This window comes from Lactuca sativa, chromosome 2, assembly GCF_002870075.4.
Source record: "Lactuca sativa cultivar Salinas chromosome 2, Lsat_Salinas_v11, whole genome shotgun sequence".
Taxonomy (NCBI): Eukaryota; Viridiplantae; Streptophyta; class Magnoliopsida; order Asterales; family Asteraceae; genus Lactuca; species Lactuca sativa.
Genome location: NC_056624.2, coordinates 167088025 through 167160113, shown reverse-complemented (window position 1 = coordinate 167160113; position 72089 = coordinate 167088025). Strand labels below are relative to the sequence as shown.

The 72089-nt window shown below is 37.3% G+C and overlaps 2 protein-coding genes and 1 long non-coding RNA gene across 7 annotated transcripts; all 3 read left to right on the top strand.

The window, feature by feature from the left end:
• Positions 1 to 42339: 42339 nt before the first annotated feature.
• On the top strand, positions 42340 to 43411 carry LOC111897366 (heavy metal-associated isoprenylated plant protein 43). Its single transcript, XM_023893321.3, has 2 exons — positions 42340 to 42464; positions 43059 to 43411. The coding sequence occupies exons 1-2, from the start codon at positions 42380 to 42382 to the stop codon at positions 43340 to 43342; spliced, it is 369 nt and encodes a 122-aa protein (XP_023749089.1). The 5' UTR covers positions 42340 to 42379; the 3' UTR covers positions 43343 to 43411.
• Positions 43412 to 45030: 1619 nt separating this feature from the next.
• Positions 45031 to 45701, top strand: LOC111897365 (stigma-specific STIG1-like protein 3). The gene has a single exon (XM_023893320.3). It carries the CDS (start codon positions 45094 to 45096, stop codon positions 45532 to 45534), a length of 441 nt encoding a protein of 146 aa, XP_023749088.1. The 5' UTR covers positions 45031 to 45093; the 3' UTR covers positions 45535 to 45701.
• Positions 45702 to 47538: 1837 nt separating this feature from the next.
• Positions 47539 to 51958, top strand: LOC111897367 (uncharacterized). Of its 5 annotated transcripts, none has more exons than XR_002852238.3 (10): positions 47539 to 47790; positions 48777 to 48825; positions 48978 to 49106; positions 50181 to 50235; positions 50412 to 50825; positions 50937 to 51057; positions 51125 to 51170; positions 51237 to 51385; positions 51494 to 51629; positions 51712 to 51958. It is a non-coding gene; the product is annotated as an uncharacterized LOC111897367 (long non-coding RNA). The 5 variants fall into 5 exon arrangements; XR_002852239.3 differs by having other exon boundaries at positions 47539 to 47810; XR_008230303.1 differs by having other exon boundaries at positions 47539 to 48825; positions 50412 to 50522; positions 50688 to 50825.
• The last annotated feature ends 20131 nt before the right edge of the window (positions 51959 to 72089 follow it).

The following is a 72089-nucleotide window of genomic DNA, read 5'->3' as shown; positions in this document are numbered from 1 at the left end:
GATTTTGGAATCATCACCTTAACAAGTGAGTGCATAGTTACTTTCAACTTACACATAGATATGAAGTATTTTATATAAATTACGTGCTATGTGTGCATATTATCTGAATACTTGCTATCTATGCTAGATGAACGTTGTTATACATGTTTTCAATGATTTAAACTGTATATGTATTTTATATCTACGAAAATGTTGGGGTAAAACATGGGTAGATGTAATAGGTGATGTGTGATAAAATGATGAGAGGCCTCGATGTTGATGTTGTTGTTTCTGTCATCTAGCGGAGTATGGATGACGACCACGGACTCTTCTAGACAGTCCAGTGGAACACTAGCAGGCTCGCAACCTGTAGGTGTTTGTGAACGATATGTTCACCGGTGTACTCCATCCCCCACATGGTTGCCTTTAGGACATTTATTGCTGAGGAATCCCCTTAGCAGTAGTGTCCGTCCCGATAATGATCCTTAGGCTAGGTCCCTTATGATAGGTGTTTAGGGACGTAAAGTGAGGATAACGGGAACGGGTAATCGGGTTATTGTTGATTGAATTAATAAACTTATTTATTGTGGGTTGAAAACCCTATGTGCTCACCAGGCTCCCAAGCCTGACCCACTCAGTTTTATGTATTACAGGTAGTGGCGCATGAGCATAGATGTGATGTTTTGGACGAGGGATTACGGATATAGGCATGTAGATATGAAATAATGTAGTAAGGCTTATATTGTACTGTTTATGCTTTTGATCTGTACGAACATGACATCCCGAGTCTTTTAATGAAATACATTTCTATGGAAATGCTTATGATAAATCTTTATTATATTTTTGTTATGGGACAAATTCCGCAACACTTTCATTTAAAATGTAACTCTGATTTTTAAACAAAGCATAAACAAACCGGTCTTTTCTGGCCGTGATTTTGGGGATGTCACACACACTCACACGCAGCTCCAGGTACTTCATTCGTTCAAATTCCGGCCTCAGCATTTAATGAACTTCTGACACTGACTGGGGACATGAGTCAGCGTCTTCTACGCATTGAGGCTGATGTTCATCAGCTTAAGGAAGTTCTCTTGCATACTCCTTCCTCCAGCCCTCAATCTGATGATGCTCAAAAAGGAGGAGATGATGATGATGCTGATGATAATGCTGATCATGATAATGATGATGAAAATCCAAAAGAGAAAGACATCGAACATCTTGACAACTCCTTAGTTCAGACTGAGCCACCAAAGCAGATGCCCGAGTCTGACATTGTGAAGCCTAATAGTCCAGCAGATTCTGAAAAGCGTGTTGAAGACAGTGAGCATGATGACGAACAAGATGATGAATGTCAAATACTGGATATGAACTTCATTGATCCCTTTATTCCAGTACAAGAAGAAGATTCAGATGATCTTGATAATGAATCTCAAAGGCCAGACATGAAAGTCGTTGATCCCACTGATGATCCCATTATTCCGGTCCAAGGAGAAGATTCAGACGTTGCTAGTGAGGATTCTCATCCGTTATCTCGCAAGCGAAAGGTAGCAGATACTGACTTGGCTCATTCACACACTGATACTTCTTTGTCTTGCAAGAAGCCCAAGTCCATTGTCAGTATATCAAATTTGGCAGCTGAATGGAATATGTCTTCTGATCAAGTTAAGCAAATTCTTGATGAAGCTAATCAAGCTCAGCTTCTAAAGAACATTGCTCAAGCTGATGAATCTCTCATTCATCATAAACTTCAGGCCAAAGGATCTTTTGAAGCTCAGATGCAGAAATTCTTGGAATTTCAGTCCAAATCTCAATCTTCTCAGCCTCCTCCTAGCAGTAGTAAGCCGAAGACTGACAGTGTTCTAGACAGGATTGATCGAAAGAGGTTTGAAGATGTTCTTAAATGATGAATGTGTAGTGATAAGATCATCAAAGTTAAAGCTTCCAAACCACGCAATGAGAAAATTCTTACGTTACTGATCACTCGTCAAGGTCCACAGCATTCATACACTGAAGTTGTCAAGAGGGATGAGCTAATCAAATATGGATATTCTGAATGGATGGAATTGCTCGAATTAGCGTCCAAACAAACCTTAGGTCACTCCTCTGAACTGACATGTGCTCTCCATCTGCTGATCAAGAAAGTTCAGCGTTTGGACCTTGTTCCTAAAGAACGACCTCAGCATCAAGACCAAAGGTCATCTGTTCCTAGAACTCGAAGAACAAAATTTCAAGTTGATTGTGAAGACGTGTTGGTTCTGGAATTTGGTGCTGGTGGGATAAACAATTCTCTTCCTATCAGTGTTGACCCAATTCAACATAAATTTATCTCAGTTCCTGAACACGGGATGTTCTATCTCGATAAAAACAGAAAGATGTGTTTTTAGCGAACTGATGAGATCCCAAAGGCTCCAACCACTCATCTCGTTGGCTTAAGGCAAATGTGCATGATTCATCAAGATCTCTCCGGAGAGTTTCATATCCTCATCGCCATGGAGCTGCTGAATAGAAGACAGGAGTTGCTGGATAGTCCTTACTGGCCAGTAAAAATAGAAGCTGAAGCTGAGTATGAAGAGTTCTTGTCCAGAGGTGTTTTAATTTAGTTGGTTTTGAACATCATCATATTGGGGGAGATTGAAAGGTCAAACCTTGAAATATGATGATGTTTTAAATAGATCTCAGTATCAGCATCAGTGTGTCAGCAGCTCAGCTTGTTTAGTTTAGTCAGTGCATTGTAACAGATTTTATACTTGTCGTGTTTCCATAGTTAGCTTAAATTAGTTAGCTGGCATATCCCTGATTTGTAGGGATTGTCTAGTATAGTAGTATATAATCTTTTGTATCGGTTTGTGAAAGGTTACGCCTTTCACAAACCCTAATCGCTGCTTTGTGCACACGATAATCTCTTTGTGAGATTATCTTTCTTAGTGAAAGTTTTTCTTCGTGAATTCTTCTTATTCTTATTTACTGTTATTGTTTGATAAATTGATTGATCTAAAGGCCTTTTCACCACCGTTTGCTCAACGGGCACTAAATCCATAGCTACCGAGGTTTGCTCAACGGGCACTAAATCCATAGTTGAATGAGCTATTCCATTTATCGACAGTATCGTTTCTGAAAATCCACTCGCAATACATGTCAATGGGTTTTTAGAGTACACCGGTGAACACATCGTTCACAACACAGGTTGCGAGCCTCCTAGTGTTCCACTGGACTGTCTAGAATAGTCCGTGGTTGTCATCTATACTCTGCTAGATGACGGGGCCAGCATTTGGGTACAAGGCTTCTCACATCGTCCACCTCTCACCCTCACCTCATGTTTTATAACACCTCTCGACTCATCATCCAACTCATATTCCATCTATTACATCTACCCATGTTTTACCCCAACATTATCGTAGATATAAAATACATATACAGTTTAAATCATTAAAAACATGTATAAAATCGTTCATCCAGCATAGACAACAAGTACTTAGATAATATGCACACATAGCACGTAATTTATATTAAATACTTCATATCTATGTGTAACCTAAAAGTAACTATGCACTCACCTGATAAGGTGGTGACTCAGCACTCGAACAACACTTCGTTATCTCAAAACGATTTCCCTCGACAAAACCAAGTATTAATACCACTAGGGTTTAGTCTAACGTTAACTGCGACTAATTATTAGTCTAGCTATTATAAGCGTGAGCCCTCTCGGAACGCTGTGCATTCGGTCTTGCTACGCGGGGCGTAGTCTTCGGATAAGGGTGCCAGATGGCAAGCTTCGGATGGGGCAACGTGGCTATTCCTCGGATCAGGCAGAATGACTACGTGCGGCATTCCCTGTTCGCACACAGGGCGTACCTCATACGCGAGGCGCTCCTCAGCTACGCTAGGCATCCGAAGTACAGGTGTCATTATCTGAAAGCGAGGCGTGATCAGAAAGCGACGGTCCAGATCATGCCACATCATCAATCGAGCAACAAGTTTTGCAAATTCGAGTCTAAACTTTAAAATTTCGTATCTTTCGGATACGAGCTCCGTTTTTGATGTTCTTTATATCCACGTGAAGGCGAGAATATACACTACAACTTTCGTTTAGACTCTGTCGGCTAATTTTGAATTTATTTTAAATTTTATATCATTAACAGGTCGGGATAGGATTGGTCTGTTAAAAATTCATAACTTCTTCATCTGACATCCATTTTGTCTGTCTTTTTATAGTTACGCTACTATTAACGAGATCTTCGATCCTCGTTTAGGTTGTGTTAGCTAAAAATCGCTCGATCTAATATTCGAACATTGGGTTGTACACTGCTAAGCCGAAACTTCGAAAAATCATAACTTCCTCACACGAAGTCAGATTTGGGCGTTCTTTTTATGGACGCTCTCGGTTTAACATATTCAACAACTTTTGTTTAGATCACTAAGGCTGAATATCACTCTATTGTAAATTCACTATTTACGTTTCCGGATGTCGTGCCGGTTTCATCGCGAAACATTCACGGGTCATAACTTCTTCGTTATAACTTGGATTTCAGCGTTCTTTACATGTACGGAAACCTTGCAACATATACTAAAACCTGGTTAAGATTATTTATTCTAAATAATCTTTTGTCGAAAAGTTGTTTTCGACCCCTATTATCTCTAAATTGACTAGCGCGGACCAACGGGCATTACATACTCGCCGAGTAGGTTCGAAGATTCGCAAAAAAATAAGATTCCTTAACGCATACGGATTTTAAGTGGGGGACTCACCAAGTCGGTCTATGGACTCGATGAGTAGCTCCTATTTTCAGAAACTATATAAAGCGATTTAATTCACGATTTGGGACACCTCTCTTTGGAACCCTTGAAGGTTAATTTGCGATTCAAGTTGCTGCTGGAGCTCTGTAACTTGAAGATCGAGTCTAAACATTCGATTTTGGGGAGATCAAGGTAATTCAAGTGTACTCTTTACTTAATCTTTTGTTTAAACTATGTTTGCATCAATTGATTTCGTTTTTGAGTTGTTTTTTGCTTTAATTATGAGATAAAAACTCATAACTTCTGTTTAGGATAGATGACTTTATGAATATGGTTTGATTTTTTGATTGGATTAATTTAATTTGGTAATTTTGTTTTGTTAAGCTTGTTAAAGAACCTTATGTATTAATTACAACTATTTTATGTTAATTGACCAACATATTAAGTTGCATGAACATCTCTTAATTGCTAATCTCATATGATTTGTGTGAAAACATTGCTATATGCCTAGGAATAGCGAACGTGAAACTAGGGTTAATTAGAAAATAGGTAAATTAGTTGTGTGAGCTTGTGTGACGAACCATCAACAAGAAGTTAGTTGAATTAGCAATTTGATTAGCTACTACAAGTCTTACTTAACCCGAATCGATAAACTAAAAAATCTATTAGTTTAATCACTTGATCACTGGTTAAATTGATTTGTTTTCTAAGGATTAGTAATAGCAAACGTGAACCTAATCACACTCATCGGTAACCAATGCTAATTAATCCATTGCACTTGTCATAAAATCAACCATAGGAATAAATGATTCAAAACCTAAACAGAAGTCTTTTCCATTATTAAATTTACTTGATTTTCATTTTCTTAGTTGTTAGTTGCTTAGTTGGGTATCAGTTGGGTACTTAAGTTTCTAGTCTTGCAAAACTAGAGAAAACCCCCTTTCTATTACTTGTTTTTTTAGATAATATTAGCATTTATTTTAATTGTTTACCGTTCCCTGTGTTTGATACCCTACTTGCTTGAACTATATTACTAATCGATAGGTACACTACATTTTGTGTGTCTAATTTATATTAAAAAGTAGGATTAAAACTAGTACATTACACACGCATCAAGTTTATGGCGCTGTTGTCGGGGAACGGTTCAAATAGTTAATTTTATTTGCTAATTGTTATCGTTTTTAATTTATTGATTTTTTATTTCTTTTAATTTTAATTTTTATTATTGTGTATCTTCCAAATCTCGATGCTCTTAATGCTTTTCTTGAGGAAGTAGTACATGCAATTAAGCATAAAGACGAGGAGTATGACTCAGATGATGATTTGAAGAAATCTAGAAGATGGTTAGATAACATATTGCCTAATAAACACGAGCAATCTGATTTACAAGAGCTAGATTTACAAGATGAAGAATTTAATCCAGAAAGAGACTTGGAGGAGCTGGAAAGATTATTGGAAGAAGGGTTAGACGAAGAACAAGAACAAGCTGAGTTGTAGGAACTAAACCATGGATTGACCATTACCACGACGTGCCCCCCCTGTTTTTCCAGTTTGTGTTTCGAAGCATGGGGTGATGATTCCAACTTTGGAGGTAGTTTTGAGGCATGATCCATTTCTGATTAGTATCCAACCAGTTCCAAACCTTGTCAAGATTTTTGGGTTTTATGAATTCATGCTCGGTTGGCCAATTGTAAAAGCAAAGAGCCAAATTTTACAAATTGGTCCAAAGAAGATATTCAATGAAATGGATGTAATGACATCAAGTTTATATGAAGTTTATTAAGTTGAGAGTCCAGCTCAAGACTCTCACAAAAAAAGCGCTTGCGGGAGGCAACCCATCATTAGAGTTTGCTTTTCTTTTTCTTTCTAAACTTCTAGTATTTAGGGATAATTTAGGATTTTTATTTTGATGTTTGTTTTTCCTTTTTATTACGTATGTTTTCCTTTGGTATTTTCTGAATTTGGATAAAAGAGTGAAGTGAAAGAGTACAGAGCATAAGAGAATATAGCATGAAGAGTCGAGTCTAGACAAAAGAATAGAAGTTTTTGAGTCCAAGGTTGAATTTGGTAATGAAGAGGGTTATAGAGTATTTATTTAATGAAGAGAAATGAGGGAAAGCATTAGTTTATATTACCCCCATATATCAGAAACGAACCTGGGCAAAATACAAATTTCTTTCACGCAGCGGTCTACTCGCCGAGTGCATCTTACAGACTCAACGAGTCCATGTGAAATTTTGCGACATTTCTGCCACTCATGCTACAACTCGGCGACTTAGCATATCTACTCGACAAGTCACTCATTAATTCTATTTTCAAGTTCACAATTTGACCACATTTGATATGGGCATTGGTTTTTTTCTTTGGAAGATCATTTTCTGAGCATTTCCAAGAGTTTTTCCCTTATAATTAAGAGTTGTACCACACGAGATTTTGACACCCAAGGCATGGATGAGCTGTTCCCATGCCTAAAGTCAATTGAAGATGGAGCTTAAGAAGAAGAAGATCGACCTCGCAACTACTATCCCATGGGAGTTTGTTCCAATTCCCTCTTTATTTTGATGTTTTCTTTATGATGCATAACATGCAATGGGGACATTTCATAAATTAAGTGTGGGGTAGGGGGTTGGTTATATTAGTTAAATTTGTGAAATTAGAATCCTAATTTTTGGTATAATTTTAAAAATTTTGCTTTAAAATTGCTAGGGTTAATTTAGAAAATTTTGGTAAAAGCAATTAAGATTCCATGCTAGTATTGTGTTTGATGATTCCTTGAGGACCTAAATGATTAGTTGAGCCTATATACGTTCTAGTGAATTTGTGGCCCCTTTTATTCTAGTGAAACCATGGAACAAAAACACAACTTTGCTTAGTATGAGGGACGCAACATGTTTAGCATCGTGTACCAGAAATGTATCCAGGAGAGCTTAAGTAGTCATTACACATGAGACTAATTCTTTTAACCAATAAAGAATGAAGTTAAATCCCCTTGCGTAAGCATATGTTTTTTTTAGGTATTTAGTTTTGAGAGAAACAAAAAGTGTGTTGAAACAATTAGAAAAAAAAATTGAAAAAAAAGAGTGATGCAATGTTTGAAAGAAAGAATCTACAAAGCTTTGAAGAAAAAAAGAAATATCATGAAGAAAAGCTAAAAATTATTGAAGATTCAAAGTATCAAGTATTTTTATTTGCATTTTAATTTTCTTTTCTAGTTTATTTTATCGTATGTATGCTTCGGGTTTTAACCAAAAATGACTTGAGGTTAAGAAAGTTTTTTACGGATGGATTTGGAGTGATGCATAAAATTAGCGTTGTTCAAAAGAAGTGGGCGAGTGTTTATGAGGATTGTGAGCATTTAGAATTAGGGGGGTCCTTAGGAAAAATTTTAGACACAAAAGTATGCATTGCGGTCTTGGCATAATGGATGGATTTGATTGGAATTATTTTATGTGATGCTAGTATGTTAAAATTCAGTTTTGCTTGGGGGAAAGCAAAAGTCAAGTGTGGGGTATTTTGATATGTGCATAATTAGTCATATATTTTGTGTTAAATCTTAATACTTTTTGGCTATTTTATTGCAAATTATGAACAAAAGGTACTTAAATATGTTTAAAATGTATTTGTAGCCTAAAAGATGAGCTCGGAAGCAAAAGGAAGCAGAAAAAGTGATAGGAAGCTCGGGAATTGAAGAAAGAAAAAGAAAAACCTGAAGAACTTGGTGAGTTGGGTGCCTACTCACTGAGTAGGTTTGAATATTCGTAAACAAATAATATTCTTTAACGCATATGTATTTTAAGTGGGGGACTCACCGAGTCGTCTATGGACTTGACGAGTAGCCCCTGTTTTCAGAAACTATATAAAGCGCTTTAATTCACAAATTTGGGACACCTCTCTCTGGAACCCTTGAAGGTTAATTTGCAATTTAACTTGCTGCTGGAGCTCTGAAACTTGAAGATCGAGTCTAAACATTCGATTTTGGGGAGATCAAGGCAATTCAAGTGTAATCTTTACTAAATCTTTTGTTTAAGCTATGTTTGCATCAATTGATTTCGTTTTTGAGTTGTTTTCTGCTTTAATTATGAGCTAAAAACTCATAACTTCTGTTTAGGGTAGATGACTTTATGAATATGGTTTGATTTTATGATTGGATTAATTTAATTTGGTAATTTTGTTTTGTTAAGCTTGTTAAAGAACCTTATGTATTAATTACAGCTATTATCTATTAATTAACCATCATATTAAGTTGCATGAACATCTCTTAATTGCTAATCTCATAAGATTTGTGTGAAAACATTGTTATATGCCTAGGAACAACGAAAGTGAAACCAGGGTTAATTAGAAAATAGGTAATTAATGTGTGAGCTTGTGTGATGAACCATCAACAAGAGGTTAGTTTAATTAGCAATTTGATTAGCTACTACAAGTCTTATTTAACCCGAATCAATAAACTAGAAAATCTATTGGTTTAATCACTTGATCACTTCTTAAATTGATTTGTTTTATAAGGATTAGTAATAGCGAACGTGAACCTAATCACACTAATTGGTAGCCAATGCTAATTAATCCATTGCACTTGTCATAAAATCAACCACATGAATAAATGATTCAAAACCTGAATAGATGTCTTTTCAATTATTGAATTTAGTTGATTTTCGTTTGCTTATCTGTTAGTTGCTTGGTTGAGTATTAGTTAAGTATTTAAGTTTCTAGTCGAATAAAACTAGAGAAAATCCCCTTTCTATTACTTGTTTTATTTAGATAATATTAGCATTTATTTTAATTTTTTATCGTTCCCTATGTTCGATACACTACTTGCTTGAACTATATTACTAATCGATAGGTACACTAGCTTTTGTGTGTCTAATTTATATTAAAAAGTAGGATTAAAACTAGTGAATTCCACACACATCATTGACCCAAGCGATTACATATTATAACTAATTCTAGCAGGAAACACAGGTGTTACATTGATTCCATCTTTTTGATATAGAGAGTCATTCCTACAATCCCTTCGGTGTCATAAAAAGATCTAGGTTTGTAGTTCATGAATTATTCGAACGTGTATGCCCTCAAAATGTCACCATTATTTATATTGTTCTCACTTCCAACTCTACCTTGTTCATAGATATTATTCATATTGGCTATGATAAGTGGCCAATGTGTTAGCTACTTGTTGTTCGATCATTAACTCAATTGTAGCCAATTCAAGTTATTGTGTTGGCGATGGGTGGTCAATCGTTGATCTCTTGTAATACATTGCCTCGTCCCATTATAATTAGTTCAGGGAGAAAATGAGTCGGATGAAATTATTGTTGTAAATACAAGTGATAGTAATACAATTGTGCCAAACATGTAGAATTGATGTGGGTTCAGCCAAGAATGACTTTACTATAAGTATCATGTCTAGTAAATTTACAGTACTACCAAGGGTGGAATTCACACTTAGAATGAGTAAAAGAAAAACTATAAGGTATTGGAACAAATTATGCAAATTCATGAAGAAAATGTTGCAGTGACATTTGATCACTACTCGATGTTTTGACCATATCTCAAGTTCTAAAGCTCTTATTTATTTGAATCGATATATTTTTGAAACTAGAAAAGATTTATAATAGGAATATTTGTAGAATATCATAGTTAAGTAATTATCATTCTGTAATAAACATCATACATGATTGATGTTTAGGGGTATTAGAGGTTGAATGAAGATTTGTAGTTGTTATTTGCCAAATATTCGCAAGGTGTTCACTAAAATTTTCGATAGCTCTTAAGCGCTTCGAACTATGATCTTCCTTACATTTTCTTGAATCCAGTGTTTTAGTCTATTAAATACCGAATCTAAGCTTGATTATGCATCAATCTAATCATAATTAAAAATAGGTGATCAGTCTACGTTTAGTTATGGTCCGGAACATGTACAACCAACTTAGCTAAGGTGTTTGACCTAAAACATTGCATTGTATTAGTATTCGAGGGTTCGAGTTTATATATAACTCTATATTTGTAGGTTAAGGGATATAACTAGCCTTAGAGAGCAATTCGTAGGCTATAGTTGTGCTTTCCTAAGAAACTACTAGTTCACTATAGCCAATAGCTCTGATACCAATCTGTTACAACCCCAGTCGTCGACGAAATGCTGAGGTGCAAGACATAAATTTGTAACACCCATTCTAGTTATGAGTCATTCTTTAAATATTAACTTTTATTTTGGGGTGGCCACAACATGGTGGAGCTTCACCATGGCATGGCGGTATTGTTTTGGATCGTGGGGATTAAATGACCTGCTACAACGTGGCCATAGGTGCCACGGCATGGCAGGTGTTTTTAGAGAGTAACCCTAATATTTGGGGTTTGGGCCCTATCTAATGATCATTCAGCCTCCATCACCATCTCAAGCTCAGAAACCCTAACCTTAGCCTCCATTTCTATTGTGAACTTTTTCTTGGTGTTTTGGTGATCTTTGAAGGAAATGGAAGCCCTTGGTGTGGTAGTCTACCTTGCAAGAAACCTCTTCATCAGCTAACACATCTTCTCAACTTTGGTGGGTGTCAATAATCCAACCTTTTCTTTGCTAAGTTGCTAGATCTTAATAATTTGTCCTTTTTCTTCATGTATTAACGGGTTTGAATGGTGAGATCTCATAAAGTTTGCAACTTTATGAATCTCTAGGTCTTTTGAAGTATTTGGTGCTTTGGATCTGGATTAGAGATGAGTTTTGGTGTCATGCATAGATTTTTTTGCCATTATCCCTCATTTTGACCTAATAAGTGTTCAAGACATATATTAGACATGCATGTCTGAAAAGAATGGATTTTTATGTTAGTTATGGTGCTAGAAACCTTTCTCGAAATGTAGGATAAGAGGTTTTAAAGATTTAGTGCTTATTGATTAAGCCAAGCTGTGTTTTGCCCCTTTTTTCTAAGAATGGAGACTTTATGAATTTAGACCATAGAATGGACTAGTTCTAAACCTTAGATCCCTTGATTTCGAAGAAAACGGCTTAACCAATTAAGCTGTTAGGAAATCAGTTCCCACGACGTGGCCTTGGGTCCTCACTTCTTGGCGAATGGGCTAGGGCTTGTATGTCTTGTCGTTTAGCATCCACTGTAGCATCATGGCTCCAAGGTATGAAACATTTATTTATTTATTATGAGTTTGACTGAGCAACTCAACAAGTTGGTGCCTCAACTTGTTGAGTAGGGACGAATTGGCCACGTGGTTTTATTGATCAACTCGACGAGTCGGAGGGACCAACTTACCGAGTTGGCGCTGTAAGATGAAACGTTAAATCTCTGGGGTTGGGACCTATTTATAGGACCTTATGTCCTTATTTCCACCTAACTAGCCACCCACCTCGCCTGTGTGAAACCCTAGTCGGCCATTTGAGCTAAGAGAGAATGCGAGAGCTAATTTGGAATGTTTTTAGTGAACCATTGGAAGATAAGAAGAGAGATTAAATCAAGGAACGAGGAAAGGCTGTGGGATCCAATGTTTTTTTCACTTGGAGCTTCTGTTGGAAGGTAAAAGTCATCGCCTTGCTCATCATATTGTTTAGATCCTATTAATAAGGAACTTTTGGGGCTTTTTCCATATTTCCTTGAGATTTTGTGTGGCTTGTTCTTGCTAAGCATTAAGACATCATATTTGGACCTTATGAGGTCCATAGAGTCCAAAGGTCCTAACTTCATTTAGCCATAGTAGAGCTTTTGTGTGTAAAACCCTAAATGGATCATGTTTTTGATATTTCAAGCCCTAAGTGCCATGCATGGATGTAAAGCTTGTTGCTTTACGTGATATTCAAGCCTTGGGAGGTTGGATCTAGAGTTTGGGATTGTTTTCTACTTTAAAATCCTCTGAATGGAAAAAGGGTTTGATAGGACTCAACGAGTCGGCTAGGGTTTTCCCTGAGGAGTCTGGATATTGGTAACTCGGTAAGTTGATGAGACAACTCGATGAGTTAATTTGGATATTCGCAACATTCTAAAGAAAATGAGGTGACTCGACAAGTCACATGGTTGCACTCGGCGAGTTGGGTCAACATGGATTGTTGACTCGAGTTTGAATTCTGTTGACTTTAGGGTTTAGTTAATCATGAGTTATGGAGACCATGGAGGGGTAAAATGGTCTTTTTCCCAATCCAAGAGTTAAAGAGGGAAAATAACTTAGTTTATTTAGATTTTGTGATTTAAGTGTTAATTAGTGATAATTATCATATGTGATTAGGCGGAGACTAGATTCGGTGATTCGTGTTCGAGGAGTACACATTTTCTTAGCTTACGTACGAGGTGGGTCTTTTCACTATACTTACCACAAGTGATATCTTTGTGTCAACGGAGGATCTTATGTGCTTACTTGAGTATTGTGTTATCTTGCATTATATCTTTGTGATTTATGCTGAGTATTATATTGAGCTTATTAAGTTAGGACCGAAGGGTCCACCCGAGTTGTGGGACCAGAGGGTCTCCACTGAGACATATTAACCAGAGGTTCTTATTGAGTTACAACCTCGAGTGGATAATGTGATACGTGTGGTATTTTTGGGAACTCACTAAGCTTCGTGTTTACCGTATTATGTGTTATGTGTTTCAGGTACCTCTCAAGACCACGGGAAGGCACCGGCATGATTGTACACACCAATTCGAGACTATGTTGAGGATTCTGGGATTTGACTTTTATTGTGGATTTATGTTAATATTTGAGACACTTGTAGTTTTTATGAAATATTATATAAGTTTTATGTGTTTTAAAAATGAAAATTTTGATTTGAAAGTTTACGGTGTTACATCCACGATGTGGCCAAGGATGGCCACGACGTGGCGACCAGATGGAGGATGAAATTTGACCATTGACCACTGACTTTGGCCAAGTTTAACTTTAGGTCATTTGGGGTATTTTGAGTAGTAGATGAGGCTTGGTCACTGTGTGTTGCATATGTGACCCGTAGAGCCGGTACTTGGAGCAACATTCAGTTCAGCTATCTTTCAGACATTGAGGTGAGTTTTCCTCACTGTGCCCGTGGGTCGAAGGCACCAATGCCGGCCCACTAGGTTGTGTTGTGTGTCCTGGTTTATAGGATATTGTTATGCTATAGTAACCTATTAGATTGGTAGGATTGTAAGGTTACCTACACTTGATGCTTATTGTTTATCTATTGCATATGTCGACATATTGGTCGTTGGGTTGAGGTGGGAGGCCAACAAACCCTGGATGGTTGGCTTGAGGTGGTAATTCTTCATGCGGTAGATCAACAAAAAGTATAAAAGAAGCTGTAGAAACTCACCCTTGAAGCGTGCAAACTGTTTTTTAAGAATTGAGTGTCGTTTTTTGGTTTCAGATTTTTTGAATGGAACACTTTGTGAACAAACGCACTTCACGGGGTGGTAGACTGGGTCGCTAAGAGCACGAAAAGTAGTTTTATGGCCGAATGGGGCTCGTTCGTGTTTTCTGAACTTTTGAACAGCACCTCTGTTCAACATAACAACTTCACAGGATTGTAGATCTGCTCGTCGGGAGTAAGAAAATATACTTTTTAAGCCAAACGGAACTCGTCGGAAAAATCTTGCTGAAATCCACCACCTCACAGTGGTGAGTGGTGGAAACGGGCAGCATACATGGCGACGGACGGTGGTCGCCAGAAAATGTAGTCGGAGAGAGAAAAGTTAGAGAAGAGAGAAAGAGAAAAATGATCCATACTAATGGTTGATTTTTACATCTATTTACAGATAAAAATGTTATATATTCACTCTTCTCATTTTGCCGCTTCTCACCATGAAAGTCGTGCCAAATTTTTGGTTTCATAAAATTTGCCAAATATATCCAAAGATTCTTCCGAGTGTGCTGAGTGCAAATATCTAAAATAAATTCTCATATGATTTGCAATACTTCAGTTTAAATTGGGTTTGAATTTTCGTAATTTACACTTTTGGTGGGCTACTTTTCGTTATTTTCAAAAGTTAATAACTTTTGCATATGAATTTCATTTTTGATGATCTTTATGTCCACGAGATCATGAGAACATAAGCTATCCAATTTGATCATCCATTGTCCCCAAGTTGTGACAACCCAAAATTTCCAATTGTTTCGTCTCCGCATTTAAGCAATCCAAAAATTAGCCACATTTATTTCAAAATATTTTGGCTGGATTTAAGCCCATTGGAATATTTTAAATAATATTTGTCAAGCGAACCAAAAATAAGGAGGTATACTTTAAAATTTGTTGTGTTTAACGGAAGCCGTGAAAAAAAAACAAAAAAAAAACCCCGTTTGCGGTTGGTGTTGGGTGGACCCCCACCCAGGATGTAAACTCAACATTATATAAGGTTGAGTGGGTTTCATCCCAACATTTTCACACCTTAGGAGCCTCCTCTCTCTCTACTTTCTCTTTCTACAAATCGGGTTTTGGTCAAAAATCGCCCCTTCGAGCTTCAAAACGGTAAGTTAACCTCCCTAGCTTGTTGTTTAGGTTATCACACTTGCAAATTCGTGGCTTAATCATCCAAAAAACCCCCCAAGAACAAGAGTTTACGGTTTGGAAACATCCCAAAACCGTAAACACCTTAAAAGAGGGTTTTGATGCCCAAAAACCCTCCCAAAAACTTTCCAATGCTTAGCTAATGGCCTAGGGACTTGCATGAATGAACTAAGAACCTCAAAACATGAATTTAAGAGGGTAAACATGATTTTACGGTTTGGGGATCTCCCAAAACCGTAAACACCTTCAAAGGGGTGTTTAAGTGCCTTTAACACCTTGTATGGCTTGTATTTGGGTCTAGAACTTTGCATGCTTAACCTACAATCACCAAAACACATGAAAATTGGACAAACATGAGTTTACCGCCATAAACTCATGTGTTTACGACCGTAAACTCCCCAAAGAGTGGTTCAGAAACTGTAAACTCCCTAAAGTGTCCATTTTTGAGCCCTAATCACTTCCATAGCCCTTGAATCAACTCTAGAACCTTTATTTGTGAAGCATGAAACCTTAAAGCACACAAATACACCATCCCCATGAGTTTACAGTCGTAAAATCATGGGGGATGTGGTTCCAAAACCGTAAACACCCCTAGACACTACCATTTGAGGAGTAAACTCCAAAGTGAGACAATACTCTCCTTAGAAGCAACCCTTAACACTCCTAGCACCTGAATCAAGGTGTTTTCATGCATTAGAGGGTCTTTACTTGCTTAATTAGTTATTAAATGACTAATTGGATACTTAAATGTATCATTACTTGCTAAATAGGATCCAAGTGTGTGTTCAAGACCTCAATTGAGACATAGCATCCTATATCGTCCGTCCATCCTAGTCACCCACGACAGGTGAGTTCATACCCCCGAATTAACCTTTTAAACATTTTGAAATGCTTTCATAGGGGGGATACAAGTTGAACCATGCTATTTATCATATCAATCATATGTGATTAATAACCCACATGCAAAAGGATTTACTACAGTTCCATCTGTTTTACCAAGTGTATTACTACAAATGGTTATCCAAAACGTTGTTACTTGTTTAGATCTTTCTCAAACTATCTTTCGTGTTATATGTGTTCCTTCAAAACTTGTTACAGCAGTGTTTCAAACAAAGGTTTTCTTCACTTAAACTGTTTTATGAAATCATTTTTCAAAGCTTGTTTATGAAAGGTTTACCAAAGGTTTTCAAAGCTTGTTTTATAAACTAACATCAATTCATAAATACTTATTTATAAAGTTTGTTTCTAAAAGTTTTACAAAGTGTCTGTTATGCTTTTACTTTGTTAAATGCATGCCCGTATAGGTATAGTTATATAAGTAATGTTTAAAGGACTTAGGAAGGCTAACTCGCTTTGATTTCTTTTCCTTGTTTGGATGTGGCGTCGGGGTATCGGTTATCCGTCTGAAGGTTGTTTAAATATTAATTATAAATCATGTATACAAATATGGACATAAAAGCTCTCTTAGCCAATTCATCACCTTGAGTAGTACAGGCATCCTTCCATTATTCATGTTTCTAGAACCCTAGTAACTATTATAGGAATGGTTAGGAGATTCTATCTCTCTCTCTCTCTATCTCTCTCTCTAGTACGAAAATTTACTCATGAGTGAGTTCATTTGCGAGACTATACTATTATTATAATACTTTAGAATGTGACACCCTATTTCCCTCTACGACGCTTCATCGCGCAATCGCTGTGTAACCAGAGTCTCCTGGAGGGAGAGTGAACCTCATGTGTATAGATCTATATGGGACTGACACTTCTGCACCCTGACTGCTTGCTACAGTCTGTGCCGGTGAGGCCCATGGGCGACATAATGTCACTAACTCTACACGTGATCTGGAGGGTCATCGGATACTCTATCATCCATCAGCACGGTTACATACTAGTTCACATTCACCCCTTGTTTTAGACTTTGCTATCTGTATCGTTCATTCGATACTGTCTGGAGTCTGTATTTCCTTGTTTTAGAATTTGGTAGCTGTATCGTTCATTTGATACTGTCTAGAGTCTGTATTTCCTTGTTTTAGACTTTACTAGCTGTATCGTTCATTCAATATTGTCTGGAGTCTGTATTTCCTTTTATAGACTTTGCTAGTTCTATCGTTTCATTCGATAATGTCTGGAGTCTGTGCTTCCTTGTGTTAGAATGAGCCAGGCGTATCATTCACTCGATACTCTCCTGGAGTCTATGTCTTCGTTTGCTTTAGTCAGCAGTATTACTGCTGAGGTATATGTTATTTTCCCCTAGTATTTTTACTTGTGATTTCCTCACAATTCCTTTAAAGTCAAAACTGTATTTTGGTAATGATAGTATTTTCGGGAAATTACTCCTTAAAACATAAATCTGTCGAGTCTTGGTAGAAGACCGCTTTTATTTAGTAAATATAGGATTTTCTAGAAAGAACGCTAATACACCGTAGATTCTAAACTACTATCTTTCATAAAGTTATTTTGAATAAAAATGTGTATTTATACAAATGACACTAAATACATATGAACTCGCCAGCATTATAAAAATGTTGATAGTCGCTTTCAAAATAACTTGTATTCTTAGGTCATCGATAGACAGGTACATCCCGGGAGCTTGTGCGAAGTCAGCCTACAACCAAGCTGCATCTATACAATGTTCTGTATTTACTTTGATGTTTCTATGCAATGTATCCTATGTAAAGTTATTAATATTAATGCAATGGTCATTGTACTTTGTTTACTATACTGCGTATATTGTGATACTTGACATGACGTCCTCCACCCCAGAACGTATTCTGCCGTTCTCAGTGTTGGGGTGTGACAGATTGGTATCAGAGCATTTTTTATAGTGAGCTCAGTATATTAATTCATAAAAGATATACATCCTATAAATACATTGGGATAAAACACTCTGACCAAGAATTTTACTTTAAAATATGACCATATTTTACCAAAGTATAAGAACATCCAGAATCTAAACACCCGAACAAAGTATCACAAGAAGAACAAGAATAAAAGTCTTTGGATGTTGACCATTACCGCCAAACCTGGGCAGTTATGTAATCATAAGCTGGAATAAATGTAACCTGATCAACTACATGTATTCGAGATGAGACCAACGTGTGCTTGGGAGTGATGGTGGTGTTGCAACGAATCTGAAACTTACCAAATAGGAATGATAGAGCCAAACATAAAATTTAAAATACTATGGGAGTATTTTGGAATACTAAAAGACTCACATTAATCCCATAATCATATTCAGAAGTTAAGAATCAAACAAGTAATTAAAATACCATAGGGTATTTTAGGATCCATAGATAACCTTGTGTGAAAAACTAAAAAGATCCTTATTAATATACCTATGATTACAAAGGGTACACCTCCAAGGTTATATATGATAAGGATCCCATAGACTAAGAATGTGTGGTTTCGCTCTACTTCCTTTTCCTTGTTTGGATGTGGATATAGAGTAGTATCACATATTCGAAAGCCTATCAGATCCAAGTTATATATAATTTGTGTACCCTATGTAATTGTAGCAGGACTCGATATGGATCATCCAGTGAAATGTTTTAATAATCTCTTAGGATTCTTTAGACATTTCCATTCTCACACGAACCCTATAGAAAACCCTATCCACTTTAGTGTTCGACAGAAGAGTTGATTCAGACCCAGAAGAGGTTCATTGGGAAGATTTCCAATTCGGAAATAAATGAACTAGGACGAGACTATTGAAACCACCAAGTACCTATACCTTTTAGGGATATCGGTGGAAATTCGTCTGAACTTCCGAGATTTCCAGTCATCCATCATGAAGCAATGACACCCAGGGTCAGGATTAGAAGTAATGCAGTGATGACACTCAGGGTCAGCATCAGAAGTAAGGCAGAGATGACACTCAGAGTCAGAATCGGAAATAAGATGAAGTAGAAATTCAATATGTCTACACAAGAAGAGGACCCTAGGTAACTATCCGAAGAAAACCAACGCCGGTCCCAGTCAGGGATAAGAGGTAGAAAGAGGGAGCCAATACATGGAACCCGAGAAGTGTTTTTTCCTCGTTATCGCCGCGCTAATACAACCATAAAATAATACAATTTAGTGAGTTAGTGGTTACACTACTCACACTATGTGTTAGGTTAATCGCCTTTTCCCATCGCAAGTAATACGATTAGATCGGATCCCAAAACCTCGATTTAGATTGTTTAGCCATAAGTCTTCATGAGCTTTTCTTCCGTGATCTTCGTTCCGAACTATCCTCAAATCTTTCCAAAACCGGAGATCGAATCTCTCCAATATAAAGATAAATTAGTAGGAACGACCCCCATCTTATGGCTTTCCGATACTCTTACTCCTACCTTGATACCCGGACTACATCATAGGGATGTAGGTCGACACTCAGATAACCAATATCTGAGACGCAGAAAAATTTATGCCTATGATAGTAAGGATAGATACGTCTAGAATTAATCATCGTCTCTCATCAGCTTGTGTTCCTTTTCCGTGTAGGAAAACCATGCCTCCAAAGAAGCGTAACCATCCCGCTAGCAAAACACCGACTCTTCTAATCGATGAAGCTACGTTTCAAGATGAAGTTTCAGCAGCCGTAGCAGCTGTCATGGCTCACCTAAATGCTAGCAACACCAATGTTAGCAGGAGCCCTATCGGGATTCCCGGTCAAAGCAATGGTCAGTAGCAACCAACACCTACGTACCTAGCCACCCAAGAACCTCAACCAGATCCACTGAAAAGAAAGTTCAAGAGCGAAGAGGGAAGTACCTCGATTCAAGGACCTTCCAAAAGGCAACGAGATGAGGTAGTCAATACCCCTGTCAACCATTCCATCCCGATTTCAAGGAGACCATACCTAGGAAACCTTCCCCGTTGCGGCAAGTGTAGCTACCATCATCATGGTGTTTGTCAAGAATTCTTTTGCACTAGGTGCAACAAGAAGGGGCATACCGCTCGTAGCTGCAGAACCCTGGTTGAGTTCATTACATCAACCACCAATGTGGCGACCAGTTCAGTATGCCATCTATGTGGTGAGATTGGGCACTTCAAGCGGGACTGCCCAACTGAAAGAAACGACAAAGGCGCAGGAGGAGTCTAACTCTAATACCTAGGGAGAAGCATCAAGGAAGTCGGTAGAAATTTTGGTACATCTCTTAATCCTAGATAACTAACCGAAAACATTAAAAGGCTAATTCTAAATGTAATTACTCTCCTGTTAAGGCGAAAGTCGCAGAACTGTTGTAAAATTTAAAATTTCATCAGGTAAAGCTATAATGGCTCGATATATACGTTAAGACCATGCATAATTAAGATGGATAGACCTCGAGTGAGTGATGCTGCCTTATTTCCTGTTCCTCGTTTGGTTGTGGATTTAGAGCAGAGTCGCTCAGTCAACAGTCCTTTCCACCTTAATTATACATGACTAGTGTATACTAGGCAATTATAGAGAGGCCTCGTGAGAAATCCATTCATGAAAAGAACATTATTCCAAAACCTCATGACCCCCTATAGTTTCGCGTCGATGCTATCCGTCCAAGTATCCACGACAGTGATGTCATGGGTGAAACCCGAGACGCCAAGAACTTATGTGCCCGTTCAGCACATGGTCCTATCGACCTTCATTCCATATCATGTCGATGTATGTCAATTTCGACGCCTCTATCAATCATGGTTCGACCCGGTGCAACCATGTGTAAATTCCTAGTGTTGTCTAAAGGGAACTTTCACCATAGCCATTGCGGCAAATAAAAGTTCTTCCGAACTTAATAATAAAACCTAATGCAATCCGTCGGTCGTCTCTTTTATCAAAAAACCTTCCGAAATATACAAGAAAAGGGTATCGCGCGACGTTACCCAATCTCTCCTTAGGCAAGATAGAACCCGAAGCGAAAGACACTGCAGGTATTCCAGAAGACGATAACGACCCGAAACCTACTCCGTAGATCCCCCAGAAAGACCCTTAGCACCTCACAATCAAATTCGTGAATCAAGAGAAGGAACTCATGGGATTAACTTTCTACTACTGAGTGTATGCATTAGAGTGGTATATAATTTAGATCAATAAGATTTAAGATGTGTGCTTCCTCCCTACTCCCCATTCCTCGTTGGGTTGTAGGTCTGGCGTGGGGCCACACAACTGAACATCCCATCGATCTCAATTATATACGGCTTGCGTACACCAAGTATTAGTGATTAAGCCGAGTATGAGCTCTACCATGAACCTTGTAATAAGATCCTTCATTCTATCCCATAGAATAAGAGTTAGAGTCAAAAGAACCACTGCGAGATTGAGCTACTAAAATGACCACAAATTCGAAATTGTTGTCATCCCAGTTAGGCCAACCTAGTAGCTAACACCCTCAGTTAGAAAAATAACTCAAGTCGTAAGAGTCAAAAACGTTGACTACGACCATCCATTCATTCTTAACCCCACGAATTAAGCATCTCAGTGGTAAGCCCAGAAACCTGAAAGCTATGACAGGTTAAACTCTGAGAAGAGTGGATGAGGAATTAGAAGTTCCGAGTGACGGAACTCTATACTCTCTAGATTTAATTTAGAACGAAGAAACTCACAAGCACCGGAAGAGTAGTTGCAAGAGATACACGCACTACTCAGGCACTTCGTCCACCCCGTTACTGACAAGTAGTGCCTAGGACACTCCGCTTCCTCACATGGAAGAAGTCACCGTCGCCCTGTAGATGATAGACTGCATTCTCCGAAGTGAATACTAGAATGCCAAGAACCACAGGATAACCTCTGCAGCCAAGAATACTTGAATAAAGTACGAAAGTAGGTTGCGTTAAGCCTTATAACCCAGATCCCGAAGAGATTATAGACTCGACACCAGCCTAGGTGTTAGTCGATGGGTTATACAAGAACACGCGCTTTCTGCAACTGGAATGAACCAACGCCTTATAGAATAGGGCATGTCTTAGAGATTCATTGGACTACTAGGTATTCCAAGGATACTATCTCACACAGAAATAGTAGAAACACCTCCCGAGATAGTCTAACACTCCAGAAAATCTCGAAGGGCTAAGTTAGCCTGAACAGAGACTGCTATTCATGAATCAGTAAAGCGAGTAACAGCATGATTCTTTCCCATTAATAATCATATTGTGAAAGTGTCAGTTAGACGATGATGAAAAATTTAAACTTTCTAAACAATTGTCTGGTAAAAACCCTATCTCACCAACCTTGAGAGTTCCGTTAGAAACATCTCAAGAATCAGAAGTGCAGGTCCATTTTGCACTAGGTTGAGATAGACGCCCTGCAGCAAATAGATACCAGTAGATATCCAATTCATCCGATGATCCAGAAAACCTCTAAAAGCCAATCAGCAGGAAACACGAATCCGAGGATAACCCAAGCCTTCTAAGAACCAACCCGAAGAACTACACCCCAGGTATGAGAAAACGTTTGGAACTTCAAAATGGCGATCACGCCAGTGATGATCTCACCATAGAAGTACATTATGTTCTAAGTACTGAAAAGCTCTGTCTTTCCAAGAGCTTAGGAGCATCCGAGATTCCTTGCAAGAATCGGTCCAGTTTCTGAAAGACCCTGTCTAATGGTTTGGTCTAGGTATACTGATTAGTGGTAGTGATTGTGTAAAAAGTCAATTTTGTCTAGTTTACGGTTGGTATGTGTTTATGGCCGTAAACTCCTTGCGGTTGTAAGTCAAGGGTATAAATAGGGCGTTGTGTCAGACTTTTAAGGTTGTTGATGCCTTCGTGTTTTTCCCAAGTTGTATATGACGTTTTATTGCTTTAAGGTGTATGCAAGCTTGGTTCGTTTTGTTATATTGCTTATTATTTCATCTTTGCTTCTGTTATTCGTCTTTGATCATTGGTAGATCTATTTTTCGGGCTTTACAATTGGTATCAGAGCGAGACCAGTGTCAAAGACGTCCTACAGTTGCGTTTTTGCTCAAAATGATATTCGCAGCGAAAGAAGGGTTTTATTCCAGTCGATTTTCGTGTGTTTAAGAGTTCACGGTCCGATCTTACGGCCGTAAACTCCAAGTTCACGGCCGCAAACTATTCAAGGTTCATACACCGCAATCGAATCTATTCTACAGCACATCGAGTTCCTGACTTAAGGCTTTCAGAATAATATTTCATTGCATTAAAATTCTCAAATAAAATAAGTTTTTAACAGACAATTGGCCGTAAACTCGGAGTTCTTTTAAAAAAAAAACCATTGGCCGTTAATCGATTATCAGATAATCGACTTTAAAAAATTGCATCATCAATTTCTTTGTTCTAGAAATCAAATTTTTCACGGGCCGTAAACAAGGAGTTTACAGCCGTAAACAGTTCTCGACAGTAAACCTTTTCTCGGCAGTAAACTCGTTTTTTTTTAAATCTTAATTAATTAATTTTCGGAATTCATCACAGTAAATTAATTAATTAAATTTTTTTGTCTTATTAAATAAATAATTAACTTTATTTTAAAAATGGAATCACAAAGTCCTAATCAATATCAAGAACTCGATGCTGTGCTGGGAACAACCACGCGCATTCCAAGACTCATGTCCACTGATGGTTTCCCCGAGTGGAAATATAGAATTGAGAAATATATAAAGATGAAGGACTTCAAGATTTGGAAATGTGTTATAAAGGATCCAGTCAGAATCACCACTACAGTTGGGGGGCAGGTGGTTGACAAGAAAAATGAAAACTACACTGATGAAGACTTTGAGAGTGTAGAAGAACAAGAAAAGGCATTGGCCATTTTGACTATAGCCTTATCTCCAGACATTACTCAAGGATTCAGAGAGTATACTTCTGCTAAAGCACTGTGGGAAGCCCTTATTGAAGTATATGAGGGAAATGAAGACATACGAGAAAGCCGCCAAGATATGCTGAGGCAACGTTTCAACATGTTTAATTATGTTCCTGGAGAGACTCTCGAAGCTCAACTATAGCAATTCACAACTCTCAACACAGAGATGACTGTGGCAGAGATCTTCTATACAAAGTCAGAAATTAATAAGAAGCTACTAAATGCTCTCCCAAAATCTTGGGACATGAATGTAGCTGTGATTAAGAAGACTAAGGATCTCAATCGCCTTTCTCTAGTTGAAGTGATGGTTGTCATCAAAGCGTGTGATATTGATGACAAGCAGCGAGAGATCAATCATGTGAACTCCTACTCAGCTGCCAATCTTGGCATTTCAACTAATAATGCTCTTTCTTCTTTCTCTTATACCCCTGCAGGTTCATCTTCTTCTACACCAGTCATTCCCTACCCACAAAGTCAACCTCTCATGTCTGCCCAAACTGCTCCATCCTCAAATGTGGCTTCCTCGTCAAAAGGAAAGGAGGGTGATGAAAACCTTGTCTTTGCAGCAGGGCTTGTGAATTGCTACAATGCACTTGTAGTTGGGGAGATTCCGCCTCAATTGTCATTTGCAAATCTTGATCAAATCCATCCGGAGGACGTTGAGGAAATGGACATCACATGGCAAATTGCCATGGATGTATTTAGGGCAAAACAGTTTGCCAAAAAGACAGGAAAGAACAATTGGGGAATGAGCGCTGATAAGAAGGTTGGATTCAACAAAGGAAAGCTTCGATGTTTCAATTGCCACGAGCCAGGGCATTTTGCTCGTGATTGCCCACACCCCGATAGAAGGGTTAATAATGACAGAACAATGGTTACAGTTGGGAACAACCGAAGCAGTGGTCAAGCAAACAATGAAAAGGCTATGGTTGCACAATCTTTCGACTGGGATGATCAAATACAAGCTCTCAATTCATCTGGACCAGAAAATGCTCATCTAGCACAAGTAAGGGATGACACTCCAGCAGGGATTGTAGCAGCTGAAGACAGTGTGATGAAGCTACAATTTGGCTTGATGGTATCCTCTTCCCATGAACCTAATTCGTCCAAGGTAAGTCTCCCATCATGCTCTAAGGCTTGTATAGATTATGTGAAAACTTTACATGATAAAATTGAGACATTAGGCAAAGAAGTAGAAAATTTTAGGATTCTTCGTGAACTCAATGACATATTAATAAGAGACATAGAAGACCTTAGATATGAAGGGTACCGTCTTCGAAAAGGACAAAAACCACTTAAAGCTCAACTAGAATAAAAAATTAAAGACTTTAGGAGACTCCAGGAAGACTACAGCAACAAATGTGAAAACTATGATTATGTAGTCAAACAATATGTTGAGCTAGTGGCTGAAGTTGAATCTTTGAAAGGAAAATTTGAGACCGCCAAACTTGATGTTAGAAAATATGATTTCGCAAGTGAGGTGGTTGCAAATATGATAGACCAAAGTATGCAGTTTAAAAGGAATCAATCAAAAGGTCTAGGGTATAATCATGTACCCCCTCCTTTCAATCATTCATATGTATCCAAGCCTTTGTCCAAAGAAGAGATTGTCAATGAATCATTTATGATTTATGGCAAGCCCTCCGGTTTTGTTTCGGGAGGATTTATTAATGTTGAAAGTACTAACATTTCTACTTCTCCTGCAGATCAATCCTTGAATCAGTCAAAGCACAAAGTTGAAGGATGTGTTTCTGAAAATAAAATCGAGTCCAAACCTGAAGCTTCCATTTTAAATAAAGACAATTCTTTTTCAAATGTTTTAAGTGACAATATTTCTTGTGGTGCTTTTAATTATTTTGATACAGTAGCTGCTACCTCTGATACAGTTTTGAGTGCTTTTAATATTCTGATAAATTTTTGAACAATTTGGTTGACAATTTGAATGTTTGTGATAAAAATGTTGAGACACCACTAGTTTCACAACCCTCACTAAGTATAGCACCCTCACTTGCCTCACAACCTAATAATGTTGCATGTTTCTGTGAGACAAGCAAGGGTGTTTGTAGGGAAAACGAATCTAATAAATGCAGCACAAGTTCTAACAATAACAAGCAGATTTGTTTTAATTGTGGTACTAGTGGTCATATTGCTAGAAATTGTCGTAATCGAATGTTTGTGAGTCATAATCTTCCAAGAGGGGAGAACGAGTTTAGAGGAACGTCTTTAAATAGAAATTCCTCTAGAATTCGCTCTCGAAATGATGATTGGGCAGATGAAAGAATTAGAAAAAGGGATATTTTTCACAGACATAAAAAGGTTTTTAATCACCTTGTCCCGAGCAGTCTGCCAAAAAGGAGCATAGCCACGCCAAGGGCAAGCTCATCCCAAAGCAGTAGTGGATCTTCAACCAATTCTGGTAGAAGTAACACATGCTTTAAGCAGATTGTTAAACATAAAATGACAAAGTTGACTGAATTTTTCAGAAAACCTAATTATAAATGGAGGCCCAAATCTGCTCCTAATACATCATATGTGTCCTCAGAGAAGTTTAAGTGCAATAAATCTGAAAAGGCATCGGGATCACCCAGGAAGATCATGACATGGGTGCCCAAATCTAATTAAAGCCGCACATTTTGCAGGGACAGTTGCGGGGAAATGTCGTCAGACCCTGGTTTGTCGACAGTGGTTGTTCCCGGCATATGACGGGAGATATCACCCAACTGCGCAACATTCAATCATTTAATGGGGGGTATGTCTCTTTTGCGGGTGGAGATGGAGGGAAAATCACTCAAAGGGGAACCGTGTCAAATGGAGTTCTAAGTTTCGAAAACGTGAATTTCGCTCCCGAGTTGAAACACAGTCTGTTAAGTGTTTCTCAGATCTGTGACAAGGGCTATTCTACGCATTTCACTGACAAGGAATGCATGGTCTTAAAGCCAGGCTTTGTCATCCCTGAAGAATGGATTCTCGTAAGATCAAAAAGGGATGGGAACGCCTATATTATTGATATGAATAGCAATCTCCCAGAACAAGTTACTTGTCTATTCTCCAAGATCTCCGAGCAAAATGCAATGTTGTGGCACCGAAGATTAGGTCATGCTAACGCCAAGAATCTAAATCGTCTTGCGAAAAATGAGATGGTCCGTGGATTGCCCGTCAAGGACTTCATTACGTTGGAAAAATGTGTGTCGTGCGCTCAAGGAAAGCACCATCGAAAGCCGCACTTGCCAAAACAGGTTAACTCAATCAGTCAGGTTCTTCAATTACTTCACATGGATTTATTTGGTCCAGTGAACGTGCTAAGCATCAACAGAAGTTCTTACTGTTTAGTTGTGATTGATGACTTCTCTCGATTTACGTGGGTTTTCTTTCTATCCAACAAAGCTGGTGTCACTGAATTGATCAAGAAGTTCATTGTACTTGTTGAGAATCAGACCAATCATAGGGTGAAGACGCTTTGTACCGATAATGGAACAGAGTTCAAGAATTCCATTCTCAATCACTTCTGTGCTGAAAAGGGTATCCTGCGTCAATTCAGTTCAGCTCATACACCTCAACAGAATGGTGTTGCTGAAAGGCGGAACAGAACACTCAAAGACGCTACAAGAACAATGCTATGTGACTCAAAGCTGCCTGTTTTCTTTTGGGCGGAGGCGATAAACATTGCCTGTTATGTTCAGAATCGAGTGTTTATCAACAAAAGCTCAAATGAAAACTCCGTATGAAATCTACTATGGACACAAGCCGTCAGTCAGTCACTTCCGATTATTTGGCTATCCTTGCACCCTACTTCACCTAAATGCCAATCCGAAGTTCAATGCCAAAGCCGATGACTGCTATTTTGTTGGGTATGCTGCTCGTACCGCTTATAGAGTCTACAATAAGAAAACCAAATAGATTGTGGAATCCTATGACGTGCGTTGGTTGGAAGAAAATGAGACAGACGCAAGAGTGGGTCCAGATTGGTTGTTTGATTATACGTCACTTTTCAAATCCTTAAACGTATATTCAAATGATGTATCTAGATTTGATTCGCATTGGAAAAGTATCTCTGAAGATGAAGACGAAGAAGTCGTATACAAGCCTGTATCTAAACCTTCTAATTCATCGAAAGGAAAGTCTAAAGCTTCACCCGAATGGGAGTCCTCTGACTCGCGCAAGGGAGAATCTTCCGCTGCATCTGAGGGGGAGCCTTCTACTGCATCTGAGGGGGAGCCTTCTGCTGCAATTGAGGGGGAGTCTTCTGCAACATCTTCGGAAAAGTCCTCTGCTACTCCTCAAGGGAGGCCGTTCTTGGAACATGATAGTCCTCAATCAGACCACACTGATTCTTCTGATGCTGAATCGAGACCTCACATATCTTCAGAGAAAGAGTTCGTTCCAAATGATGCTTCCGCTGTCTCTTCAACCCTAATGGAATTACTCTTTCCTGACCTTATTGCAGATGAGTATGTTGCGGAACCATCTGGTACTGCTCAACAAGCAAATGAAGGAGGTCTTAACATTCACACTCTACATGTCTCCATCAATGACATCAGCCAAGAAATACCTTCTAGGGTTCAACGGGATCATCCGATCGAAAACGTTATCCGCCAGCTAGATGATGGTGTTAAAACTAGAAGTCAGAGAGGAGACGTGAATACATGTCTGTATTCTTGCTTTATCTCTCAAATTGAGCCCAAGAATGTAGAAATGGCTCTAAATGAACCTAGCTGGGTGGATGCAATGCATGAAGAATTGCATCAATTTGAAAAACTCGGTGTTTGGAAATTGGTTGAGTTACCGAAGGGCAAGAAGTCTCTTGACACACGATGGGTCTATCGCAATAAACATGACGATTCAGGGGTTATTGTGCGAAACAAAGCCAGACTGGTAGTATGTGGGTTTCGACAAGTCGAGGGTCTTGACTACACTGAGGTTTATGCTCCAGTAGCTCGCTTGGAGGCTATTCGTATCTTCCTAGCGTATGCTTCGTATATGAACTTTACTATCTTTCAAATGGATGTCAAGACTGCCTTCTTGTATGGCAAGGTAAAGGAAGAAATCTACGTTGATCAACCTCCAGGGTTTGTCGACTCGAAGTATCCTAATCATGTCTACAAGTTGGACAAAGCATTATATGGGCTGCATCAAGCTCCTAGAGCATGCTATGCAACCCTAACAAAGCATCTGCTCGAACACGGTTACACTCGTGACACTATTGATCAAACATTGTTCATAAAGCATGTCGACAAGGACCAGATACTCGTACAAATATACGTCGACGACATAATCTTTGGATCAACAAGCCAAAAGCTTTGCAAAGAGTTCGAAAGTGTAATGAAGAAAAGATTTGAAATGAGTTCGTTGGGAGAAATGACCATGTTTCTGGGGCTTCAGGTTAAACAGAATTCAACCAGAATCTTGCTACATCAAGCCAAGTATGTGGAGGACATTCTTGAGAAGTTTTCACTTCACGATGCTAAATCTGCTTCTACACCGATGGCTGAACGACCTCTCCTAACTCCATATCCTGAAGGCGAATCCGTAGATCAAACTCTCTATCGATCGATGATCAGATCGCTGATGTATCTTACTGCAAGTCGACCTGACATTATGTTTGCAGTTTGTCAATGCGCTCGATATCAGGCTAATCCTAAACTCTCTCATCTTATTGTTGTTAAAAGAATTTTTCGGTACATCAAAGGAAGCCCTAAATTGGGTCTTTGGTATCCGAAGAATTCTGAATTTAATCTTTATGCTTTTACTGACAGTAATTATGGAGGATGTGAGCTTGAAAGGAAATCAATTTCAGGAGGATGTCAATACCTAGGTGACAGACTAGTTTCATGGCAATGCAAGAAACAGCACACTGTCTCGACTTCAACGGCAGAGGCGGAATACGTTGCTGCATCAGCTTGCTGCTCTCAAGTTATCTGGATCCAACATCAGTTGTTGGACTACGGTTTGATTTACTTCGAAACCCCTATCTATTATGATAATGAAGCGGCAATTCAAATAGCTAAAAACCCAGTCCAACACTCTAAAACCAAGCACATCGACATTAAAATTCACTTTATCAGAGACTGTTATGAACGATCTTTAATTCGAATCGAACAAGTCCACACTGATAACAATGTGGCGGACTTGTTCACAAAGCCTTTTAACAAAGCTCGTTTCGATGTGCTTGTTGGATTTCTGAAAATGATACGTTTTGAGGATTAAGTTTTTTTTTAGTTTTTTTCTTTTTCTTTTTTCTTTTTCTTCTCAATTTATTTTTGGTTTTCTTATTTTATTTTTTAATTTCTATTTCAGGATAGTTTAAAATTTGCGCATTATTTTGTTTCGTATTCTCACCCATGCACAAATTTAGGGGGAGAAATAAAAATCCAAAAACAACAAAAAAAATTACAAAAATCCAAAAATAGTGTCATTTCTGTTCAACATTTTAAAATTTATTGTTGACAATCTCGGTTGTAAGTACTATGATGGGAAATGAAATTAACAAGTGATAAATGGTAACCTGAATCGGCGTAACGTACCTAAGTTGAATCGTCTACGCTCTGTACTCGATGTGCTAGTAGGCACGAAAGATTTTACAATGGACTTGACTAGGAAAGTTGAACCTAATGAATTTGAGGACTTGACGAACTTTGACCTAGTTAGATCCGTTTAACCTGATGTCACAACGCTCGGATAGGTTGAGCAGGTAGATAAACATGAGAATCTACTCGTCACATTAATTGAACCCGTACTTGGAATCGTGGCTTAACTTTTCCTCGATGTGCGGATTTTGTTCTTAATTCCGGTTAGATGGGGCGACTGGTATATTCCGATAAACTAGGTTTGTAGAGTATTATTTTCTTTCTTTCCGTCTGTTAGTCATATGTTGTCTCCTTTGCGTGACTTCTAATCCGACCTAGTACACAACATATGCAACTCTATTTTTCTGCAGGATATATATATATATATATATATATATATATATATATATATATATATATATATATATATATATATATACATGTGTGAAATACTTCTCATCTGTTAGCCATATGCTGTCTCCTTTGCGTGACTTCTAATCCGACCTGGTACACAGCATATGCAACCTTCTTCTTCTCAACCCCTCTGAAGTAGTTAGCAATAGAATTCTGAATCTCTTCTCTCTCTGAATGGTTGTCTGCTAACCCGGTGTAAGGAGTACTCTGGAAGTTCTTGATGGCTGGGGCATATCAGGAAGCGGGAAACACGTTCCAGTACACTTAAAATTGAACTCATACAGATTGTCTGTAGATCTCGCTGCTCGATTTAGGTGGACAACAATATCCCTGGTTGTAGTCAGTTAAATGGTCATAAGGTGAATTTATTTAAGATTTAGGAGTTATCATAATTACAGAAATTTACAATTAGGTATATGCTTGAATAATGTCACAGGTAAAATGTCTGAAAATGTCACAAATCTTTCGTGCTTAAGTGGACCACAATATTGGCAATCGGTCAGACGAAGATGTGAAGATAAGGGTACCGACAAGTGGAATAAGGTCGTCCAACAAATTTGATCCAAGCATCACAAAGGTTAAAGTGGTTAAATTTGGTGTGTGAAAATTATTTTAGTTAAAATATTTTTCTCTCAATTTTTTTAATTTCATTTTTTAATTTAATTTTTTTTAATGTTATTTTTATTTTTATTTTATTTTTGAAAGAATGTTAATTTTAACTTTAATTTTTAATTTTTAATTTAATTTTTGTGGCTTTTGCTATTTCAATTTTTAATTTTTTAATTTTATTTTTTTATTTTGTTTTTTATTTATTTTATTTTATTTTATTTTATTTTATTTCATTTTATTTTATTTTTTAAAAATTAAATTGATCCTCAAAGTTTTTTTTTGGAAATACTGGGTAATTATCAGGTAATAGGGTAAGTGAGGGTAAAAGGGGTAAAAAGGAGTTCACTGCCGGAAACTCCCCATTCACGAGTTTTCGGGCGCAAACTCTCTCTAAACCCTCTCAAAAAGGCAAAAAAAAAATTCTTCGATTTTCGGAAAACCACTTACATCATCGCAAAGGTAATCACTTCTAGATCACAAATATGTAATTTGTTTTGTGTTTCACCGTGTCATCATGCCGGAAATCGCAAAAAACGATTCGACGGAGCTTACGGCCGTAAGCTTAGGCCGTAAACTCCGAACACTTGAAATTTGGACTTGATTTTAATCTATATTGGTGTTATTGATACTCACATTCACGAATCTTCAAGTATTAAGTATTAATTCGAAGTGTAGAATCAACTTTTGAGGATTTTTCCACTGAAGGTTCTTAGGCCGTAAACTCCGAGTTTACGGCCCAGGAACAATGAGTTTACTGCCTTCGGTTCGAGTAAAATAATTAAAGGGATATCGTGTGTTGATTTTCAAAACAATTCTTAGACCGTAAACCTCGAGTTTACGGCCCAAGAACAGGTTTTTCAGTTTACGGCCGTAAACTATATTATCAATCGATTTCCTTTAACATTTTGGCAGTAAACTTAATGTTATGATATGTTATTTTGGTCATAATTTTTTTTTTGGTCAAAATAAATTTTTTTTGGTTTCTTACAGTTGTGTTTGAGTGCAGAAAATGGCGAACCTAAAATTTGCAGATATGCACAACCTGGAAATTGTACTCGCGGACCCTCCAGCTGTTCACTCGGATATGCGTTCGATGATTCATCGATTGCGTGAATGCTGCTTAGCATCCGCAATCACTATCAATCTGGTGGTTTATCAAAGTTTGATACGCGAGTTTTGGGCGACTGTAGAGACAAACATGGATGATTATGGCGATTTTACTGTGAAGGCGAAAGTACAGGATCGAGAAATTGTCATTGATGAAGGCTTTATTCGTGAAGCGCTGCTAATTGATGATCAACCCAATTTCCCGACAGAGATTGGAATTGAAGATGTTCAAAGGGTTCTACGAAGAATGAGTTACGAGGGAACCCTTCCGCCGACATTGAAAAAGTTGCTACACCCATACTGGAGGTTTTTGGGCCATGTTTTTGTGAGTTGCATCTCAGGAAGGAGGTATGGGGCAGACGAGATCTCTCAGCGCACAACTGGTGCTTTGGTATCTCTTGTTGTTGGGTTTCGATTCAATTTCTCAAAGTTCATCCTTGAGGAATTTGTTATTAACATCAGAGCTTCTACTCAGGATACTTTTTTGTTGTATCCCCGCTTCATACAATTGTTCATCAACATTCAATTTCCAAACGTGAGAAAGACGGGAGAGACATTGGATATGAAGTCCTTAGGTCCCCACACGGTGGGACTTATCAAACAAAATCAGAAAGACAAAGTCGTATTTCGAGGACTATATCGTCTTGAAAAGTTTGGTAAATTCACTGAACTGGATGAGACTCCAAAGTCATTTGAGTCATCTGAGAAAACCTCGTCGGAGTAGACATCTGCTGAAAGGTCAACGCCAAACAACATTGTTATAGATGTGTCCGAAGATGAGGAAACCGAAAAAGAAGATTCTCCAACTCCAAAAGTTCAAACTGTTTCAGAACTTGAAAAGGAGTTAAGTGATGATCAAGTTGGTGGAGAGATGAGTACTGGTGAAGAGAGAAATAACCCGTTTGATGATCTAGATTTGACTGGTTTTGATCGTGATGATATTGCAGCTTCGTTGGCAAGCAGTGCTAATGTTGTGTCTCATGAAAATCTTGACACAATTTTCTATAATGTCGATGACGTTGGTCTTCACACAACTGAGACAAGGAAATCGAGAGAGACTTTTGATACACGAACTCCTACTTCAAAGAAAATGGTGTCAACTTCTATTCCTATGGAGATGCTTATGGGATGTTCCCCTCCTGTGTCTGTTTCTCCTACTCGAGAACCGTTTGTGAGTGTGTTTTCTCCTGAAGCTGACCAACAAAAATCTAAAAGAAGAAGACTTGATGCAAGACAATCTGAACTAATCACAAGTTTGGTGAGTGGTCTTCCTACCCCACCTTTCACTACTACTACAAGGCTTACCACTACAAAGATGTTTCCAACTGGTCCGAGTTCAACATTTGATGTTGGTGGTTCTTCTGCGCCGCCTGGTTTCTCAGTCCCTAGATACCGTCGAGATGTTGCTTCTGAAAGGATGGCGTTACACATGGCTGAAGAACAAATTGCATCGCCAGACCCTCGAGGAAAGGGTGTTTCCATTGAAGAAGGTGGTGCTAGGGATGAAAATCTTACTCTTGCTGGTCTGCAGAAAGAAATTTTGATTCTTAGCCAGAAAAATATAGAACTTGATATTCAGGTGGCAGAGCTTCGTGCCGAGAATGTCGATCTTCACGGACAACTGGCTGGACTTAAAAAGGATAAGAAGGTGAAAAGCAAGCAGATCTCCGATTTACAAGATCATTTTAATCTGCTGACTTCGAGTTATTTTGAGTTAAAGAAGAAACTTGAAGCTGATTTTGGTGAAAAATACCACACGTCCGTTGAAGAACAAAGGATTAATCTTCATGTACAAGTTTTTCCGGTTGACCTACCAGTTGGTCAGTCTTTTGGTACTGCTGAGCGTGTTGTTGTTGAACCTCCATTGGCTCCACACATTCAAGAACTTATTCGGCGTAATCAAGAAGATGATGTTCAGAAAGGACAATTGTTGTTTAAACGGAATATTAATCAGAATACATTTCGGAGCGAACCCTTAATAACTGTTACTGATCTTGAAGTTGTTAGGTTCCGAGATACATTTGGAGATAGATCAGGAGTGGCTGCCTGGGGATTTCATGATGCTCTCAAAATGTGGATTGTCATTCGTAAGAGTGGTAATTCAGAATTGTATAAGGATATTCATGCGTTTAGGTCGTTCACGAGAATTGATCTAACGGAATTGTCTGAAGCTCCGTTTATCAATCTTTTCAACACTCCTCAGGTTACTCAGTTTAAACACTTTTTGGATGATTAAGTGAAGAAAGGATTTCCAACGATGCCGACGGCAGAGTCAGTTGTATTTGAACACCCAGATGTCTTGGAACCATCTACTGACAAGCCGTTGCAGGTAGTAATGTGGCCAGCAACGAAACAAGTCAAGCAGTTTCCTGTACTTCAAGGCTATCAAGATAGATCTCTCAGTTCTTTGGAATGTTGGGTCTATGATGAAAATACTTCAGGAGCGGTTATCAAACTTAAGAATGGGTGTATTCGTTTGTACGATCGCAGAGACTTGCTGCAGTTCAGGAAATGGGATATTCATTATCTTAGCAACTTTCAAATTAAAGTTGTTGAAGATATTTACGAGGAAGGAGCCAAGGTGTACACAACGATGATTGCGGAAATTCTAAGCAAGAGAATGTGGAATGCAGCGATGGGCCAGATGGACGTGATGATCGTCAACAAAGGAATGGGCTCGAGCTAGTCCAAACCAAGGGGGAGATTGAAAGACCCTGTCTAATGGTTTGGTCTAGGTATACTGATTAGTGGTAGTGATTGTGTAAAAAGTCAATTCTGTCTAGTTTACGGTTGGTATGTGTTTACGGCCGTAAACTCCTTGCGGTTGTAAGTCATGGCTATAAATAGGGCGTTGTGTCAGACTTTTAAGGTTGTTGATGCCTTCGTGTTTTTCCCAAGTTGTATCTGACGTTTTATTGCTTTAAGGCGTATGCAAGCTTGGTTCGTTTTGTTATATTGCTTATTATTTCATCTTTGCTTCTGTTATTCGTCTTTGATCATTAGTAGATCTATTTTTCGGGCTTTACAGTTTCGGTCAAACCTCGACTACTTTCGGAATTCCATAAATTCCACTCAAATCGATCCACGTCTTAGATTTGAAAAAGTGCTTACCCGACGTAACTCTCAAAATCCCACTCGTCAAGATCGAAATCAATGGGAACCTAACTTTGCGTAGAAGAACCTGTAGGAAATCACGAATCGAGCGATCAAGAGAACGAAACGAAATCAACATCCCGTTAAGTGAAGGTTCGCTGGAACGCCAAGCGAAGATCGGAGCTCACTTGGGAGCGCAAGGACAAACCGAATAGGAAGTACCCTCATCTCTCTACTCGATTGTTCACGCCTACTTCCTTGCCTAAACTCTAATATCGGGACGAAATTCCCTCTAACGGGGGAATGATGTGACAACCCGAAATTTCCAATTGTTTCGTCTCCGCATTTAAGCAATCCAAAAATTAGCCACATTTATTTCAAAGTATTTTGTCCGGATTTAAGCCCAATGCAAAATTTTAAATAATATTCGTCAAGCGAACCAAAAATAAGGAGGTATAATTTAAAATTTGCCGTGTTTAACGGAAGCCGTGAAAAACAAAACCCTGTTTGCGGTTGGTGTTGGGTGGACCCCCACCCAGGCTGTAAACTCAACCCTATATAAGGGTTGAGTGGGTTTCATCCCAACCTTTTCACACCTTAGGATCCTCCTCTCTCTTTACTTTTCTCTCTCTACAAATCGGGTTTTGGTCAAAAATCGCCCCTTCGAGCTTCAAAACGGTAAGTTAACCTCCCTAGCTTGTTGTTTAGCTTATTAAACTTGCAAATTCGTGGCTTAATCATCCAAAAAACCCAAGAACAAGAGCTTACGGTTTGGGAACATCCCAAAACCGTAAACACCTTAAAAGAGGGGTTTGATGCCCAAAAACCCTCCCAAAACCTTTCCAATGCTTAGCTAATGGCCTAGGGACTTGTATGAATGATCTAAGAATCCCAAAACATGAATTTAAGAGGGTAAACATGAGTTTACGGTTTGGGGATCTCGCAAAACCGTAAACACCTTCAAAGGGGTGTTTAAGTGCCTTTAACACCTTGTATGGCTTGTATTTGGGTCTAGAACTTTGCATGCTTAACCTACAATCACCAAAACACATGAAAATTGGACAAACATGAGTTTACCGCCGTAAACTCATGTGTTTACGACCGTAAACTCCCCAAGGAGTGGTTCAGAAACCGTAAACTCCCTAAAGTGTCCATTTTTGAGCCCTAATCACTTCCATATCCCTTGAATCAACTCTAGAACCTTTATTTGTGAAGTATGAAACCTTAAAGCACAAAAATACACCATTCCCATGAGTTTACGGCCATAAACTCATGGGGGATATGGTTCCAAAACCGTAAACACCCTTAGACACTACCATTTGAGGAGTAAACTCCAAAGTGAGACTATACTCCCTGTAGAAGCAACCCTTAACACTCCTAGCTAGAGCTGGCAAAAACTGACCCAACCCACCAACCCAACCCGAACCCAACCCAAAATTAGTAGGTTAGGTTGAGATTTTCAACCCATTTATGTTAAATGGGTCAACCTGTCTAACCCATTTAATTAAATAGGTTGGGTTGGGTAAAAACTATCAACCCATTTTCAACCCACCAACCCATTTAACTTTAATTTATGTTAAATTTAATAATTATTAAAATATTATAATGTATTAATCTAAGTATTAGTTTATAAATTACAATGTTTGTATTATTATTTATGTTTTAAAAAAATGGAATCCTAATTTCTACCTTTTTTCTTGGCACCGATAATACTAGCCACTCTAAAAAATCTCTTAGAAATTACATATCTTTAACGTTATTTGAATAATTTCTTTGTATATGTGAATTGTGATTGTGCTTTTGTCATACTTTGAAATTTTATTTAAGTCTATAACTAATTTAAGTGGTGTAATCCTTAGTTAATTTATTTAGTTTTTTTTTTATTTTAAATGGGTCAACCCAAATTTAACCAATTTATTTAATAGGTTGGTTTGAGAATTACATAAACGGGCCAACCCGGTTACAACCCATTTATCTGAAAGGTTGGGTTGGGTTGGAAATGTCAACCCATTTAAATAAACAGGTTGGGTTGGGTTGAAATTTCCAACCCAATTAATAAATGGGTTGAACCCGAACCCAACCCAGGTCGACCCATTGCCACCTCTACTCCTAGCACCTAAATCAAGGTGTTTTCATGCATTAGAGGGTCTTTACTTGCTTAATTAGTTATTAAATGACTAATTGGATACTTAAATGTATCATTACTTGCTAAATAGGATCCAGGTGTGTGTTCAAGACCTCTATTGACATATAGCATCCTATATCGTCCGTCCATCCGAGTCACCCACGACTGGTGAGTTCATACCCCCGAATTAACCTTTTAAACGTTTTTAAATGCTTTCATGGGGGGGGATACAAGTTGAACCATGCTAGTTATCATATCAATCATATGTGATTAATATCCCACATGCAAAAGGATTTACTACACTTCCATCTGTTTTACCAAGTATATTAATACAAATGGTTATCCAAAACGTTGTTACTTGTTTAGATCTTTCTCAAACTATCTTTCGTGTTGTATGTGTTCCTTCAAAACCTGTTACAACAGTGTTTCGAACAAAGGTTTTCTTCACTTAAACTATTTTATCAAATCATTTTTCAAAGCTTGCTTATGAAAGATTTACCAAAGGTTTTCAAAGCTTGTTTTATAAACTGACATCAAGTCATAAATACTTATTTATAATGTTTGTTTCCAAAAGTTTTACAAAGTTTCTGTTATGCTGTTACTTTGTTAAATGCATGCCCGTATAGGTATAGTTATATAAGTAATGTTTAAAGGACTTAGGAAGGCTAACTCGCTTTAATTTCTTTTCCTTGTTTGGATGTGGCATCGGGGTATCGGTTATCCGTCCGAATGTCGTTTAAATATTAGTTATAAATCATGTATACAAATATGGACATAAAATCTCTCTTAGCCAATTCATCGCCTTGAGTAGTACATGCATCCTTCCATTATTCATGTTTCTAGAACCCTAGTAACTATTATAGGAATAGTTAGGAGATTCTATCTCTCTATCGCTCTCTAGTATGAAGATTTACTCAGGAGTCAGTTCATTTGCAAGTCTATACTATTATTATAATACTTTAGAATGTGACACCCTATTTCCCTCTACGGCGCTTCATCGTGTCTTCGCTGTGTAACCAGAGTCTCCTGGAGGGAGAGCGAACCTCATGTGTATAGATCTATACGGGACTGAAACTCCCGCACCCTGACTGCTAGCTACAGTCCGCGCCGGTGAGGCCCATGGGTGACATAATGTCACTAACTCTACGCGTGATCTGGAGGGTCATCAGATACTTTATCATCGATCAGCACGGTTACATACTAGTTCACATTCACCCCTTGTTTTAGACTTTGCTAGCTGTATCGTTCATTCGATACTGTCTGGAGTCTGTATTTCCTTGTTTTAGACTTTGCTAGCTATATCGTTCATTCGATACTGTCTGGAGTCTGTATTTCCTTGTTTTAGAATTTACTAGCTGTATCGTTCATTCGATACTGTCTGGAGTCTGTATTTCCTTATTTTAGACTTTGCTAGTTGTATCGTTCATTCAATATTGTCTGGAGTCTGTATTTCCTTTTTTAGACTTTGATAGTTGTATCGTTCATTCGATAATGTCTGGAGTCTGTGCTTCCTTGTGTTAGACTGAGCCAGGCATATCATTCATTCGATACTCTCCTGGAGTCTATGTTTTCATTTGCTTTAGTCAGCAGTATTACTGCTGATGTATATGTTATTTTCCCCTAGTATTTTTACTTGTGATTTCCTCACAATTCCTTTAAAGTCAAAACTATATTTTGGTAATGATAGTATTTTGGGGAAATTACTCCTTAAAACATAAATCTGTCGAGTCTTGGTAGAAGACTGCTTTTATTTAGTAAATATAGGATTTTCTGGAAAGAACACTAATACACCGTAGATTCTAAACTACTATCTTTCATAAAGTTATTTCGAATAAAAATGTGTATTTATACAAATGACACTAAATACTTATGAACTCACCAGCATTATAAAAACGCTGATACTCGCTTTCAAAATAACTTGTATTCTCAGGTCATCGATAGACAGGTACATCACGGGAGCTTGTGCGAAGTCAGCCTAGAACCAAGCTGCATCTATACAATGTTCTGTATTTACTTTGATGTTTATATGTAATGTAACCTATGTAAAATTATTACTATTAATGCAATGGTTATTGTATTTTGTTTACTATACTGCGTATGTTGTGACACTTGACATGACGTCCTCCACCCCAAAACGTATTCCGCCATTCTTAGGTTTTGGGGTGTGACACAAGTATACTCAATGGAAAAAATTTGTTATGACAGCATTAAATGATGTTTATTTTTACTAATATTGTTTTGCTCAATGTTTTAAAAACTGGTTTTTTAGTTGAACCGGTATGGTGATCGATTCCCGGTTCGACCGCCGGTTGAACCGGTTTCTATATTCTTCACGTTTTTTTCCTATTTTCCTACACATACATACATATATAAATTATGAATTTGATGTTTACAAGTTCAAACATTAAAAATACATATAAAAATAAATTGTAGATGAATCCAAATATATTAAAATAACACATAACCATAAGTTTTAGTGTTTTACATCAATCCATATACGTCAAACAGAAAATAAAGTATAATACCAAAACGAAATATAGTTTTTGATGAATACAAACACATCAAAAGAATTTATAACATTTACCATATGTTTTTATTTAGAGTAAACTAAATAGAATTGAAAAAAATCACCAAACTTCATTATGTAAATGATTCTTTTTCATGTGTTTTTATTCTGTTTAACCGGTTCAACCGGTTTTTTTCTAAAACGGGCCGGTTCAATCCGGTTCAGAAATCAATATAAAACCGGTGATAGTTGAACCGTTCCCTCTCTCGGTTCCCGGTCCAACCGGTTCGACCGGCCGGTTCAAACCGGTTTTTAAAACATTGGTTTTGCTTTCTTACGTGTGACGCCAATTGAAGATACAAAAAGTATTCTTTGTGTAACTTTGAGTCAAATAACTTCAATTGTATTCAACATCTTAGAATACTAAAAGATATGTCTTTTTACAGTCGTGTTCGCGATTGTATTCAAAGAGTTTGACCTATTTTTCTCGATTGTTAAGAATGTTGATTTGAAAAGAGTACTCTAAGTAATTAAGAACTCCTTTAATAATTCAAGAATCTTACACTTAATATACACATTTATGCATTGCCGGACAATATTTATTTAACATATAACTAGAAAAATGATTAAAAAATATTGTGATAAATAATTAAATGTGATTCTGCTAATTAGACAAGATGACATATTAATGAAGTTGGGTTTATAGATATTGAGAGCGAATGGTGAACAACCCAATTGCGCCCCTTGCGGCATGCTTATTCTATGATCAATATTCAACAAAATAATTAAGACTACCTAATTTACTATATATATATATATATATATATATATATATATATATATATATATATATATATATATATATATATATATATATATATATATATATATATATATATATATATATATATATATATATATATTATAGATATTGAGAGCGAATGGTGAACAACCCAATTGCGCCCCTTGCGGCATGCTTATTCTATGATCAATATTCAACAAAATAATTAAGACTACCTAATTTACTATATATATATATATATATATATATATATATATATATATATATATATATATATATATATATATATATATATATATATATATATATATATATATATATATATATATATATATAACTTAAAAATTCATGAAAAGTTGAGAATTTTTTCCAAAACATATTCCTGATTTTTCTCAAATATTTTTGCCGATCATCAAGAGCAAATTAAGCTCTTGCTTAGCGTCATAATTACTGGTAAAAAAAAAATCAAGAATATGATTTTAAAACAAATTTTAGTGGATCCTAGTTGATGGTGGTAGAGGTGGTACTAGTTAGTGGCTGATGCGAAGGTGGTGTCACATAGTGGTTGTGTCGGCGGTGATATCGAAGGTGGTTATTGTCTTATTGAGGTGGTGGCAAAGTTGGTGGGTTTGGCGATGACGACGGTGATGTTGGCGGTGGTGGTGGTGATGGGGGAGTTGATAGAGAAGAATATGGTGTTGACCTTAGTACGTAATATCATATATAAATATACTTAATTTTTAATTTACATATGGATATTATTTATTCCCTTCACGTCAATACACTAGCAGGGGTAGAGGTAGAATTTCATAGTAAGAATGGTACATAAAATTTAAATAATGGAAAGATAGTAGAAAAAAATCAAAATTTTTTGCACGTGTACAAAATATCAGACATTGCCGGTACCACTCCGGGCACCATAACTAAACCGCCCTTCTACAATAGATTGGTTTTGTAGCAATGCACAAATAAGCCCCTATATTCATTCTACTCAAACCTATTTTCAATCTCAAATGATTCTCTCTCTCTCTCTCTCTCTCTCTCTCTCTCTCTCTCTCTCTCTCTCTCTCTCTCTCTCTCTCTCTATATATATATATATATATATATATATATATATATATATATATATATATATATATATATATATATATATATATATATATACATACAAGAGTGTGTGTATGTTTTTTTGAAGGGCAAATGGTGCAAAGGACGGTATTGAAGGTATTATTATCATGCGAGAAATGCAAGAAGAAGCTTTTGAAATCAGTTTCTAGCCTTCAAGGTAATTTCACTCTTAGCCATTTCGAAATTAAGAGTAATTGGTTTTTAATATCATTATATTTAGCTTTTTCTAGTATAATTATTAGAGATATTTGACCAAAATAAATTTACTCTGTATATTATTTTAACAATAATGTATGGCTATTTCCAAGTGACATAAAACATGGATTTTGATTAACTACGAGGATTGTGCTTGATTCCTTTGATTTGAGCGTGTTTACTTTTTCAGAAAATAAACTTACTATATTTTGAGGAGAATGAAAAGTTTCTCTGTAAATAAAATCAAATATGGTGGTAGAAACAACAAATTTTTTACAAGCTGTAGCTTACTTATAATTTCATTTGGATATTTGATTTACTTTTCCAATAAGTCATTTTTTTCTTCAAAATAACTGGAACCTGCATGCTGGAACGTGCTTTCCTTCGCATACAAATGTTCATCTCCTTTTAAGTATTTGAACATGGTAGATTTAATTAGATAAATCCGATAATTAAGAAAATGAGGAAATTAAGTTGATAGATGTATGATTAAGAATCTATGAAATCGAGTTTCATCCAACAGTTTGATTCTATGTGGTATGTTAATTGATTGAAGGTGTAGATAAGATTGAAATAGATGGAGCCAAAGGAACATTAACTGTAACAGGAGATGCCGATCCTTATGAGATAATTTTACAAGCAAGGAAGGCCATAAAATGGGTAGAAGTGGTGACAATTGGACCTCCACCTCCAAAGCAGGACGACGAAAAGAAACCACCAGAGAAAAATCCTGATCAAAATTTTCATATCTGTTCATTTAATAACACCTGTGTTGTTTGTCAACCATGGGCTGTGGTTCATATGCCTCCAGAACCATGTACCACTTGTACCATTATGTAAACATCTCAACTTCTCATGAATACTATTAATGTTTCCGTAAGATGAAATGAAGCAGATATTATTGTGTGATGTAAGTATAGTTATTCACTTATTCTTATTGTGACATTTATGATCTGTAATGGTGTATACGCTTTTGATCAAGATGAAGAATATGCTAACAAAAAAAATCAAGAATCTGTACATATATGTGTTATGAGAGTTTGAGGAAAGGCATATAATCGATCCATTTGTCAAGTGTGTTTTGAATTCTTATTCAAGAGACAAGTCCAAAAGGTAACTTTTCCTCTCATAGTCGTTGTGTCCACATAAGTACTTGAGGTCAACTATGATAAGATATATATGGGTATTTATAAAACCTAACTCGACAAGGATAACATATATAGTGAGATTTTTTGGCAAAGGAATCTAATAATACAAAGACCAAACCAAACAACTTCCAATAAATATGATGTCATTTAATAATTCAGATATTTTAAATTATTCAAACAAAATATTATTCATTGCAATTTAGATTATGTTTAACGCCCATCACCTAACATATTTTATGAGTTTATTGCAATTTAGGAAGTGTTTTACACGGAGTTTTTGAAAGTTTTTGAGAGCTTTTAACTTTTATATTTTAAGAAAAAATTTGAAAAAAAAAATCTACGATTGACAGTAGAAGATTTTAGTTTTTATTTTAAACAAAAAGCTTAAAACCCAAAAGTTATTTCATGTAACTTTTATGAGCTTTTAGATTTTAGTTTTTAATTAATTTTACACATTAAAAAACTAACAATTACTTTTACCAAATACTTCTGTATAAATCAAAATTACAATTTCTAGCTTCCAGCTCCTTACTAGTTTTGTCAAACATCTCTTTAGTGTATGGTCATACCATTATAAGCAAGATTTTCAGCTAGCACAACTAAGACAGCCTAAAATACCCATTTTATGTCCTAAAATACCCATTTTAACTGCCATGTTTTACAAATATATTTTAGTATCTTTGTCACAAATATATTTTATCAAAAATATATTCTAAAGGTTATTTCGTCTAATATATGTATTGGGCCTGGCCCATGAATCGTGTAGCTTGGACAACCATCCACACGACCCAAAAAACCTAACATTTGTTACCCGATTGCCGATTTCTCCTAGTTGGTTTGTTTTGTGGTGATTCCATGATCGACAAAATATTATATTCCTTTTACCATTAATAAAAAAATAACATGATTATGGTACAAGTCATGAATGAAGAGCAAGTTCTGAATTTGACTGCGCTTTTCTTCAAGTTTTAATGACCGACTTGACGACTTCAAGTCTTCAACTACATAACGTAGGTGTTCGTTAAATTGGTTAAGTTAATTAATTCACAAAAGACGCTTCCTTAACAAATAATTAACTTGTATGTGCATGCTTCCTTAAATAGGGTTTATAGACACTAGGTTTTTGCTCTTAAAATAATTAGTTATACTGAAAGTCGTCCTTGAACGACAATTAACTTGCACTTTCAGTTTTCATGCATAATTAATTAACTTTTTTCAAATAGTAAACCTTAGAACTCACAATACTTGGTTACCCCACCACATGCCCTTCACCTGGATGGCTGGATCCCCGCGGTCAACCCCAAACCGTTTCCGGCGACCCTATATAATTAACCTCCAAAACCGAGAGACCCACCTCACCTGCACCCTTCAATCTCTTAACAACAACACAACTTCAAATACTTGAATCTGATCGATATTTCTCTTCTCTTTCATCTCTCAACAATGAAGATCATGAAAGTAGTCTTCATCATCGCCATAGCAATGGCCACAGTCATCGCGGTCAACTATACCATCACCTTCACCGGGAACAATGAGGAAGAAACAATGGTCACTGAAACACCATACGTGAAACCGTTTCCAAAAAGGTTAAGTCGTTTTCTAGCCGAAACCAAGAACCCTCGAGCTGCAGACCACTGCAACAAAGACGACGAGATTTGCTACATCTTAGAAGGCAAAAACTCGACTTGCTGCAACAACAAGTGTATGGATTTGAGCGAGGATAAGCATAACTGTGGAGCATGCAAGAACAAGTGCAAATTTACGAGTTCGTGTTGCGGAGGGCAGTGTGTGAATTTGGCTTATGACAAGCGGCATTGTGGGTCGTGTGGCAACAAGTGTATGCCTGGTGGTTATTGCATATACGGGCTTTGCAATTACGCCTAATCAAAATGCATTATTTAATCTCAATCGTATGTAACCGATCATGTGTTTGAGAGGTTCTACATGCAGTACGTACTCGATTGATCATACTTTAACTAATTATTCATAGGCATTTGCTGTCAATAATAACCAAGCTCAGCCTGGTTACGCAAGTATTAATTGAGGTTACTCATTAATTAACGCATTTATTATCTAAATTTAGTGTTGTTTTTTAATTAAGGTAATTAACTTCGCCAAAATTTGTTAACGTTAACCAAATATTTAAACCTATCAAAGTTTTCGTGAACACTGCTATATATTGACATGAATTCCGATGGAGTTCAAGTTTGCTTTTGCATGCACCAAACTAAACAGAATTCATATATTTAGCAAACACGTTGTACCCATTATCGGTGATTAAGGTCCCTAATATATGTAACTAAGCGACTGAATAACATGTGGGGCCTGAGGTGAGGTAGGTAGTTCGATTATCTTAAACTACCTCTTGTGGTGCCACATGTGGGGAATTTTTTCCCGAAAATCCCTATGGGGGTTGGGTTTGCAGTTAGAACTCGGAGTGCTTCGTTGAAATATTGCGAGTATGCTTCAACTTAATTGGTTTTCCATTTAAAAAAATGTAGGAAGGGTTGCTATTTTTGGAGGATGAACCAAGACGAACCCTAAAACTTCATAAGATAATCATATAAATTGGTTAGAAGTTATAATACAAAAATATTCTAAAAAGATTAATATAAAATATTCTAATATTGCTAAACACCCACTTTGTCATTTGAAAATATGATCATCTATCTTTGGAAAGTAGGCGCACCATTTAATTTGGATCGAATCGGGCCAAAACTAGTTCTAAAACCAGACCGGGTTGAGAGGATTATGTGGATTTGGACCGGACTTATTGAAACATACCGATGTCTGCGTCGATTTTCTGATTCTTGAAACAACTGGACCAATACATCATTCGTTGCGCATGATATGAGTCGTTGAAGCATTAGCAAAAAATTGTTTTTTTATGCTAACACTACTAGAAACTTGAGTTTCAGCTACGGATTTTGCTACGGATTTATTCTCTAGCAAAAATTTAGACTTATAGCTAGGGAAATACGACAGATATACCATGTTTTTCATAATTATTTTATTTATTTAACATATGGATTATTAGTGAGGATTTACCGAGGGATCAGCTACGGATCTCACACGGATTTAACAATGCACCACTATTCCTCGCTGATCACTCGAAAAATGAAGGCGCTTAGCTACAGTTCAACGAGGGATAAAAAATTATGCCATCTGGTACCCGTTTAGCGAGAGAATGCCGACGGAAACGATACTTGGGATTAGGGGTGTTCAAAAATATCCACATCCGAAATATCCGATCCGAAAATCCGATCCGAAATTTCGGATATCCGGATTTTCGGATATCCGAATTTCGGATATCCGGTTTTTCGGATTCGGATACGGATAGTGAATTTATAAAGTTTCGGATATTTCGGATATCCGATATCCGAAAAAAATATTTTTTCTTTATTTTTTAATATTTTAAAATGAGAAATTAGAAACATTGACATGCTTAATGGACTAATGTTCCCCACCATTTTTAACTTTTTCGTGACCATTCTTTCCAAACTTTTATTGCAAACCTTTCCTTTTACAATCGTTATATATTTGTTTGTTATAATCCTGGTTCGTTGGCTTATAATCAAAAACTATTTAGTAAATGCTACATATATTTATTTGTTGCTATCGATATCCATCTATATCGCAAGATTTAACATAGTTGCTATTATTAATTTTAAGAGTTGTGGTGATTTTACGGATCGGATGTTCGGATGTGGTTTAAAACTAATGAAATTCGGATATCCGGTTTAATATCCGAATCCGTATCCGAAATTTCGGATATCCGAATTTTCGGATACGGATTCGGATATCAAAAATCAACTATCCGAATTTTCGGATATCCGATTTTGAACACCCCTACTTGGGATACGCGCGTTTTGTTTTTTCTATCGCCAATCTCTCGCGCTGAAATTGGCACAACCCAGTTCCATCTTCGCGAAGGTGATGTAACTTTCCTTCCCTCCATCTTTATCACTCTTGACTCTGGAGTAAGTTCCCTTCATCTCTGTTTCGGTTCTGCTTTATCTCATCATCTCTGTTCAAATAGAAGACGACACTACTCATCCGATTCTGGCAACCTCCACATCTTTAAATCTGAAAGTATTCTTAATTTACCTTCGTTAGGGTTTAATTTACCTTCCGGTTCAGGTAAATCTCATCCCTCTTAGGTTAGTTCTTGTTCAATTTCACAATATACTTCGTTAGGGTTTAATTTACCTTGAAACTTTTTGGTTATTGTGTCAGGGCTACCATCGATTGCATCTATATAAGAATAGACACTTAGAATTAGAACGTGAGTTAGGGCTTGATTCATCTAGTTTCTCAATTTTCATGCAATTCCGAAGAGCTACAGCAGCATCATTCTCCCCATATTTAATCATCGCAACACCAGGACAATCCAACAATTTGATATTCTTGTCTAATTGAACTTCTTGAATTGTTCTTGTTACACCTGGTGTAGCCTTAACATTGGCAACATGACATCTTTTCAAGCTATTAATTAGACTGCTATTGCCTACATTAGGCAAGCCAACTACACCCACAGTAATCGACTTTTTAATCTGCATTAAATTTGGAGTACGCCATCAGTAGAAAACTTATAAGTTAACACCACATGAAAAACAAGATAAAAATGTTGAAATGTCTACATCATGGCTTCTTGAGTAATTCTTGACTTTTTAATCGACTTTATAAGAGTTTCTGCTCCTAGACAATCACTTGTTTTAAAAGATTAGTCGTCTTTTTTGCAGCCTTTGAGGATTTCCATCCCAGATTAGATTTCTGCTCTTGAGTGCTACACTTAAAAGCAACTGCTGACAACTCCTCTATTAGTGACTTTCTTTTGATTTTCCGTTTAATTTTTTGGTGAAGCAAAAAAAGCTATACCTGATTAGTTATATTTCAACCATCACACATAAGGAGTTCTTTATGTATGATTTTGGTTTTTATTTCCTTTTTTCATGCTTAGTTGATTGATGATATTCACCAAAGTACTAATTACTTGTAATTTATTATAATTTTATTTATGGGTTTCTCTAGACTAAACTAATTATCGGTTTTAGCTTTATCATATGCTTTTATATTGTGATTCTTTTCTATAGACATTACACTAATTATCAGTTTTTTTCTTGAAGTGATCTCAAAAGGCTATCTTTGGAAGGAATACTCACACCTGAGACGTCTGTAAGTGTCATGTTCTTTCGCATAACCATTTTCTAACTTGAATCACTTTTGCCTTTGTCATATTGTCATACTTGTGTTGGGTTTTGGCTTTGTTTCCAATGTGCCATTAGATTTGGCTTGTGTTTAAGGTTTTTTTTTTTTTTTTTTTGCAGGTTTTACTCATTGTAGTTGGTTTTTGTGGACTTTTCTTGACTTTGGGGTCAGCTTCTTTTTCACTTTTGTTTTAGGCAACTGGCTTCCATTGTTAACAAGATTCACTTCTATCTTGCCATCTTCAACAGGTGAATCTTTCTAAGCAAATGTATCATCTTTTTTAACAACTTTTATAGATTTAGCATATGTTATTCCTCTAACTTCTAATGGCTTCCTATGAGTCAATCTCTTGACTTTTCTTAACTTTAGGGGTCGACTTCTTTTTCCAATGTCTATTGAATGAAAGGAACATTTCTAATCCTCATTTCTTGTTTCCTCATTGTTTTTCATTTTGGTTTTCTGGCATATGTAACTTAGTTTTAAATTGAATTACAAAATGGAACCTGTGCTTTCTAAGTTTTACTATGTTTGGTGTTTAGTCCATAATGGATTGTTAAATTAGTGTTGCCTCCATATATACAACACAGAGCAGATGTCATATATGAATTTGTCAATCCTCACCATATATGAATTTGTCAATTGTCATGTCGCAATATAATTATACACATTCATTTATCATCAATGGCTTCTTTAGTTCTTTAAAAAAAAGGATCGTATGATATGACATTAAGCATTATAGTTATATGAGAATACTGAGTCATGTATGTTTTTGAGCTTAGAAATAAGAAAAAAAATCTTCAAAACTGGGATAAGTAAAGCTCTCACCTTTCCAGCTGGAGTTGAACAACATCTTCCCCACTTTAAATCAATGAATGGACACAGTTAGAAGATTTCTTACTTTTCTAGTATTTATAAATTATGAAGATAATTTAATAAGTATATGGGAAAATAAATTACAAGTTGATAATGCGAATTATTAATAATTGAGTAGATTATTATTATTTATAAAAGAATTGTTAAATAATTAGATGGGTACCTAAATTTGAACTTTAAGGTGTCCTTGAGCCCTTGATGTGTGAAATTTGTATTTGACTTTGGGTATGGGTTTTTGACATGTAAATCACTTAATAATAATGATAATTTTATATTAGAAATTTCATCACTTATGTCTTCCAATTAATATGTGTAGTACCCACAGTTTCAAGCCATTGCAATTCCACTATCCAATATGAATTTCCCAAGTTAAATGGGTAGAAATTCTTCTAACAATGTAAGACCTTGCATACTTAATCTAACACACCGATTTCCTTTCCTTTAAACAGTGAATGCTCAAGTTTCCTGCCTTTAATCAACAAAGAATCGATTAGGCTCATGATTGTAAGTGTTTTTGCCTCCAGACTTTGATAAAAGTTTTTTGTAAAATAAAAATTGTAGGAAAACTGATGTGGAAAAAGTAAAAAAAAAAAAAAAAAAAAAAAAAAAAAAAAAAGCTCCTATTTTTTTTGGCTCCTTTGTATCTAATTTGTAGTTGATTACAATATTTATAATTGCAGGGAGTCACTGAATGCTCCTGGACGTGATGCAATCCATATAACTGAAATTGAAACATACATTGATTGCGACACTTTCATACCATCTATCAACACTTCAGAATTCCAACCATGGTATTCGTCATTCCCACAACTTGAGAATGGAATCCGCCATTCCTTCACTACATATGTTTGTGTGAAAAGTTCAGGAATTGAAGCCCCCAAGGTTAATGGTTCATTGTCTGAATGTCATTCCGACTCACCAAAATTTGATGCAAGAATGTTCTCTTTGACCAACAGGAACAACTTGGAAGGGCCTAAAAATGGCAAAGCTTCAACTCTCACCATTTCCAAGAAACTCAAGTTTTTTTTTAATGACAAAAGAATTCGCCACTGCTTTTCCTTTGGATACAAGTGTCCCAATGGCTTGTTACAAAGGTGAAATATTACTATATTAGCCCCTAGAATGTTTTTGTATTCTTAATCATAAATTCAAATAGTTTAGAAAATGGCAAAATGGTAATTTTCCAAACCGGTGATCGTTTCTAGGCTTGAAGACTTGATATGATATGATTTAGCAGTTGTTGTGTCAAAAGAATTCGCCACTGCTTTTCCTGATCGCACTTTCATCTCTCCTGTAGTTGCCCTTCCTACTAAAAAAGGCAAAATGGTAATTTAGTAATTTTCATTTTTGTGTTGTCTTTCAATCATGTGTTTAAATGACATGGCTTTTTCAGGTAAAAACAATGGAAAAGGGTAGCCAATCTTATGCCACAAGGAAAGGTAACCCATTTGTACCCTTGGAACATACTAAGGGCAATTTTGTCATTTTGTGTTTTATCTGTGTAGACTGTAGCCATGACTGATGAAGAAATAGTAGAGATAGTGATGTTCCCTGTGGTGAATGAAGCATGTCGTGTTTTAGAGGAAAAAATTGTTGTTAAAGCATCCGATCTTGACATTGCATATGTTCTTGGGATGAGTTTTCCTTCATATCGGTATGTTTTATAATTGAAAATTAACAATATAGTTTGCAAGAATAAACAATTTTAGATAAACAAAAATGTATTTTGCATTTACTTAATGTATTTCACAATGTGTTGCAGTGGTGGCATTGTTTTTTGGGCAGATGTTGGGAGTAAACACATATATACAAGTCTGAAAAAATGGTCTGAAAAATATGGCAACTTTTATAAACCATCAAGATTCTTGGAAGAAAGAGCCATGAATGGTGTCTTATTGGTGAGTTTACTTTTTTATCCTCAATCTTTTTTATTTAATGGACTTAATGGGACATAAGCTATATATTGGTGTTCTTTTGCAGAGTGCACCTATAAATATGGGTTCTAGAGCACGTATGTAAGCAAGGGTATACAACTATATGTTCATGGGTTGAGTTATATGAAGCTTAAGTATGATATGAAACATGATACTTTGGTAACTTTGATAGTTTTTGTATTATAATGTTTGGTTGTATCATTATTTGATGTTTTTTTAGTATAATAATTTGATGATTGTAGTATTTTTTTTTTCTTTTAGAATCATAATAAAAAAAAAAGATATTACAAGTTCGTGACGGATTAGTGACAAAATAATAATAATCCATGAATTTTGTGAGGGATTAGCTATGGAAAAAAAATCATGTCTAAAGTTTGCGACAGATCAGCAACGGAATTTTTTTTAGTATATGAACTTTGCAAGGGAATAGCTACGGATAAAAAAAATAAAATAATATAAAATAAAATAAAAAACTGATCAGGGAAATTGCGACAGAACAGCGACGGAATGTCTTTAACAAAATTTGTCGCTAATGTCTTGGGTAAATGTATTGAGTGACATTTGGTGACGGATATTATGTCGCTAAGTTGGTCGCAAGGAAAAACCGACCCGTCGCTAAAACCCCCGCTGAGTCATTAGCCACCTTTTAATTACCTATGGAGTGAATCTGTTGCTGATCCATCGCAAACAACATTTAGCGACAGAATAGCGACGGACTCGTCTGTCTCTAAAACCCGTGTTTCTAGTATAAAGGTAAATTTTTAAGGACGAATATTATTACTAGGCTTTAAAGAAATATGTAAGGAGAAAATATAAAAATTGAAAAACTTTTAACATTGATATATATCCCGACATCGGGGGAATGTAACTTATTGAATATGTAACAAAAATTGATGAGTTTATACCCTTGGATAAAGTACAAACTTGAAAATATATGCTTAAAAAGATCATATGTCAATCCGAATTCAACTGAATTATTTATGCAATTTTTAAAATTTCATAGATAACACATTAGAGCTAAAAATCTGAAGAAAAAAAAACTTTCAGCTTCGATATTCTGACTTCGGAGGATTGTAACTCATTAAGTATGAATCATAAACGATAAATTTATAGCCTAGAAGCACAAACTCTAAGTTACATGTCGGAAAAGATCTAATGTCAATCTCATTTCAAACGAATGAGTTATGTAATTTTTAAAACACACAGATTGCACATAAAATCTAAAAAGCTGAAAAACTTTCAACTCTGATATCTCCAATTTAGGGAATTATAACTAATTGAAAATCTAAAAACATTACTAAAATACACATAAAACTAGTAACCAGTCCAAACCAGGAATCGCTATATTGAACCTGTAAAGAAACCACAAGTGGTTGAATGTGATTTTATGTACTAAAAACCGATCCAATAGTATAAAACCAACCCTCATCTAGTGTCAAGTGTCAGGCCAAGTACATGTTCCGGTCTGGTTCCTAACCAGGTATGGGTCCCGATATGGATACTAACCCCTAATGGAAAGCTACAAAACCCCCGAATTACCATTTTATAGAAATTTTGATAGTAGACTTCATGTGTTGTAACATTAAAATGTTGGAATAATATTCGATAAACTATAAAAAAAAAGTCTGAAGTCTAACTCATTTTCCTAGAAAATAATGTTTTACAAAATACAAATTTAATAATTAACTAAAATATTATATAACATTAATAAATATTCATGAAGGTTTGCGGCATTTTAATATTTTAATAGATTAATTGATTTCAGTTTCCAACATTAATCTCAGACGACTAAAGGCATCTCCAACCTAGCAACAAAACTTATATCTTACATCATTTTTGTGTAGGTTTATCCCCAATCTCATACTATTTTGCCACACCAAAATGGTGTAAATAAATAATATATAACTGAATTTGATGTTATACTATTTATTTATACCAAAATGATGTAAAACTTTCATAGTTCAGTTTTAGCCTTTTTATTTTAATATTGTTCAATTATAGTTTATAAAAATAATAAGTATATTATGAATATAATAATCGGTCATTATAATATTGTGTTTATATATTAAGTTGATATTAAATAATATAAATTTATTTTGTTGTTCTCTTAAAATTTTAGTTTTTTTTATTTAACGACTGTCGTTTGGATAAAATAACACATATTCGAATTAATAGTATGCAATTAATTAATTTACTATAATATTGTAATAATATATTTTGTAAAGTTTTTATTTAGAAAGATATAAATAAATACGTAAACAATTAATAAGTTCAGGGTATATATATATATATATATATATATATATATATATATATATATATATATATATATATATATATATATATATATATATAAATAAGTTCTAAAGTTTTTTATACAAATCAATTATACATAAATATAGTTAATACTTGCCAAAATTTTGAAAGCTTGAATTAAGAAAAGTTATTAAGAAATTTAATTTAGAGCAACATAATAATTTTTAAATATTAAATTCATGTATATAGATTAATTTAAATTTTTCAAACTAGACATCGGTATTAACTAATTTACATTAAATGCATAAATATGTGGTATAAATATAAGGTCTAAACGTAAATATTTTTCTTTAAAATTAGTTTTTTTACATAATAGCTAATAATAAAATCAAATAATTATTTCTCCGTAACAAAACTATTCACCAAAAGATTTATTTATCGTCGTTGTTTTGCGTGGGCACACATCTACTATATATATATATATATATATATATATATATATATATATATATATATATATATATATATATATATATATATATATATATATATATATATATATAGGTCTAGGTTATAATGTGGATGATATCTATTATGTGGTTATAAGGACAATTCTGGACCAATAGATGTATATAATGAATGGTCATAATTTGAGGGTCTATGATACTACAATGAGATAACATGTACCATATAATCACTAAAACTTCAGTATAAAAGTATTTTGGTCAGTTAAATTATATTTAAAAAAGGAAAATTTCGGATTTTAAGGGATAATTAATTCTACTAATTTTAAAAATCTGAATTTTTTAGAATTAATTCAATTTTAATTATAATGTAACTTTTTATTATAACTGATTTTATTCTGTCAGAATGATAGTTATAAACTAGAAAATATATATCCGATTTTATTCTTATAGAATATGACTCATTTATGATATTTTTGATAATTAACCTAATTTAAGAATTCCACAACATATATTATCAAAAATAATACATTTACAAAGACTACGGATTCTCTATCAAACAAATTTTATTCTTTTAGAATCAATAATTACATTAATTCTTAAAAAAAATAAGACTATAAACAGAATTACATTCATTTTGGAAAGAAAATATAACTAATAAAGTTTAAGAAATACATTTATTCTTAAAGCCTAAAATTAAGAATGGTTATAAAAGAAAAAAAAACACTAAAATCTAAAAAAAACATTAATTCATTCTAAAAGAATATTATTGTTAAAAATCGTTTTATACATTCTTGATGAATACATTCCGTTAGAATACACTTTCCGTCTCCATGTTTTTTTTTTCTTTTCCACATGAATGTAAGCCTCATCAAAACCTAAAAAGAGAACAAAAATATCAAAATCTAACAAAAACATTATGAAACAATATTATTGCCAAAAATCGTTTCTTATATATTCTAATACATTTTGCTATATTGCACTATCATTCTCCATGTTCTCTTTCTCGATATAAATCATAAATTATATCATATATAAAACACTAACAATATAATAGCAAGTTAAAAATATGAATCATGTATACATATTCTTAAAGAATCGGCTAGCATAAAGTCAAGAAAAATTCATGCAAAAGTCATATTGCCGACTCCTCCGAAACCCCTTTTTTCCCGACAAGTTCAACATGCTTCAGTATTGTTCATAGGTTGAAAATGGTGGTCTATTAGAGATGCTAGGGTTTGGATGAAGAAATTAATCGAGACGATGGTAATGGCAATTAAGAGACTGATTCCAAATTTGCTTAAATAAAGGGATATGATAAGAACTTAATTTTGGATATTATTTATTGTATATCTAATATTACCAACCTACCCTTATGTATTTAAATAATGATTTTTTTTCTTAAATTCTTATTGGTCCATACGTCCACACAATATTTATTCATCCACATATGAACCTACCTCCGTGTGTATATATATATATATATATATATAAACCAATATGCATTTGGCATAGAAAATGATGTAAGAATGATATTGGACATTTTTACACCATTTGGTGTAAAGTGATGTAGATTTGGAGATGTTCTAAAATTTCTTCTTGAGTTTGAGTGTGTGGGAGAAGAAAACAATTTTTGGACATATAATAAACATACATGAGAATTGTGGTTTATAGAACAAAAACTACGGTCCAAAGATCAAAACTACATTATGCATTTTACGTCCCACATAATCTATGGTGTTCATCAACAAGCATGGTGTGAGGAAGCCCACTTGATGGTTGCCTCATCTTGGGCAAGAGTTATAGGCCCATAAGTATTCCCAACATACATCCCAATTATGGCGTTTGGTAGGGTTGGAATAGTCACATCTTATCATGGTCTGATTAGTAAGTCAATCATTATTAACGCGATGATACGCTTTACATAATAAACGTAATATGAAGTACGTTTTTTGTAACATTCCAAAAATCATGATAAAATTTGCATTTTTAACACAATCATAAAACCAATAATTCACACAAAACATAGTTTTCAGAACAATAAGTATAAATCAGAGTATCCCAAAATCATAAATAAAATAAATATACAGAATAATGTGCACAATCACGACTTCGCCTTGCCCCATATTTTGATGTATATGAAACCATAAAATAAAACTGTAAGTCAATGCTTAGTGAGTTTCCCCAAAATACCACACACACAACAATATAATACAATGCATGAAACCAAGCCTGCAACACTAGGTTGGACCACCACCAAGCCTTCAGCTACTAGTTGGACCGCTCCCTTAAGATTACAATATTGTTAACGTGTCTCTCTAGTAATACATCAAAGATAACAACACGGTTATCCAAATGACGATCTAGTTAACGGTCATTACTCATCTTAAGTGCTAGACCCGGGCCCTGGCCCTCGAGGCCTTGTACTTAGGCACCGACGTTCTGACGCCAAGGTCCAACTTGGAAAAATTAGCTCCGGTTTATAAAAGGCCAAAACAGTACCAACCGCTCCCCAGAGTGACAAGTGCAATGCTTAGAGTGCTGCTCATCGGTGATTCTACACCAATAACAGATAACCATAGTGGTGCTCAATCCGCCAATAGGACGTCTCCACGTCCTGAAAAGACAAAAGGTATTGTCGATGACACGCTCCCTCAACGACAGGTATAAAAGAGATCCTTCTTCTACAGAAGAAGGGATCGTCTCTCTCTCTCTCTCTCTCTCTCTCTATATATATATATATATATATATATATATATATATATATATATATATATATCAAGGTTGTAAAAAACGCTCGACGTTAACTAGTCGGTGGACTAGGGTCAAAGGATTAATCAGCTAGGCGGAGATTTATCGGGAGATTAATCGGGGACCATTAATTACTAATTTGTTGAATTTTAAAAAATTAAATATGACTAATATCATATCAAAGTTCGTAAATACCACTAATATGATAACAAAATAGGTTAATATGATTAATACAACACTATATCATTCCTCAAATAGTTTCCATTGAAATAAAACTTCTTCAAAATGTTAAAATTTCATTGTTTTATAATGTTTCACTCATTATGTATGCAGGGATTAATCGCTAGACGCCCTCGAATCGGTCGAGTAGCGCCTAGGGATTAATCGGGACCTAGTCGGGATTTTTACAACAGTGATATATATATATATATATATATATATATATATATATATATATATATATATATATATATATATATATATATCATTCTAAACCCTAATTCTCACATAGAACTTCTACCTAGACCGTTGCCCGTTGGATTCTCGTTCTGGGACCCCCTCCTGGACGACGACTAGCGTTGACTCGTTCTTTGTTGTGATTCTCAGGCTTAACTCAGGCGAAATCACCTCAAACGACATTAAGCTCGAAGACATAACACAACATTTGGAACCATCCCGGCGTGTATTCAGAGTTACACAACCATAAAACGACCCTAGACGACGATAATGATGGGAAAGGCACTTACGAAGATCGGTATGGGGGACGTGTCCACTCAGATCAAGGTCGCCGCTCGACGACACACACCCATTTGCCTCAGACGGACAAGCCTTTATCCACACTCTAGAAACACAGACACCAGGTCTAATAACAGGAACCGCAACAGCAGCGATCGTTGCCCTATAGTGAACGTCGCCTGTCACAACAGAGCAGCCGGTTACAACCACGACAGTAGCACCTCGGTCGGCAACGACTCAATAGTCGTAAACACTGGCCCAATAGTCACAGTTGTCGACTCAACAGTCGCAACCGGTGGTTTCTCAGCCGCAAACACAACCGCAGTAGGTGAGGACGAACACTTGGTCCCCAGGGACCATATTATCCTCTACACAATACCCAATGTCATGTTATCAGTTATCTCTAGTAGCAGGAATGTTGCATATCCGCTTTTCGCTCAACAACCTCCGATGTTCAACCCCTTTTAGCGTTCACATAGATCCAACCACCAGATGCCACCGTCGCAAGAATCTAAGCCTCATTTATCAACGACAGAGCAGCACAACACCTTCGCTCAACGGCCTCAGGGTTCAAATCCGAACATGCTCCAACAGCCAGAACAAACATCACAACTGCAACAAAGCACGCAATCGAGCTCCCAGCAACAACCACACATCTTGCAAGTAGCGATGTACAATGAAGCATACGGGAACCCATATTACACTCAACAATTTACGGTGTACGATGGTTTTCCATACTCTCACATGGAAAAACCAGTGAAAAGCACCAATTCTGCCTTTTTCCAGGAGCTCTTGCAGTATGAGATCCCACATTCGGCGATGATACCAAATATCCCCAAGTATGATAGAACAACTGACCCCAACGAGCACATCGACACCTATGAGTAGATGATGACTTCACTAAGGATGGACAAGCAGTTCATGTGTATGTATTTCCCTGTTATGTTATCCGGGAACGCCGGAAAGTGGTTCAAGGCTTTGTGACCAGGTAGCATTGCGAGCTTCAAATAGATAAGATACCTTTTCCTCAACAATTTCGTGCAACTAAGGAAGGGGACGGGAGATGTAAACTCCATAATGACATGTAAGAAAAAAGAAGGAGAGTCGATACAGGCATATTACGATAGATTCACGTTGGCGACACTCAACGTCCCAGGTCATGAAGAATTCCTTGTAACTGGCGCCTTCGCCCATGGTCTACTCCCCAATCCTTTGTCAAATAAAATGTAGGGGAAGGTACTTCAGCCGAGAGATGAGCTCAAATATAGAGTCGAGAAATACATCCGACAGATCGAGGGTGAAGAAAGCAAGGAAGCCAACCTAAAGTTCGTCGCAAATGCATACACCAAGCAAGAAGAAGAACACTCCTATGCAAGCCCCAACCACCAAGATGACCATAAAAGAAACCATGACAGAATCCAGGACAAGCACATCTAGCACTTAAGACACCCATCTCGTAGTTTTCACCCGTTTGGTAAAGACAAACCCCGAAGGCACCAAGCCGAGGTACATGCAGTAGAGAAAACACCACCGAAGGTGGACAAAGAGAAACGGAAATATTGTGAATATCACAAGAGCAAAACCCACGATACCGGTGAGTGCACGGTTCTGAGGAAGGAAATGGAGGAGAAACATCTTACGGGCGACCTCATGAAAATTGCAATGGTTTTGAGGTCCACGTTTGACGCCGACTAGAGGATCTCTCGTGATCGGAAGGATACTAGCAAACGCCAAGTTAAGGAGGAGATTCTTACCATCATGGGACCTCACGAGGGGAGCAAGCGCCAAGAAGCAGACGGCAATATCAAGGTACTACCTAAGAACATCCTTAATATTAGCTTCTCATCAAAAGATCCATGAATGCTTAGCTGGACCCTAGGGGTATACTCATGATAACTTCCTATGTGAATCAAAAGAAAATTCATTGAGTGCTACTCGATAGCGGCAGTAGCATCGATATTCTTTACGAGCACTGTTTCCACCAACTCCCGCCCCCTCGAAAGAAGGTCTAAAACCCTCAACCAAGGGTGCACTCATCGGGATCACGAGACATCAGTTATGTCTGCTAGGCACCATAAACCTTCCACTCGCCCTAGTCATATATGACAGAAAGGAAAAAAAACACAAGGGTAATAGAGTTCTCGGTAGTATGTCGCCCAACTGACGATGATATGCTCATCGGACGACCTGCACTCTTCCAACTTCGGGCCATACTATCAACAATTCATGGCACGGGTGAAGTTTAGTATAAGCACAAGGTCAGCCACAATCGTCGCCTTCAACCCACACACACACACACACAACGCCGCCAAGCCATCGCTAAATTGAAAACAATACACGATCCAAATAAACGAAGAACGAGTTGCCACATGAAGAAGCATCCGATCACGGCGACTACCACACGAGACCAACTCAGCTAGCGAAAGAATACCTTGATTAAAGAAAATCAACGGGAAGGGCGTAGTAGCAGCAACACAAATACGTCGAAAGTTGCAAAGATAGTTAGCATGAACACTCACTGGGGTTAGATATCTATAAGCTTACTTATGCACCATCTAACAATAAGAAACCACTGTGGGTGGTAGCAAGAGCGTATCGATTATCCCATATTGAGCGAGGATGTGCCGCCCTACACCACCAAAAAGACCCCGAGGCTCTAGGAAAAACACATAACAAGGTCCAAGAAACACACCCAAAGAGTAACACAACAAACAAAGAAAAGCCTGGCATAGACCCGTGCAAAGAACGGGAAAGTAAAATAAGACGCTTGTCGACCCTCAGTGAGCCCCCTCTCACCTATAAGACTAAAAACCAAAAGGTCCAGAGACACTGAGACACAAAGTAAGGAGTGACACGCACGGTCATAGATCCCAATGTCGAGCAAGCACCCCAAGAGGAATTTATGATCGCTGACACAACATTGTTCAACAAACAAATCAAAAGAGAGGTTGTTAATACGTTGTCGTGTGCGTATTAACCAAGTAAATTATCACTATTGGTTGCACTAAAAATATAGCACATGGAAGCAGGGTCAAATCCTCAGGGACACAGCCTAATGGTCAATGCCTTTTTGCATCACATGCATTCTAGTCAAGACATAAATTATTAAGAAGGGGGATTTTGATTAAACTAAAAACTAAAAATGCAGTGATATTAAATTAACCGAAAATCAATAATAAAAGCGGTTTCAGTTCTACTGTGACTTTCCTAATCATGCAACTAACCCATATCTGATTATTTGAGATGCATTCTATCTAAGTTGGTACTGAGAAAAACTAACAAGCTCTAGTATAATCTCTTTTACCTAAACTAGTTAATCAAAACAAGCTCTACAACTAACCCTAACTTTCTATTGTTCAATTAAACAGACTCTTAATTAAATCAGAAAAATTACATTAAGTTATGTGTAAAATTCCCAACAATACCCAATACTTTTCACAAACTTGGAAGCATAAAGGTATGATTTTTACAACTTCTATCAGAGTTAAATCCCAAAGCAGAACTAGTCTGATACTTGTTACTTATCTCAATTAATTAGAACAATTACAAATTCTATTAACTGGTTAACTAGAATGATAAAACCCTAGCTAGGTGATCATACTAACACGAATTAAAATCAAACATTCATTAACAACAAAACTAAAAAATCTGGATAGAAATACAAATCAAAAATCAGATCTAATGATCAATCACATGAAAAGTATTAGTCTAAGCATAAATGAAAACTAAAGTTTTAGCCAGGCATAACTAAAATCTGATAAAAGCTACTAGAATTAAACATTAAACAACTAATCTTACTAATCTAATTAAAGGATATGATCCATAGTCTTCAAATCTTCAGAAATCATTGAAATCGTAGAAGAAACACCTCTAAAATCGTCTTTTTCATCGCCTGGAGCCTCATGAGTCGACTAGGGTATCAATTCTACTTACTGGAAGTTTATGTGGGTCTATTTATACGTCCAACAACAAAAACGGTATGCATGCGATCGCATGTTTTGAAGAAAATGCGCATCAATCCTTTTTAATGAAGTATGATGCTATTTTGGAACTTTTTGGAAAATATTTGATCACATGAACGGTAGTTGCAATCACATTTTTTTCATTTTTTTTCTCTAAAATGAATTTTTGGCATGAAAAAATCTCGAAGACAAGTAGCGAGCATACATGCAATCGCATAAAGGCTCCATGTGATCGAATGGACAAGCGTTGTGATCGCATGTTTTGTCTAAGTCGTCCAAAATTTCTTCTAGTTTTTAGAAAATTTTGAATCTCGTCAATCGGAGTTACGGTTCATGAGATTTGGTCAAAATATTGATAGGGGGTCAAAGCTGACAACAATATCCTTTAGCTTCAGATTGTAGAATCCATCTTTGTGTGATTGATAGAATGTTTCTTGACCGAAACATCTTCCAAGCATTCCTCAAAATCCTTCATAAGTTCCAAGCTCCATTTTAAGCTCCAAATGCGCATCCAATTTCTCCCAAAGCACTGCTCCACTCGAACTATCCAAAATTGACATAAAGACATGAGCAGTACGAGAATTCTAATGAAAGAAATGAGTTGAACATTATTTAAATAAATGATATGAAAATGTACAAAATACGATCCTAAATGCAAATGGAAACTACCCTAAAAGATGCATAAAATGGCATCTAACAGAGGTCAACTCAAAAAAAAATCGTCAAGGCCACAAAAACCTTTGACAAGTTCAAATCGTGCTCACACCACCATCCATACGAGCTGCTCCCAGTTAATTCCCTAAATAACGGTGCACGGGGAGGCCTAAGAGTTGTGTTAAGATGAATGCAGTTAGGATAAGAAAAACACTCACCCCCAGAAAAGAAACAGGCAGGCAGAACCAAGGCGCGAAGGGGTCTAATAATCATCTTTAGGAGAAAAACTCAGCCAGGAATGCTATCTCCCAGCACACACAGAAACATGGTCAAACCTTGAGGAAGCATGCCCAGGGAATTTCCAGGGTGTCAGGGTATATACGCCATATAACCACCCCTCTTCAGAAAAGTACCTTACAACCTGGCAAAAGACACAACAACAATGTCACCACTTAGGGTTGCGAGCAAGTCGATGTGAATGCCAAAATTTTGCGATAAGACCAACAAGATGAAACAACATTTGAACATGAGCAGGATCAATAAGAAGGATGCCACAATGGAGTGTATGAGCAGGACTGTAAATACACATCACGGAGGAGTTCATGCCCCAAGAACCAAATGGGAAAAGCCCAGACAAAGCATATCCAGGCCAAGGGTAATGTGATCAAACTCCGAACGGATAATCACATCCCAGTGGGCAAGCCTAAGATCTAGGCCTTGGCTTATGTTATGATGTAGTCATCTCTCTACCTTTACTCACCAAAAAATGTAACTGTTTCCAAAACACTATCAATGAAGTGAAGGAACTTGACTATAAAAAAACTATTAGAATGTTTTTTACTATACGAGCTTGATATCAATGAAGTGAAGGAACTTGACTATCAAAAAAAACTATTAGAATGTTTTTTACTATACGATTGGGCTTGGAGTATGTACCTCGGAGACCCAGGGATTAGAACAATGTCCCAAAAGGGTGATCAGTAAACCTTAGCTAAAAAGGACACCCTAATAAAGAAAACTGGGTAAAATACCCTAATCTAAAACAATGGTCTAAGACCTAAAGAAGGGACTAATTCCAAGACCACGGCGCGATCTTCCGGGATAAGACCAAAAGGCCCTAGACGAATACGATTCTTAAGGTCGCAAGCGAGACAAATCCAAGAAGTGTGGCCAAGCCACCAAATAGACAAATTCCCATCAGGAAGTATAACCTAGCCCTCCACAAGGCAAGATAGACATGTTCTAGGTCAACCCCCATAGCCAAAGCGATCTCGGGGAAGAGTCACCCCGGAAAGGGATGATAGGGGTAAAAGCACCACAATGACCAACACAAACCACCTGGGATAACGAGAAAAGACATAGCAAATGACCTATTGTGTACATATCACTTAGAGATAGAGATAGAGATAAATAGATAGAGAGAGAGAGAGAGAGAGAACAAACAACAAAAAAGTGTAACGTTTGCCGGATAGACCCGAGACTTGAGGAGACGGTCACACAGGGCCCCAAAAAATCCAGAATTCATAGATACGGACTGTTCCATAAAAACTAAAGCAGTACAAACATTGTCCAAAATACTAGGAAGCAAAGAAGAGAGCATGAGTTACATACCAGGAGGAGTTGAGGAAGGCCCAGCCCCTGAAGTGCTACCCTCATGATGCTTTCCTTTGGTATCAGGGTTGCTGCACAATTGGCAAAGACCCTCCATATCCAGCTCTCCAAGGCAGAGGTAGAAGGCAAAATTCGTCTCTAGAAAAGACTTCACCTCAACATGCATCGACTAGGTGTGTTCCAAAAGGGAGTTTGTTTGACTAGGTATGAACTTTCAGGTGGCAATCTGTTCCTTAATCACCTTTTTCCACCCTCCACCCCATCAGCCATGTATTTGCCTTCATATGCCTAACTTCCAAATAAAATTCGGCACTCTCAACCACTTTGTCCACAACATGGACAATACCCTTCCACAAGAGCCATGCCACATCCTTCTCCACTGTCTTCCTCCTCATTTTATCGGCCTCTAACTGGCTCCACCCTGTCTCCACCTGAGTCTTCAACGCTTTCTTCTCCTCCACCAAAGTTTAGATCCCTTGAGATAAATGCTCCACTCCCCCATCCAAAGTTGCTACCCGCTCCTCCAAAGACGATTTCTCCCTAGACATAGGGTCATAACACTCCTCGAATGCATGATTTTCCTTCTCTAACTCCAGCAGATTCTCCCTCAAATCATCCCGCTCGGCCCTAACAGAAGAAAGTTCACCAGAATCCAAACTAACTTTGCATAAGTGCTGAGCAACAACAACCATTTAAGGTGCGATTTGAGCTGCCATATATTAAAAACTATTAGACATGTGAGAAATGGAGAGAACCTCCAAAGCATCAATAGTAGTAGGAGGAAGGGATGGAAACCCTCCTCGTACGAAACATAATTTCTTGTTCGGAGGGACTCTCGAATAAGTCCCCATTCTGGTACGTAAATACCAGGGGTCACCAAAGGAGCGGAGGAAGAACCTACAACAACATCATCCTTCGTCAAAAGTAAAGCTAGATCAGGAGAAACTTGGGAAATATCATCTGAAGCAAGCTCGAAGACACCCTCCTTGGGTGTAGCAGTGTCTTCAGGCTACTTCTTGGGTTCACAAGGGTGTTCTATCGCCTATTCAATTTGTTCCCTCCGAAGGCTTCGATGGGTCATCATCGGAAACATCTACAACTACGTCAAACTCCCCAACAGGAATTCTATGTTTTGCCTTTTACGGAGGCGTCAACTAATCGAGCTAGCATCGATGCCTTCCTTAAGTGAGGAGTCCAGCTAGGTCAACCTCCTCTTAGAGGCTAGACGACCCTCTCTAGTCACCAACTTAGTCGATGGCTCGTCGTCATGATTGGAGGCAAAAGGATCGTCGCGATAAGCCCCCCCCCCCCCAACAGGCGCGTCCCCCAGTCCTCCCCATTAAAAGAAATGGTCTTCAACACATTGGCCACAGTTTCGCTGGCTCCACATAGGGCAGGTATCGAACCAGTGAAGTTGGTTCTGCGGGGATAGCTATTGCCAACCAAATCATAATTCATCCATAACCATTTATCTTTCCGATTCTTTTTGGGGGCCTTCTGATTTATGATGAATGCGTGGATGACTCGCCGTTAAGAGAATGTATGCACGCTGGACTGGGTCGATGATTTGAAGAAATACTTAAAATCCAAGAACTAAGGAAGCATGCCCAAGGTTCGGCACGACATCTCAAAGCCGACTATCTTGTTGAAAGTGTTGGGAGTTAGATCCTCGACGTAGAAGCCGTACTAGCGCATGATGTAGTCAAAGAAATCAGTCCTCGGCAAACGGAGCCCCACTTCAAAGATCAGTATGGGGACTCCGACCTTGCCTTCCGACGGTCGGGTTATAATAGCCCCCTTTCAAGGGTACTCCACCCCATGCTCGGGAAGGAAACCAAACCGGAAATACATACTTCAAACTCGCTTGGGGAGGCAACAATCCTGGTATTCAAAGTGGTCATTGTCCATCGATGAGCAAAAACAAGACGAAGAGAAAAAGAAAAAGTAGTAAGAAGGAAAAAATGGTAGATGTAAAGGAAGCTGATGCGGATAAGGAAGGTTTTAAATGCAGACGAGAACTTTGAACTGTTGCAATGATGAAACCATCTGTGCAGCCGACTCCGTCACATCAGTGGAAGTCAAAGTCATCTCTACCGAAGATGTAACTTGATCTAAGCTAGATTAACCCAGCTCCCCAAGGTTAACGTTGGCATTTACTAACCTATGAGACTTTTTAACCTATCCCTCTAGAAGTATGTCAAAGATAATGAGACGATTATCGAAAGGACGACCTAGCTAATGGTCGCTAATAAGCTTAAGTGCTAGGCTTGGGCCATCACCCTCAAGGCTTTGTACTTAGGCCCCGATTTTCTAACGACAAGGTCCAACTCAGAACAATTGGCTTCAGTTTATAACTATCCAAAACAGTACCTATTACTCTCCAGGGTGACAATTGCAACGCTCAGAGCGCTGCTCTTCGGTGATTCTGCACCAATCGCAGATAACCGCTAGTGGTGCACGATCTGCCAATAGGACACCTCCACATCCTAACGGTCTAGAAAAGACAAAAGGTACTATCAGATACATGCTCCCTCGACGACAAATATAAAAGAGATCCTTCTTCTCCATAAGAAGGGATCGCCTCTTTCCCTGTCTTAATCTAAACCCTAATTCTCTCATACAACTTCTGACTAGACTGTCGGAGTCTCATTTTGGGACCCCTTTACGGATGACGACTAATGTTGGCTCTTACTTTGTTGTGATTCTCAGGCTTAACTCAGGTGAAATCACCTTAAACGGCGTTAAGATCGAAGACATATTACAACAAGTATTAGGTGGACTGTCCAAGTATCTTGGCCTTCAGCACAAAGTAGGACCGCCTCAACCTTAAAACACAATAACATATCAACATATACAACTATAACTAATAGCCAACAAATACATGTAATCATATAGATCTACCAGTCTAACATATCACCAGTGAATACATGTAATCATATAGATCTACCAGTTTAACATATAACCAACATAGCATCATCCTATATACAAGGATACATAACCTAGTGGGCCGACATTGGTGCCTTTGACCCACAAGTACAGTGAGGAAAACACACATCAAAGTATGAAGGGTAGCTAAACTAGTTACAGCTCCCAACACCATCTCTATAGGTCACCTATACAATAAACATTGACCAAACCTCAATCCACAACTCAAATTACTCTCTTTTACCTAAAGTAAAACTTGGTCAACAGTCAAAGGTCAAAATCCACACTCTAAGGTTGCTCAGTCGGTCGTCATGTAGTGGCCATATATTGGTCACATCGTGACTTAGAAAGAAAAGGATATCGAGGTTGTTCAAATCTCACGATGTTAGCCATAAGTTCTCATTTCATGAGAAACGCTCTGAACAACTTGATATAATAAGCTCTTAGTCCTTTTAAACAAGAAAACAAAACTTCCAGAATGTCTTATGTACTTCAGAACATCATAATGATCATGACTTTTTATACATGCATGTGCAAGGCATGTCCTAAACACAAGATAGGGCACAAAAAGGAAGAAATAGCATTAGGAGCTCATGCAAGAGTCTCAAAACCTAACTATACTTCAAATCTAACACTTGTATCATCAAAGGGGCACTGGAGATCCATAAAGTTGGCAACTTTATGGACCCCAAACACTATATCAACCTAGACATGAAAGATAATGCATAAAAACCTAGGTCTAAGCTTATTAACTCGTAACGCATTGAACTTGGAAACTCATAAGGGTCAATAAGGTGTGAAGATGAATGATGGTGATGCTTAAATTCTGAGATGGTGTACTAGATGGTCTTCCTCTTCTTCTTCTTTTCTAAAATCACCACAAATGAGCTCGAAATCAATTATGGGGTGCTAGGATTTCAATGGGAAGTATTAGGATGTGATGGAGGCTGAGGGTGGGCTAACCCTAGCCCTCAATTCCTTTAAATATAGGATAAATCCACTAAAATTAGGGGTTGCCTCTTAACCAGGTCTCACATCGTGATCCATAATGGATCACGTCGTGAGTCTCAAAGGTATGCACGTTTCTTCCAATTGGAGCCACATCGTGACACCTACGTGCTCATGTCATGAATGGGGTTTAAACTTAGGAATTTAATCAGAAATTCGAAAATGGTGCTTACCTGGAACTGGGTGTTACAAATCTCCCCCATTTAAATCAGAATAAATCTGGGTAATGTTCACACATCTTCACCTCGGGTTCCTGCATCCACTTAGAACCCTTCTAATGCTGCCACTGGAGCTTGAGCAAAGATACCACCTTCTTGGGCAAGGCCTTTGTCTTTTTATCTAACAAAACCACCGGCCTCACCACATAATTCATGCCTCATTGACCTGAATATCGTCCATGGGAACTACCATTGAATTGTCAACTACTCGCTTCTGATGGTGAGAAATACGGAAGGTGTTGTGAATCTGGCTAAGCTCCTTAGGTATATGCAATTGGTAGGCTACCTTGCCGACCCTGGCCACTACTCGGAATGCTCCAATAAATCAGGGACCCAACTTTCCTCTCTTTCTAATGCGTATAACACCCTTATAGGGTGATACATTCAATAAAACCATATCCCCAACCTGGAACTCTAACTCGGATCGTCATTTTTCAGCATAACTCTTATTTCGACTCTAGGCCATCTACAATCTCTGTCTGATCTGTTGAATGAGATCTATCGTCTCGAGGACTACCTCGGTCCTTCCCATGACCCTGTGGACGACCTCTCCCCAACACATTGGCGTATGACAGTTCCTTCCATAGAGAAGCTCGAAAGGTGGTGCACCAATGCTAGAATGATAATTTTTATTGTAGGAAAAATCAGCTAGAGGAAGGTAGGAGTCCCAACTCCCACCAAAATCGATGATGCAAGCCCTCAACATATCCTCGAGCATCTGGATGGTCCACTCACTCCGTCCATCAGTCTGAGGGTGATAAGTAGTGCTGAAAAGTAGTCTCGTACCCAACTCCTCATGAAACTTCTGCAAAAAAAATGAGGAGTAAACGACACATTGCGATCAAATACATTAGAGGCTAGTACCCCGTGACGAGCGAAAATCTCACACGTATACACGTCGGCCAGCCTCTCAGTAGAAGAACTCTCCCGAATGGCAAGAAAGTGGGCACTGTTGTTCAACCATTCAACGATAACCCAAATTGTATCAAAACCCTTGGTCTTCCTCGACAACTTGCCATACAGCCTCTGGTGCTCAGACTTGACCATCCGACATGTCAAACATCTCTCCACGTACCATGTTATCTCTTGTTTCATACATGGCCACCAGTAACTAAGCTTCAAGTCCCGATACATCTTTGTGGCTCCAAAGTGAATCAAGAACTGAGATTTATGAGTCTCCTCCAATAATATCTACCGAACTCCTCCAAAAAAAAGCACCCGTATCCGATCGTACCAGGTTAAAAGTTCCATGACTATCAGTAGAAAATCTGTCAATATCACCCTTGATCCTCTCCTACTTGTAATTTTCCCTCTTGCCCCCTTAGAGTCTCCCTGATCATAACCAAAAGTGGGTAGTCGATGCTCAACCTAAAAAATACTCTAGGACAGGAGTATTGGCCGCCTTGCAACTCAAAGCATCAACAGCCACATTAGCCTTCCCCGGATGATAGAAAATCTCACAATCATAATCCTTAACCACGTCAAGCCATCTTTGTTATCTCATGTTCAGATTCAGTTGATACATAAGATATCTCAAACTCTTGTGATCTATGTAGATGGTACAATGGACCCCATAGAGATAAAGTCGCCAAATCTTGAGAGCAAAAACCATCGCCCCAACTCCAAGTCATGCATCGAATACCTAGCCTCATGAGGCTTCAACTACCTGGATGCATACGCAATGACTCTACCTCTCTGCATGAGAACCACCCCTAAAATTGTAATCAACACATCAAAAAATACTACAAAAATCCTCAACACCCTATAGGAGGGTTAATATTGGGGCCTCGCATAACTTCCTTCACAGAGTCTCAAACGCAGCCAACTGCTCAGGCCCCAACCAAAATCCACACTCTTCTTTGTCAATCAGAATAGAAGAACAACAATATTTGAGAAATCCTAAATATATCTCCAATAATAACTAGACAACCCCAAAAAACTCCTAATATTAGATGGGGAATTTGGGACCTCCCACTGCATCACTGACTCCATGTTGGCCAGATTGACCAGAATCTCATTCAGATTGTGTCCCAAAAACTAGACCTCTAGTAACCAGAACTCACATTTGGAGAACTTGGCATAAAGCCTCTCCTGTCTAAGCACACCAAGTAACTCTCTAAGATGCTCCTTATGCTGCTCATTGGTCTTGGAGTAGACCAGAATATCATCAATGAAAATAATAACTAACCGATTAAGCATCGACCTACATACATGGTTCATCAGATCCATGAATGTTGCAGGTGCGTTGGTGAGCCCAAAGGACATCACCACGAATTCATAAGGACCATAACGAGTCTACAACACTGTCTTCTCTACGTCCTCCTCTCAAATTCTCATCTAGTGGTATACCGATCTCAAATCAATCATGTAGAACTAAGACGCACCCTGCAACTGATCGAAGAGATCATCATTCCTGTGGAGTGGGTAACGATTCTTCATTGTCAACTTATTCAACTCCCGATAGTTTATGCACATGCGATAAGACACGTCCTTCTTTCTCAAAAACATGATTGGTGCTTCCTAGGGCAAACTGATCGGTCTAATAAACTGCTTACCCAACAGCTCCTGAAGCCGAGAAGAGAAATCTTGCATCTCTGGTGGTGTGTGGCGATTCAATGTCGGAGCAATCGGGGCCACACCAAGGATTAGATCGATCCTGAACTCTACTTGTCTTACCAAAGGCACAATGGGTAAATCTTCTTGAAATACATGTGGAAACTATCTGACCATTGGCTCATCTAAAACCGAAGCTCTCCCCTCCTCCCAAGTGTCAACCATATAAGCATGATAACCCAAACACCCATGCTGAAGATACTGTCGAGCTCTGATAGCTAAACAAAAGGCCAAACCAACCCTGGTATACTCTCTATAAATAGTCAGTTCTCTCCCACTTGGGGTTCGAACTACCACCCGCTATCTCTCATAGTCTATCATGGCTCCAAATATACTCAACCAGTCCATCCCTACAATCATGCATACACCCCCCCCCCCATAATGATGAGAATCAAATCGATTGAATAAGACACCTCGTATATCTCCAAGGTATAATCCCGAAAAATGCCCAATGCATAAACCCCGTGTTCGTTAGCGATGGAAACTCATAACGGACACTCCAACTCCCCAAGAGTCATATAGAAATCCCTACTGAAGGACTGAGACACAAAGGTCCGACTCGCACCCGAGTTAAAAAGCACAAGAGCAGGCAAAGAAGGCACCAAGCAGAAATACAATCATAAGCATACAAGATAATAACTTGACAGAATAATAAATGAGGACATACTAGTAATAACTTCAGGTGCCACCTTCGCCTCCTATGCGGTGAGTTGAAAATCATGACCCCTGGCCTTCGGGGCCTCAACTCTCTCCTAGTGGCCATCCATAATCCTCAAAGTAGTCGGGGCTGGTGCCTGTACGAGCCTAGCAGCAAGAAAATGACATTTGGCCTCCACATGGTTAACCTGATCATAATGATAACAAATCCTGTTAATCAATAACGAAGCCTGCTAACGATAATCCCTCGTGAAATGCCCCTCCTTGCAACATTTGTGGCACCTAGCAGCGGATCGACATGCACCTTCATGTCCCTTCCTACACTTGCCACAGGTACGACAATTCTGACCTCCCGATCATGAATCAACGGGATTGATCCGCTTCTCTTTTTTCTGTCACTGAGTTGCGGTCTGCCTCTTTTCTCTCATCTAGGTCTCAATCTCAATCTCTCTCTTGTCGAGCAAAAGACTGCATCTCGGAAAGAGAACTGTATCGTTGGGTTCAAACAAACTCGTGGATCTATGTATTGAGCCTCCCCAATCAAATCCACAAGTGGATAATCCACAGATA

Coding starts and splice junctions, on each gene's coding strand:
- LOC111897366 (XM_023893321.3), top strand. CDS start 42,380: ATGGTGCAAAGGACGGTATTGAAGGTATTATTATCATGCGAGAAATGC. Junction 42,465..43,058: donor ATCAGTTTCTAGCCTTCAAG/GTAATTTCACTC, acceptor AATTGATTGAAG/GTGTAGATAAGATTGAAATA.
- LOC111897365 (XM_023893320.3), top strand. CDS start 45,094: ATGAAGATCATGAAAGTAGTCTTCATCATCGCCATAGCAATGGCCACA.